The sequence below is a fragment of the Polistes dominula genome, unplaced genomic scaffold (genome assembly GCF_049000335.1).
Source record: "Polistes dominula isolate Pdom_NZ unplaced genomic scaffold, Pdom_raw_medaka contig_12, whole genome shotgun sequence".
Lineage (NCBI taxonomy): Eukaryota > Metazoa > Arthropoda > Insecta > Hymenoptera > Vespidae > Polistes > Polistes dominula.
The window spans coordinates 2,538,494-2,597,869 of record NW_028301116.1 but is presented as its reverse complement, the minus strand read 5'-3'; the positions used below and the strand labels follow the sequence as shown (position 1 = coordinate 2,597,869).

The following is a 59,376-nucleotide window of genomic DNA, read 5'->3' as shown; positions in this document are numbered from 1 at the left end:
TTGAATTAATAAAATCCAAAATAAAAATAAAAACTGAATAAATTTTTGACAATATTATACAATCGAAATATAAAAAAAAAATATATCTAAATAAAAATATGTTGAATTATTTATAATTACATTTTTTTAAAATCTAGTATTTTCTAATCTATTATTATTTTTTATATTTTTAAAATATATTAATTTTTATTATATAAAAAAATATTAAAATATAATATTTTTTATTAAATTAAAAAGATATTTAAAAATATATTATTTTAAATTATATTTTTAAAATCTACTATTTTCTAATCTATTATTACTTTTTATATTTTTATTTATATATTATTTTTTATTATATAAAAAAAATATTTAAAAAAATATATTATTTTAAATTATATTTTCAAAATCTAGTATTTCTTAATCTATTATTATTTTTTATATTTTTAAAATATATTATTTTAAATTGTATTACCAAAATATACTATTTTCTAATCTATTATTATTTCTTATATTTTTTATTTATATATTTTTCTAATCTATTAATAAATAATCTATCATTTGTTTTACAACTTATATATTTAATTTTTGAAACCTACGTTACATTTGTTAATAATTATAATTATTATTTCATTTATGTTCTCATATTCTATTTAATAATATGACCAAATTCAGATTTTGTTCATAAATAATTGTCGTTTATTCGAAAACTTGAATATTATCGTAAAAATGTTATCGCCTAAAACCACACAAGATGTTTTAACAAGAAAGTCGAAAACTTTCTTTCATTCTTTTTATTTCACTCTTTTTTTTTTCTTTCTTTTCGTCTTCCATCTCATTCCATGGGACTGTCTGAAGCTCGGCAAGATAATTTTATATATTCCAGAAGATTTATTCAGTGGACCTGGTATGCTCGATGGACCAGGTGAAACCGTGAATATGAAAAATAGGAACTTATATATACGTATGTACATACATGTGAAAATATCGTTTATATATATAGATATAGGATATAAATATATGTATATGTATATATACGTTTGAGAGAAGGAGTCCGTTTAAATAAGAACCGACTCCTTTCTCTCAAGGGAAAGGACCAAGCTCGAATCTTTATATTCCATTGTATGTCTTGGCAACTTTGACCAACATAGAGACAGTGTACAATATTATTTTCTCCCTTTTGAGGTAGTTTTCCATTTTTGTCGACGTTTCTACTCGTCACCAAGAAATTGTCCCTATTTCTCAAACGCACATTTTATTCGAGTTTCAATTGAACCCCCCTCTCCTAACTTTATTCAAATTGCAATCCATTTGTTTCTTTTGACTATTTACTCAACTTTAAAATGTTCTTTTGAACGTAACTCATGGAAATCTACTTTTTGTAAAAAATACAAATAAAAGTAACAAATTTGTTTGAACGTTATAAAAAGAAAATCATCATTTTCACATGATTTCATCATATAATCAGAAATATTATGGTGGTCTCCTTTCCCCAGCTCCTGATTTTATTCAAATTGCAATCCATTTGTTTCTTTTGACTATTTATCCAACTTTAAAATGTTCTTTTTGAACGTAACTCATTGAAATCTACTTTTTGTAAAAAATACAAATAAAAGTAACAAATTTGTTTGAACGTTATAAAAAGAAAATCATCATTTTTACGTGATTTCATTGTATAATCAAAAATATTACGGTGTATTAAAAAAAAAAAAATAGGAACAACACTGGTATAAAAATATATGAGAAATCTTAAAACGGGTCGTCGTTGTAGTCTCGTAAAAGTTAAATTGCAAGGAAAGCATATCTCTGATTTCTGAAATAATAATAATCCTACATAGACGTTACAAACCCAATACTTTTCCTGTTCAACAGATCTCATCCGAAACGGTTCTTGATCGCGCGGATATTCGTACCCGATGTTACCGATACAATATAGCTACAAGAGGAAGGGGGGTGGTATACTGTTTTTCATTCTTTTTATTGCCAATAACTCGGCATCGAACAAGCAGCAGGTCCAGTATAATGGATAACATGTACCTATCCTATGCTCTTGCTAACGTTTACGTGCTTGGTAAAATACTATAATTGATCGCTTATAGTAAAAAAATAAAAAACCATCTTTTCTGATTTACACCATATCATGATATATATATACTAATAATTATTTATAAAATAAAAACAAAAAAATAACAAAATAAGAAAGAAACATTAAACTTTTATAAATGTTACTATTATACTGTACTATTACACATATTCGTTTAAACCTCATTTAAAATAAACCTAAATTTATTAATTTAATTATTTATTTATTATTATATTATAATTATTTATTACATTTAATAATAAACATTATAATTATAATATATTATATTATATAAATATATAATATATTATATTAATATATTTTATACTATATTATATTATATAATAATTATAATATTATAATAAATAATATTAAAATTTAATATATTAAAATTAATTTTAATAATATTGAATATACTATACTATAATATGTATATATAATATAATATTAAATATTATTTATTAATATATATTATAATTTATGTATCGTTAAAAAAAATAAAACCTAAATAATAAAAATTAGGATTATTCTAAAAAAGAAAATCTAAAAATTGATGAAAAACAAAAACCGAATGAAATTACATCTTTAAGATTTCATCGTCAGCAAAAACACCTTTAACCTTAGGCATAGCAGAAAGAACAGCAGATGAACAAAATCATCTTCTCGAAGGAGATCACTTGTCCAATCTCATCTGGTGCGTTCCTACGCGATCATAGAAAAGTCTAGCAGCTCTCGAAACGATCGCATAGAAATGGGGTATCGAATCGTTGGGGTGGATTTCTCGATTACCCGAAGTCACTGACTTTTATTGCTACTCCAAGTCTACCACTCGAATGGAACCCGACGTCTTCCTCTTCCTTTTCCCTTTCTTAAACCAAACCCACCTTCCTCAACCTCCCAACCCCTCTCTTCTCATCTTCTATTTCTTCTTCTTCTTCTTATTCTCTTTTTATTCTCCTTCTTCTATCATTCCTTTTCTCTTGGAACGCGACATACTACTCCTGGGTCAGTCACTTCGTCGTCCCTTGCCCTAAATCACCGCGTAGTGACTTTTTTTATGGCACCTATGTCGCTTTAGAAATTCGACCGTGGTAGGAATAAAGCCTTGGTGAATATTGCTCGGTGAGAATATCGCTTGGGATGAATCTTAACGTCTTCATCGTTTCAAAATAAGAAAAGAATTTTAACAAGTATTGAGGTTAGGTCACACGTGTCACTTATATATCATCCAGAAATATCAACTTGTCAATAATTCCAGAAATTATTTCCTCATTGAGCCAAACAATCTACGAAACAACACAGATGTTATTTTATTTTGTACAATTTCCTGCTTATAAGTCCTAATATGAAATAATAAAAAAAAATGAAACAATAGTATTGGGTTGTTCGGAAAGTAATTTCGTTTTTTCCTGACACAATATTGGCATTAATTGATACAAACCGACAAATAACAAAAACACGTGAGATGTTAAATTTATCAAATTCAACTGTTTATGCCCACTTGAAAGGACTAGGTTTAACTCTTCGAAGTAAAAATTATCTTCATTTTCACAAAAAGAAAAACAAAATTACTTTCTGAACAACCCAATAAAACATTAAGATAACAGTAAAAATTATTATAAAGGTTAATGTTGAATAACAGGATTAAAGTAATAGGACCGACCTTAATTTTAAATCATAATTTGTAATTAATAAAAGAAAGAAAAAAAGAATGAGGTCACAGGAGTTGGCAAAGCAGGGTGACTTAAATTAAACAAAGGATGAACATTACACGGACGATTTCATTTTAAATTTCGGAAAAGAAGTTTTCTAGAGCAGACGGGAGTGTGACATGGCAAAGCGTTATACACTGCCCTCGGAGCATTGTCGGCAGTATAATGTCTTCCTTCCCGCGTTCGTCCTCGTCGTCCACAGCAGCAGCAGCAGTCCGTACATTCCCGAGAGGGTCCTACATCCAGCAGGATGATAAATAAATTAGCCACGGAAATGTTGCAAGTTATTACAGGCTAGACCATATATATATATATATATATATATATATATATATATATATATATGTATGTATATATGTAAAATACATACATAGATACATATATACAACGTACGAGCTCACACTGTCTATTCGGAAAATAGAGAAACGTTCATGTCACTTAAAGTTTACTTCTACCATGGTTCCTCGCCTTGAAAAGCTCGTTACCTAATTTCTCAAGTCTGTGTCAAAAAAAAAAATAGAAAAAACAAAGCGAGAACAAAAACAAAACAAAAAAATTCTTCCATAAAAAAGTAAAAAGAATAAATGGAAGAGAAAAGAAAATTCTGTTGCATCGTACTGCGCTTCATTAGCGACGGTAAAAAGCTTCAGTGAGTTCTTCCAGTATAAAAAGAAACGTTATAACGAAGGAACGTGAAATTATATTGTTATCCAAGAAAAAGACAAACTTTTCTTTCAAGCATCTTACTTTTCTTACGACTTATATATATATATATATATTTTTTTTTTTTTTTTTAGTTTTTCTTTTAACACTTTTTTCTCTCAACATTTTTTAAATTAATAATAAAAATTATTGTCAATGTCTGGACGATAAACGAATTCCTTTAAATGTGTTTTGACTACTATAGATATCAACTATTGACTAGAGCAGTTACCATCTTGATACGTAGTTTCTTTTTCAATCGATCGGTGACGCTGCTGTAGCCTACCGCGAAATAACACCATAACAGGATACCAACTATCGACGTTTCTAACTTCTAATTTAATTGATCGATCTCTACCATATAGATCTTTTACATATATATAGTAGTAGTAGTAATATATATATATATATATATATATATATATATATATATATATATAGTATTGGTAAATGGTAAAACTCACATTGATAAAGTAAAAGTACAGAGAAAGTTACTTTACCCATTGAGCACAAAGTATAGTGTCCGCAAGCGGTTAAATATGAAACTGAATCATACGACATGCTATAAATGCAAATAAGATTAGAGAAATAAATATAGAAATATTATAAAATTATAAAATTTATTGCAATATATTTTAGAATAATTATAATTAATATATTATACTTTTAAAAATATTTTTAATTATACATTTCTCAATGCTTACCTTGATTGAAAGAATTGTTATGCGCATGCGCATAACTAACAAACCTATCTGCCAGAAAGAGAAAATATTGTCTACAGTATCATGTTTTCGATCTTTTCTTGACTCAACTAATATATATATATACAGTACTACTAACACGTATAATTTTTTATGTGTATACACACACACACACACACACACACACACATTTTATTTATATATTTACCATGCGTTATCAGAGTTTAATAAATTATTTGCTTATTATTTTCTTGAATCTTTATGATTTTTGTATGCACTATCATATAACAAAATTAGCAATTTAAAAGATTTTACATTACTCTAACAACATCTGAATTTTAAATTTTATCCACACACAATATCGATAAATGATAGTATTTAAAGGTAACGGGTTAGATAGACTGTATAAAGATACAAGTAGTATAGGAATTAGTAGATTATTAGATTATTGGATTATTATTAGATCAAATTGTTGTATGTGGAGTAAATTGGAGATTGGATTATGGTAAAAATTAATTGCTTTGTGCAAACGTGTATTGGAAATTATAATCACACTTAAAATTGTATATTAAAACAAATATATTATTATATCACAATTACATATAATTAATTAAAAATAAATGTTGTAATAGATACACTGAGATTTTATTAATATATTTAAGTACTTTGTATGCAACCATGATTGTTTATTAAAATATAAATTTAAAAAATATAGAAATACGAATATTACAATAAATACTCAATTAAATTTTATTAATTGTTAATATAAAATATATATATTATTTCTCATTTATTTATGTTTGACAATGATACAAGGGTAAATAGATAATATGAAAGGTTATCTTGAGACCTTTTTAAGACTTCTTCAAATCTATCATCCTCTTATAGCATTTCTTTACTAGGTAAGCAAGGTTTATTAAGTAATGTGACGTAATGAGTGCGTTCCTACACGCATACGTAAGCACGTACTCGAGCGTGCCACACATACTATCGAATATATGTGTTCCTGCGTTTCTTGCAGATGTGACACACCATGGTTTACGTCATATTTCTAATTAACGACGTAATATCCTTTCGAAAATATTTAACATCAAGAAAATCGATTTTAATGTCATTTTTTTTGTACGTCTCCCAAAATATATTGTTGCAGAATAAATAACTATAAATTTACCATAATTAATTCTTATGAATAGACAAGAAATCAAAGATACATATCAATCAGAAAAATAGAATGTAATAAATATTTGTAATCTAAAAAAATAATAATAATAATAAAAAATACAGAAATATTGGAATGAATAATGCGTATTATCAGAATGATTGCAAATATTTAAAGAATTTGTCATTTTTCGTATTATTTTCGTTATCAAAGCTTATCGTTAAATTATATATACATTTGTACTCATTAATGATTTAGATTTATTCTAAGAATTTAGATTTTCATAGTAAATATTATACATATCTTGCAATTACATCATCTTTAATAATAAAACAAATAAATTGATTTAAAAAATTTATTATAATATTACACATAATTAAATATATAATATACACATAATAAAATATAATATTATATATATAATTAAATATATATAATATACACGTAATAAAATATAATATTACATATAATTAAATATATATAATATACACACGAACACACACACACACACATAATAAAATATAATATTACACATATTAATATTAAATATTACAATAACATTAATTAGAATCAAATTGAATTATCTAAATATATTTAGATCACTTATCTTTTTCTTAATAAAAATAAAATATCAATATGCATATGTAATAAATTAGATAAAATAAATATAAATATATAAATAAATATATGATAAATAATAATAATTAGAACAATAAAAGATAAGCGTTTAAATTCATGTTTTTTGTGCAGTGTTAGGATCCGTCATCGACCAAGATAAGATGAAAGAGTCATTTCTTAGTCTCGATAGAACAGACTTACCCACACACTACTAACACACATAGTATATACTATGACGCTATGATCGTAAACGCCATTGTGTTTTAAAAAATCGTATAAAGCACGGTTTAAGAGGAGGAACACTCCCTCGCGACATTGGTTACTCGGTTACGGCGTCAGTTACTGTTGAACCATCGTAACGTGAACAACTTTCTACGAACGAGTTTAATCCCGACTCGATTCAAAACACGTAAGTAAAATAAAAAACAACAAAACACTATTAAATAATATCACAACAAATTTTACGAAGTGAATTTTTCAATCTGTCTAAAGTATAATAAATTTTAAAAATAAAAATTTCATATTAATAATAATAATAATAATATAAAATCAATGTATCATTTAAATAAATCAAATTTATTTACAAATGTGAGTATTAATGTTAACGTATATGTTTTATCAAACATCATGTATGTCACATATACAAATATTTATTCAATATCATTTGTAGTATTCGCTTGAAATAACTTCTTATATATATATATCTTTCTCTTTCTCACTGAGGATTGATTTATAAGAAGTCAAGGAAGATGCGTCGTAAGAAATCGACTTTCGCCGGCGCATGTTTTGACGCCAGAAACCCCGTGGTGTTGTCGATTCTCTCTTTCGTTTCCGAAATAATTCTCATACTAACCCGTCGTGTACGGTTGACCTGGTTTTGTTACTCTTTCCTTTGAAATATAAATTGGGTCCGATCAAAAGATGCAAAGTGTAAACCCTGTTCTATATATGAGAACACGCCTATCATATTTAGCATGTGATGTATTAATAAAATAAACTAATCAAAATGTTTTTAAACATTAAATCGAGGAAAAAAATATTAACTTAAAATTTGTTGATTAATTATTCTTATGAAATTTTTTTAATAATATAATAATAATTAAAATTAATAATAAATTTTGTAATATTTAAAATTAAATATTAAATTAATTAAACTTAAAAAAAATTAAACTTAAATATTTAAGATTAAGTATTAAAAATTTAAATTTAAATTTAAATTTAATATTAATAAATTAATTTTAATAATAATTTATTATTTTATTAATTTTAAATTAATTAAGTATTAAATTTAAAATAAAAATTATTATTAACGGCATACTTGTTTTTTTTTTTTTTTTTTTTTTTTTTAACTATACGTGACAATACTTCAATGTTATCGGTTAGAAATGACTCAAAAGATGATACTTGCAATTATCTGTACGTCACTTGAATCGATGCAAAGTAAACATCAAGAATTGTTTAGTTTTATCAAACACGTACATTTTCTAACGACACGTGCCAATATAATATATGCATATGCATAGAATTTCACAAGAACTCTCTATTGTGAATATATATAATTTGTTTTTAAAAAAAATAATTAATTTTTTTATTTCAAAAGCAAGTTAACTTGATTGATATTAATCCAATCTCAAAGAAATACATGCACACATATGTATATTTAACTAATTTATTAAAAATTGAATAATAGTATAATTATTTGATAAAGTAATAGTGTGTAGATTCGTTGGGAGTGGTCAATTAAATAAAAGTCACGTCACATTCAATTTTTAAATATAAACTGCTCTGTCATTTGTTACTTCCTCAATTCTCCTAGCAAATCTCACTCTCTCTCTCTCTCTCTCTCTTTCTCTCTCTTTTGATCAAAAATACAAGATGTGGTTAGAATCATAGAAAGTTATTTTTTATAGAAGAATTAATTTCTACTTCAAATAAAAAAAAAATAAAAAATAGAAAGAAAGCATTATATTTCACTTTATATCTTAGGAATTTCTTGTATACAATATTTTCTATTATTTTATTGATATTATTAATAATGTTATTATATTATTATTAAAACTCTAATTTCTTATTATTATAAATAATATAATAATTAATTAGATATGATTATTATTATAATCATAGAGAATTTTTATTATATTATAATATAAATATATATTATAATACATATTTATATATCAAATATTCTATGATTATAATTATAATAATAAATAATAATTAATTTTTTATTTATATTTAAATAAATTTAATAAAATTTTTTATACTTATTATTTTATAAATTTTAAATATTCATATTAGTAATTTTTTAATTACAATAATTAATAATTATATTCTATGATTATTATTTCTAATGTTATGAAAAATAATACAATCAAAAATTGTCCAAAACTATGGAATATTTGTCAGTTCTAAAACATAATTATCTATTGTTAAAAAAAAAGCACTGCTTATGACCTTGAGCTGCCCACATTTCGGTACTCTTTCTCTTCGTGATCCTTCGTTTTTTATACTACTATATTCAAGGTTACACGAGCAGGTATAACCACCTAAAGGATCAGCCTCGAATATACTGATTTTGCGTCGTTCGATAATTTTTTAAAAGAAACAAAAATAGAAATACGAAAGAATAGTCCGATTTAATTCAATTGACCTAATTACACGCATATATATAAATAGGGTGGAACATTAATTTTATCTACGTAAATTATAATATATATATGAATTATTTTGAATGATATTACAAAATTTGTTATACACAGTTGTACGATATAAAAAAAGAAGAAGAAGAAAAAAAATGTGAATTAACGTGAACTACTTTTTTTTTCTAGATATGAAAACGTAGAAATAATTACGAGGTCATTTTCATTTTTTTTTTCTTAAATAGAACAGTATATTATCGTTAACATAGTATGACAGATTAGAGAAAAATTCTAAGAAATATCATTTTGTTAACTTTGACATAACCTCAAACGAAAAAGAAAAAAAAATAATAAAAAGCATATTTTAATTGAATAATTGTAAAAAATCAAACACACACTCCTATTAAAAAAAAATTATATTATCCTGTTTTTCATATTGTACACACACACACACACACACACACACACACACACACACACACACACACACACACACACACACACACACACACACACACACAACTTTCGTATAGAATATTTTTCAACGTAATAAAAAAAAAAAAAATAATAGAAATAATTTTAATAGACAAATTTAATGATTAAACCTGCATATGAAGAAACTTCAATTACTTAAAAAAAAAAAAAAGAGAGAGAGAGAGAAAGAGAGAAAAATAGAGAAAATAAAAACACCTTATTTCCATGGAAAAATTTAATGCGTTTAATTAGATGCACACATGCATTGGAGTCAGATTTTATTGGACGAATCTGGTTTTAATAACCCAGCATTTAATTAAAAAAGTTAACATTCCTTTAATGCACGGTCTCTGAAGGAATATTATGTTCCTTCCTTCCTTTTTTTCTGTTTTTTTCTTTTGCTTTTTTGAATAATCGGATTCAATAATTAACTAGCATGTTGCTAATCACGTTAACAAAGTTAAAATAGTTATATTCATACATAACAATGAATAACCTGATTTTCAAGAATTCTTCTTTTAAAAAAAAAAAATCAGACAAACTGTTATTTTATTATTTCATTTGAAATATTTCACATTGGATTGAATTATGTATTACAAATTTTCTCTATTTTTCGATATATACAAAAAAACAAAAATAAATTCTTGAATATCAATATTGATATTATATATAGTAGAATAATATTTAAAGATGACCTAAATAAAAATGAACGGTGTTTTATACGATTTATTCGTGATTCGCATTGATTACTTGTATTCATCGAGTATAACACATACGATTATCTGCTTTTCAAACTCGTACTAAATATAAAACATTCGTTATTTCACGCAATAAAAAAAATGATTTATAAGAAAACTTTTTGTAAACAATTCTCTCATTGGATCACATATAAAAAGAAACATTGTTCAGTATTCATATTAAAATCAATATATAAAACGATTATCTTGTCATCATCAATTGTAAAAAAAATATAATAATCAATATAATAAATTATTTGTAAATTATTTTAATTATTATTTATTATTATATTACATCAATATAATAATATAACATAATATGATGTATATAATGTATAATCTAATATATAAATAATATATAAAATTAAATATTATTACATTATGTTAATTATTATTAATAATAAGGTATTATTTAAATATAAAATAACTTTATATTACGATTACTGTAAAAATAAAAAAATAATTCGGTATAAATTTTTAAATTAAATATTATTTTTAAATTATATTAATTATTAATTTTAATTATATTATGACAATATAATAATATAACACAATATATATTCAATTTTATATAATAATATTATTATATATTATATACATATATAATTTAATATTATTATTATAATTTAATTAATAATAATATATATATATATATATATTATAATTAATTATTATATATTTATTTTATTATATTATATTAATTATATATTATATATTATTATTATATTAATTATATATTATATTTTATTATATTATATTAATATTATATATTATTATATAATTAATATATATATATATATATATAAATTTAATATTATCATTTATATATTATATTTTTGTAATTATAACATTATTACAAAATATAAGTTATTTATTAAACTACGTTACTATTAACATAATCTATATATATATATATATATATATATATAATTTAATAATATATAAAATTAAATATTATGATATTCTATTAATTATTATGAATAATATAATATTACGATTACTGTAAAAATAAACAAAACTCTGTATGACATAATGTTCTAGAGTCTGACGCATAGTATAAACATGCAAGAAAATACGCAATATTACACATACACGTAGAAATATTTACATACATACCTTGTACGTACATGGGTATGTACGTATTACTAATTTCTTTTACATTCTATCCATCTTTGGTGCCCCATGGCCATGGGTGCTTCGTTCCACTGACCCAACTTAAAAGCGTCACACAGTCTGACTTTAATAAAACTCAACTGACAAAATAAAAAACAGATATGAATACACATACACACATACACATATACATACTTTATCCCATTCGTTCAGTAATTTTTTTATCTGGAAAGAGAAAAAGAGGAAAAGATATATATATATATATAGTACTTTAATTACATCTCGTTTTTATATTCTGAATCTTTCCGTATCAAGAACCAAGAAAAAAAGATTAACATAAAGAAATAAAAAAAAAGACAAATCTTGTTGTACGAGAGTATTATTTTCATATTTATATTTTTAACATCGAAATATGATTTTTTATTTTTTATTTTTTGAAACACCAAATATACAAAAAATAAATTGTTAAATTAAAAACTCGTTTATGTCAAATGATCGATGGTTATATCGTTTCCTATCGTTACGCAACTTTTAATCGATTTTTTTTTGACAAGTTCAATACGTAGAAAAAGATTTATTTAATAAGAGAAATTTCATTAAAATACGAAAGATTTATAATATACGGTAAATATATTATAATATATACAGTATGATTCACCAGATCTTTCCACCTAAATAACTCTGAAAGTATAATTGCACTAGAAAAGTGAATAAACAAAAAGTTTCATGAAAAATTCAGGACTACAATATGAAATTAGTATTTTTCTGCTTGGTTAAGTCATTTTCGAGATTTATTTGTCAACTTTGTTTTTTTAAATACAATGTTATATTTAAATACTTATTTTCGGATAGCGGCTGACAAGACGAATCCAATAATGTGCAACATTAATATTTTGGAAGTTCAACGAAGATTAAAACTGACAAACAAGCTGACCACAATACAGCTCTTCTCGTCATGGTCGCGTTGTGGTCGTATCAGGGTTGCATCAAGGTTGCGTTATACTTCAGTTGTTCCGACAACGGACGGAACAGATATTTTCCGAATAGTTTTTATTGGTCATTGTCAGGTTTTGTATTTAATGTTGCACATCATTGAATTCGTCTTGTCAGCCACTATCCGAAAATAAGTATTTAAATATAACATTGTATTTAAAAAAACAAAGTTTACAAATAAATCTCGAAAATGACTTAACCTAGCAAAAAAATACTAATGTCATATTGTAGTCCTGCATTTTTCATGCAACTTTTTTCTTATCCACTTTTATGGTGCAATTATACATATGGTGCTATTTAAGTGGTAAGGGCTGGTGAATCACCCTGTATATACACACCTTTTTATTCTGAATGTTTAGATTACTCGTTGTTTATTTATCTCGATTAAAAATAATTTATATACCATCTTAAAATTGATCTTTGATCCATCAAGAGGATATACGATCAACAATAATCATCTCGTATCCGATCATTACTATAAAAAGAACAGTATAGTAGTATAAGGTTACGTCAGTCCGACCTAATACCAACTACGTTTCGATTTGATCAAATTAAACGTAAAAAAAAAAAACGTTTAATTTGATTTATTGACAAATTTAATATGTTAACTCCTTAATAATTAAATGGCCGCTCACACAACATGTGTGTGATAACCAGAACAACTGTTATTGGCTGTTATTTATTTATAACTTTATATATATTTAAAATTATATAAAATTAAATGTTTGTTTTTAAATTGTTTTTTGTTTTATGTTAATTTTTTTTCGTGAATTTAAATGAAGTTATATATTTTATAACTTACATATATATATATTTAGTTATATATATAAAAAATAACTTATATTACTTATATATAAAAAGTTATATATTATATACTATATATTAAATTGTATATCAAAAATATTACCGGGTCCCTGGTGACGTTTGACTTCGTAAACGTGCGGCCATTAAAGTGTTAATAATTAAATAAAAGAAATTAAAATAAAAACAAATACTGTCTTATCAGTTTATATATTATTATTATTATCATTATAAATGATCATAAAAAAAACCAGTCACCTCTGGTATCACGAGACTGTTCACAACCATTGCAAGTTTATATCGATCTTAAAAGTTTTACTTTTCTCATATAAAGTCTATCAATAATTCATAAACTTTAAGTTGTTTTTTTTTTTCTAAACTCATGTCCATAAGCAAAAACTATTGTCTCTTTGTTTATATGCTAATATCGAACACAATTTGTTTCCTTTTTCTTTTAAAAATATTATTTTGTATGTTACGTTGAATAGAATTGATTTAATTTGACGTTTAATTGAATGGAAAGAAATTTTATTTATTTTGCTCGTCAACACACACACACACACAATTTCATTTGGTTGATCTGATAATAGCATACAATAGATTATATAACGGTTTCGCAATACGCGGAAAATAAGACTCGTTAAGACTTTCGTTTATAAAATAGCATGATTTTATATGTGTATGTGTGTAAACAAGATTTCTTAATTGGTAAAAAGGTTTAATATTTCTTATATGATTGTGTCAATTCAAACATTGTCATCAAATTATTTTGTTCAAATTATATTTTTACACGTTTAAATAATTAATAATTATTGATTGTTTTTTTTTCAGATAAATAAAAATGGTTAACATTACGAGGCTTACTATCATCAAGTTCTTTGAACTTGTAAGTATATTTACAACACTTTATTATTATACTACTTTTAAAGTATATACATTATGATTAATTATTAAAATATTAATTAACCCTTAGAGTGCTATAGACGCATATATGCGTTTGGTAAAAATTACCAGAGTAGTCTATCGATGTATATACGTGTTTGTTAATATTAATATAAAATAATGCAATGTTTATATTAATTAATGAAATTATATTCAGAAAGAACAACTTTAATTATTAAATATAATTTATTATTAGAATCTAATTAATAATAAATTATTCCGTTTCTATAAAACATTTTAGTTAAAAGTATTCACCACTCAAAGAGTTAATAATTAATAATAATGATCATAGATATATAAATTTTATATTAAATATAAATTAACACTTTAAAAAAGATAATAAAAAAGATAATGAAATGATTTTTTTACAATAAATTTAATATAAAAAGTTATAACAAATATTATTTAAATTCAATAATGATAATACTTCGATCATAAAGTTCATTAAACAAAACTATTCGTAATACGAGATAAAATACAAGGTAGTCATCTTGTGAATCATCTTTCTGATAAATTTATCATTAAGAGTGCGTAATAAAATAAAATAAAAATTTACAATTAAATGCAAGATTTTTATTCATTTTTGTAATAATATGTCAACGATTATGCATACACTTACATAGATTGTATAATATTTATGACGCCATATTATTTTCTTGGTTAATTAATTTAGTTGAAGAAACGTCATGAATATAACATTAAAAGATGATCCAAGAATGGTATTCGAAGAAGTACATTCGTACATACATAAGTACATATATGTATGTATATATATATATGTATGTATATATGTGTCATTTAGATTACGATTCGAGTCTGTACTATCGTCCATAATGAAAATACTTACCTGTTGCTTGAACGAATAGTCTTGGAAATAGGAATGAAGTCTTTAAACTGGAACAAAACATTAAAAGCTCTAATGTATTATTTATAGTAATATCGATGGACAACAGTATACTTATTTTCAATGACCTCATTTAGTTCGTTTATTGATAAAAAAAAAACTATTACATTTTGTACAATAATTATAAAATTATTTATATTTATAACTTTTTTTTACACAAATTTGGTTTGAAAAAAAGGGAAGGAGTATTAATGATAGTGAATGAATAAAATATATATTATTATTATTATTATTATTATTATATAATAATTATTAACTATTTATATTTAAATAATATATAATATTTAATAATTCGTATAATTTTAATAAAATTTATATATAATTATTAATTATTTATTTATTTTAAATTATAATTAATTATATTATAATATATATAATGTATTTAATAAAATAGATACATATATATATATTATTATCCACCTATATGTAACATAGAACGTATTTTTTCATATATACTTATATATATAATATTGACTTTTTAGATATATAGATATATAGATATATATGTATATTGACTTTTCCAGATCTTGGTATGCGTTCTTATCGGATTGCATTATAATTCCTTTAACGCGGGAGATCAGCATACAGCTATGATCACAATGGGTACCTTTGGTGGATACCTCATTATTCTAGTTGGTTTGTTTGCTGGCAGTATAATGGCAACTCCGGTCAACCGACGTGTGGTACGTTGAAAATAATATCTAACTGTAATATATATACAATCAAAACTATACTACATTTATATTTCTTTTTTTTCTTATTTTTTCATTCTTGTTTCAATAAACATTGATTTCAATCTAATAATCAATACAATGAACATATATATAATACATATATAATAATACATACGTTTTATATGTTACATTTTAATGATTATATTTTTTCGTTTATGTTGTAGGACCTTTTCTTCTCGTTGATTGGTTGCGCTTTATTCATAACTGCTGGTGCTTTGAATATCAAACATTTCGATCAATTTGCTTATAAATCCTCTTTTCGTGATACAGGCTTAGCAAAAGGATCCATTAGTATCATTCAAGGTGTACTTTTCCTCGTTGATGCTTTCCTTACGTTTAAAGGAGAAGCTTAAAAAATAAAAAAAGATCAAAAAAAGTACAAACATCTTTCAACATTATCGAGGGACTCTACATAGTCGGCATTCAATGATTTTTAATAATAAATGCTGACATATTTCATTTTTTTAATTAAGAAGTGTTATCGATGTTACATTTTACTGCCAAAGAAAGCTGACTCTCTCTCTCTCTCTCTCTCTCTTTCTTTTTTTTCATTTTTTTTTATTTTTTATTTATATGTATATATATATATACATATTCAATAATTTGCGTTTCACAAAATGAAAACGTCAAGAAACGAAACTACGCTTATTATTAAATCACAAATAAAAAATAGGCTAGAGGTCGGACGAAATATATTTAAAGTACAAAAGAAATAACAAAAAAAAAACAAAAAGAATATATAAAATCCATTTATTTTTGCTATTAACAATTATTCAACATTATTTACTTCGTGAAATTGTCAATATAATATATAAATATATAAAAATAAAAGAGGAATTCAAAATTTATATGACACGTAACATCCTTTCTATGTAAAAAATGAAAAACCTTGATTACAATACTGATTTATATCTTATTGCAATTTACAGTACAGTTTTTTATAGAGAAAAAGAAGATTACAGATTTATATTGAGATATTTATGCAGAAAAAAAATATTATTCTTACCCAAATTTTGAGCGTCAATCTCTTTTTTTAGAAATAAGTTTAGCGGATAAAAATGAATTCTTATTGTCACAAATTACATGTTCGATAATTATAATACACCCTAATCACATTCTAGGACATAAGTGTGTCGTTTTATAAAAACAAATTACACGTAATTTTGATACACATATTGCTAATGTAAAAAAAGAAAATATCATACATATATGTAAGCAATTTATTTTTTCCTTCTTATGTATATTTTGTAATGCTACTACGATAAAATTAATAATAAATCGATAATATATAATCGTTCAATCAATGAATTTATAATATCACGTATATACAATATCGAACAAAAATATTGATATTAATTACATTTTTCTATAAATCTATAAAAAAAAATATAATTAGTTAAATAATTTATTGTCAAAAATATATCTTCAAAATTAAAATATACACATGTTGAAGTTATAAGGAAAAAAATGTATTATTCCATACCATAATTAAAAATTGTAATATAATAAAAAAAAGAATAAAACAAATTCTCGACAAATTAATTAAAATATATAAAATAATAATCGCGTTAAATGACGAAAAAAAAGAAACATAGTTAAAATAAATCGGACAATTGAAAATGACGGGAAAAATCTCCATGTATTATTTCATGCCATAATTAAAAATTGTAATATAATAAAAAAAAAGAGAGACTAACACAAACTCTCGACAAATTAATAAAAAAAAATATATAAAACAATAATCACGTTAAATGACAATAAAAAAATTAATATATTATTAAAACAAACCGGACAATTGAAACTGGCGGGCAAAATCTCGAAGTAACGATACAAGAAAATGGCGACTAAATTCTCGCGATATATCGAAGCGGTAGTTAAATTAAATCGAGAATCGTATTGAGTCGATCACAGGTCAGTCGATCGTAGATCGTTGCGCGTGTGTGATGTATATTATCGCGTAAGAAAATATATACTTTTATTTACTAATTTAGTGTGCCGATGTGCGGTTAAATATCGTTAAATGTTTGTGAAAAATGTCGAATCCCGGCGGTAGCAGGAGGAACGGAGCAATGAAGATTCGTTTGACGAGTGAGTGAAATAATAGGATTTGGAACCTAACTGTGATACCAATCCATGTCGTGTGGTATCGTGGATAGAAGAAGGAGAGAAGTAGCGTGAAAGTTGGCCTAACTCACAACTTGCACGCGACTCCGATCCTTCTTCCTTTTTTTTTTTCTATCCATCATCCGCAATCCTTCTTTTTCCTACCTTCCTTTCGTTAGGTTCGTTCACTTTAACCTTATCCACTCGTACACCTACACACACACACACACACACACATACATACATACATACATACACACACCATTTATTACCCTTATTATTATCATCCTCATATACGCGTTTAATTTCTTTTTTACTTTCTATAAACGAAATAATTATTTTATTTGAATTTAAACATAACCTGTACAGTGCATTCGATAAATGTCAAAATGCAACTATTATTTCAATTATTTTTTTTTTTAAACAGATCCTTTTTCTTTTCTCACTCTCTTTCTGTCTCTCTCTTTCTCTTCACCCCACCTTAAGACTCATTTAATACTCCTCTTACTATGATTTTCATTCTTTTGGTTATGGCAACTCCCTGACAGAGGTCAAAACCCCACGGATAGGAACGCTCCGGGAGGGCTCCTTCGAGAAGGACGTTCGTTTCCTCTCAATCGAAGTTCATTCTTTCCTATCTACTCTCGATTTAATTATTTATTCTCTCTCCCCTACTATCATTGCTCTTCCCTCGATTATACGCCTATAGTGTGTAACCGATTGAAACGATCTACAAATTGTATCAATCATCTTTATTACAAATTTGTATACCCATTTTTTATACAATCCTTTATTTTCACAATTTTTTCTAATATCAATTTCTAATATAGTTTTAATAAATTATTTATCAATTTTGTAAATTATTAAAATATATATATATTTAATTGCAATTGAATGTGATATAGGGTATATATGAAGTATAATATTATTAGAATGCTTCATTTTTTTTCATTCTACTCAGATAAAAGAAACTTCATCAAACATGATATTAAACGTTGTTTTCCAACAAGGCTTTTAATTAATCCTTTGAACTTTTTAAATCTTCTCTTTCTTATCATTTATTTACCATTACTTTTATGTTTTACTATGAAATAACATTCTGTTAACTTTTCAATATGGTAGTAATATATCAAAATATGGTTTGTAATGAACAACTTTAAAAAGAGAATTCAATCTAACATTTAAATAACAACATTTTCATATTTTCAGTTTTATGTGCCCGTAATCTTGCTAGAAAAGATCTATTTCGTGAGTATTATTTACAATGTGCATTAACTTTGTATTTTTCATCAAAGTATTACAATTAAAATAATAATTTGTATTTAGGCCTGCCTGATCCTTTTGCTAAAATAACAGTTGATGGTTCCGGTCAGTGTCACAGTACAGATACTTGCAAGGCCACATTAGCTCCAAAATGGAATCAACACTATGATTTGTAAATAATTGTTTATCATAAAGTTAAATTACATTTATCTATCTCATGTATATATTATATGAAAATTATATTTGTACAGATACATTGGGAAAAATGATGGCATAACGATATCAGTTTGGAATCATAGAAAAATCCATAAGAAACAAGGTGGCGGTTTTTTAGGATGTGTGCGTATATTATCAAACACGATACAAAGATTGAAAGATACCGGATGTAAGTTGTTAACATTATTTTGGTTGTTGCTATCTTCAAATTATCAATCATAGATAATATTATAAAAAGTAAATATATTATCTACTTTCAGATCAACGTTTAGACCTTTGCAAAGCTCATTCCGAAGATACAGATGTTGTCAAAGGGCAAATAGTTGTATCTTTGTTATCTAGAGATGGACATAACGGTGCTGTGAGTAACACGGTTGTCCATAATGCTGTAGTTGATGTTCTTGGTGATTTGAGTTGTCCAACTGACCTACCAGATGGTTGGGAAGAAAGAAGAACTCAAAGAGGAAGATTATATTATATTAATCATTATACCAGAACAACACAATGGATACGTCCAAATAATCGGTATTATTGTTGTTTTAAATATTCAAAATAATTACAACTTTTATTAGTTCAATTTTTCTAATATTTGTTGTTTCTATTAGGCCTAGCAATGCTATCATACCGACCACTCCAGAACCACCACCATTACCTAATTCAGAGCCTACTTCTCCCAGTGGCAGTGGTAGTCCACCAAATGTGAGAACAGACAGTCCTACTGTTTTACAAAGTACACCAGAATGGAATGGAGAAGGAACATCTAGCAGAACTCCGAGCAGAGATAGTTCAGCTCAAAATACTCCTAGGAATACACCAACGCAACAACAAAATAGGAGTCAACAAAGTCAACAGCATATAAGAAATACTCCCCCGTCGTCTGCAATAAGAGATCGACGACCTGTTAGAAGCAACGATGAACAAGATGGAAATCAAAATAGTCGTATAGAACGTTCTAACAACGGTCAACCACGAAGGCCTAATCGAAGCAACAGAAATAGGAATAATGCAGTGCTCAGTGCTGAAAGAAGAAATGAATCTCTTCAACCTACGGATTTACCCCGAGGATATGGTACATTAAATAAATATCTAATTTTTAATAATAAATTATTTGATCATATTGAATGTATACTTAAAAAAAAACGTAATATTTATTTTCTATAGAAATGAGGAAAACTCAACAAGGACAAGTATATTTTTATCATGTTCCAACTGGAACATCAACGTGGCATGATCCCCGAATACCACGTGATTTACCAGCCAATGAATTAACAACCGAACTTGGTCCATTACCCAGTGGATGGGAAATGAGACAAACTCAAAGTGGACGTGTATATTTTGTAGATCATAACAACAGAACAACACAATTTACAGATCCTCGGCTCTCTAGCCAAATCATAAGTAATCTATTGAAGTAAGTTTTTACATTTATTGATATTCTTACAAATTAACAGTCGTATAATTAACAAAATTTAACGTTTGAATTAATTATCAGTAGGAGGCAAAACAATAGCACGAACAATCAAGTTTCTGGAAATCCTAATAATTCACCTGCAGCAACTAATGAATCAGTAGCAGTAGAGACTCCTGTATCATCTATACCACCACAAATTTCTACTAATCAACAAAGGCCAAGAATTGAAAATGGAAGCAATAATAATTCACCTACGTGTAAGTTTAAATAATAAAATAATTATTTCATTAATTTTATTTATTAAATATATTATTTTACATTAGTGGAAACTTCAACACCGCCAACGCAAACTGTATCAGATTTGCCAAAAGAACTTATGGAAAGTGAACTTCTTCCAAAATATAAGCGGGATTTAGTAGCTAAATTAAAATGTCTAAGGGCAGAATTAAATGCACTTCAACCACAAAGTGGACATTGTAGATTGGAAGTATCAAGAAATGAAATATTTGAAGTAAATAGAATATTATTTTCAATATGAAATATTTACAATATTTCATTTTAATTGGATTTGTATTAAAATTATTTTGATCTCTTTTAGGAATCTTATAGGCTGATTATGAAAATGCGTCCAAAAGATATGCGTAAAAGACTTATGGTTAAATTTAGAGGAGAAGAAGGTCTCGATTATGGTGGAGTAGCACGAGAATGGCTTTATTTATTATCCCATGAAATGTTAAACCCTCAATATGGACTGTTTCAATATTCAAGAGATGACAATTACACATTACAAATAAATCCAGATTCAGGAATAAATCCAGAACATTTATCATATTTTCATTTTGCTGGAAGAATCATAGGAATAGCAGTTTTTCATGGTCATCATATAGATGGTGGTTTCACCACGCCATTCTATAAGATGCTACTTAATAAAGCCATTACTCTTAGTGATATAGAAGGTGTTGATCCTGAGTTACACAGAAGTCTTACATGGATGTTGTAAGTAAACAATTACATTATCTTTCAAAAAAATATTCTAATATTTCTTTTTTTTATGTTAACAGAGAAAATAGCATAGATGGTGTATTGGATGCCACATTTTCTGTCGAACACAGTAGTTTTGGTGTCTTGAAAAATCACGAATTAAAACCTGGTGGAAAAGATATACAAGTAACAGAAGAAAACAAAAGGGAATATGTTCGTTTATACGTTAATTATCGATTTATGCGTGGAATCGAACAACAATTTTTAGCGTTACAAAAAGGTTTTCATGAATTGATTCCCCCATCATTGTTAAGACCATTCGATGAACGTGAATTGGAATTAGTTATTGGAGGTTTAGGTACTATCGATATAAATGATTGGAAATTGCATACAAGATTAAAACATTGTACACCCGATACACCTGTAGTCAAGTGGTTCTGGCAAATAGTTGAATCTTATGGAGAAGAAATGAGAGCAAGATTACTTCAATTTGTCACTGGTAGTTCAAGAGTACCATTACAAGGATTCAAGGCTTTACAAGGTAATGATATATTACAAAAAGATAAACAAAACATTAATGTATTATTACAATGAACTGTTTATTTCTGTTCTAAAGGCTCAACGGGAGCTTCAGGTCCACGTCTTTTCACAATTCATGCTGTAGATGCACCTAGTGAAAATTTGCCAAAAGCACATACTTGTTTTAACAGGATAGATATTCCACAAAGTTATCCGTGTTATCAGAAAATGTTGGATAAACTTACACAAGCTGTTGAAGAAACTTGTGGATTTGCTGTTGAATAAATAAGGTATGTGTATTTGTTAAATACACCTCTCCAACATCATCACAAAATTTTTGAGTATTACTCTATAAGAAACTCTTTTTCTTTTTCTTTCATTCTTTTTCTCTCATTCTATATTATATTCAAATAAAAATAAACATTTATATATTAATAGAAAAAGTTCGACAACAAAAAAAAAAATACAACCCGAATGATATTACTAAAAAAAAAAAAAGCACAAAAACTACAAAACATTTTTAAATATATATTTTTAATATTTCACAGGATTTGATTATAAGTTTGCAGATTTCTTATACTGACACAATTATCTCCAACATACCCCATCACTGCCCAATACATTCATATATTTGTGTCTAATACTTTGTTTTCATTGTAAATGCACAAATAAGATGATATGTTGGAGTATTCCTAATACTTTTTTTTTTATTACAAACATGGACTGAAATTTTACAATACTGTTTATTTAAAAACAAAAACAAACAAATTGACTACACATAAAAATGAATTCATGCATGTAGTAGTATGTAATAACTGCCTCTAATAGTTTTTGATATACTTAATCAAATAAGTATAAACGAAACTATAATAGAATGCAGGTGTCAATTAATCCCTATAATCATCTATTTTTGGAATAGCACAAAATTAAAAATGTACAGTCAGATTAAATAATAGTTATTGTAAAAAAAAAAAATTATTGTTCTAATGAATATAATTAATATAATATTAGATAGTTAAACAGTGATGGGAAACTAGTATTTGAATTGTATTATTTATAGTGGTCCATGGTGTCTATGGGAAATATGAATAGAATTTGTATATATGTATCAGTATAATTATGAAGGCAGTTATGAAGTATATTTCTGTCATACGTAATAATTACTCCAGCAGAGAAAAACATTTTAGTTTAATTAATAACATGAAAAAAAAATTAAATATATACATAAATATATATATAACAATGTACTTTACAAGTGCATTCAAAATTTAAGTATAAAAATGAAATGAAAATTGAAATGTTTAAAAGTACGTTTTCGCATTTAAATTCAGCGAAGTATAAAAAAGTAAAATTACTTTATTAAATAATCATAAGTTAACATAAAAAATTAGTTAATTTATTTTTTAAACGAAGATAATTTTCTCTCTGGATTTTTCTGCAATATAACACTTATGTTGAAAAATTGCTAATTGCAATTAATAAGAGTTGTTATTGCTGTGCAAATTATGACATAAATATTATTATTATTTTATTATTATTATTATTATTATTATTATTATTATTATTATTATTATTATTATTATATTATTATTATTATTGCTTGTTCAAAGGTGGTTAGTACCAAACGATATAAACAGGTTGTACATAATTTAGTAAAGCTTAATATAAAAAATGATATAGTAGCGTATAAATGTCTTAATCAAATAGCTGATAAGACATTAAATTTGTTTATTCTAGCATACATTGTGTACACACACACATAGCTTTAATTTAAAATGAAAACATTTAAGAAGAAAAATAGTAAATTTATAAAAACATCATGAAAACACGTGCATCTATTATAATGTGCTTGTATTGAATCTTTTTGCTTGTAATCGCACACATGCCTGTATCTTATATTGAGACAATGGGGTAGGATATTATAGAATAATCTTTTATTTATCATGCAAACCCTTCGTCTAGGTCCTAATATTTTCGACTCAAATATTGTAAAGATATTTAGTATCCCAATAGCACTAATTAATCATTTTGTATTATTATATTATTATGTTATAATATTATGTGCACATAACTGTGATCAAACATATCATAAAAATGAGATTGAATAATGAATGGAATATTTAAAAAAAAAAATAAAAGTAAAAAAAAGAAGAAAAGAAAAGAAAAGAAAGAAAGATATTTTACAGACCATGAAAAATTGGCTGATTGATTATTTCGTTTTGATAAAGTTTTTTTTTTTTTTTTTTTTTTTATTTATATTGTATATATAATTATTTCGGCAATTTTATTTGAAAATGAAAAACGAAAGGCATATTATATGTTTCATCGAAATTATAATAAATTATTATTGTATGTTATTTATAACATTTTTGCAATAGAAAAACATCATTGAATATGTTCATATTTAAGTTTTAGCTAAGTTTACAAAGTATTGTTAACATTCCAAAAATTACTGCCTTTGTATTGTACTTGCATACAAGTAATAATAGGGCGTGGAATGCTAGTAACACTTTATAAGATTGGCTAATAATCAGAAATTAATATTTGCCAATTTTGATTATTATAAAAATGTAATTATTGTTATTCGCATTAACGTTTTATATAAAGATTAGTCACAAAGTTTTATATTTCGAATTTTGGTATTTATTTTAACAAAATAATAAGTTAATGTTGCAATTCGTAGTAAAAAGAAAAAAAGAAAAAAATTATAAATAAAGAAATTATTTTTAAATTAACACACGATATACATTTAAAAAGAAACAAAATTGTATAATTCGTTAGCAACAAAAATTGCAATTTTCAAAAATTGATATAGTATTATTCATAATTAGATATAAATTACGACTAAAGCAGTAAACGGACAACAGAATGGATATTAAAGAAATATTATAATCATATTTATTCACTGTTGCACATAATGATCTTTTTTTTTCTTTTTTTTTTCTTTCAAAAGAAAAGGGTACTAAATTATTAGTTATATAATGCTCTATACTCATTATTAAAATGGAAGAATTTTATTTTCTTTTTTTTTATTTAGATGAGAAGTAGGCCTTAATAGTGCCTTGCATATAGTTACTGCTTATGAGAATTCTAGTGTCAATATATTTTTACGAAAAAGGAAGAATGATGCATTTTTGATCTTCAAATTCAAATATAAATTTCATTGAATAATAATAATAATAATGCTTGATTCATAACATATCAAGATCTTTATAAATATTATTATAGAAATCTTTGCAGAATTTATTATTATATGATTTTCTAATTAATATAAATAATATATACATATTATTAATCAAGATAAAGATACAAATAGTTAAAGAAGTATTTTTAAAAAAGAGATATGTATTAATGCAACAAAAACAACCAAAATTAAATTTCGATTGCTGTTATGTCAAAATGTACAATACCAGAATCACACACAAACACATATATATATACATACTCATATATACATGAAAATATTTTTAAATATTTGAAAAAATAATTCTCTTAGATAAACAAACAAAAATATTTAGATCAATTTACTTACATGATTTTACGAAATTTCGGCAAGTAAATAATAAACTGGTATTGTTCACGTAAAAAAAAAGAAATAAAAATATATATTAAATAATTGTTAAATGCTTTTAGAAAAATAAAAAAAAAGATGTTAGATTTATGAATTTAATTGAAACTTCGTGTTTCAAAGCAAAGTTTAAAAGGGTGTTTAACAAAATCCAGAAAAATAAGACAATATCATCATTAAGAAAGAAAATACAGTATATGACATAGTGATAAAAATTATTTTATCTAAATACTTGTTGTTAGCTCTAACTTCTTAAATAAAAACAAAACAAAAAAAAGAAACAAAATAATAATGGAAATCTATATTCATAAGTATGTAAAATGCAGTCAAAAAAAAAAAATGCATGTTATTATTATCAAATATTTTGAAATACAATAATGAACATTTTGTCATCTAGAATTAAATTACAAATCACGAATTATCAATTGCGCTCTATCACAATTTTTATTAACAATCTTATATAATGATTTATTTATTGTATATTTCATTATTGATAGTTCTCGAATATATTATACAACACGTTTTCTTATTTCCAACATTGTTCGTTTACGATAGCTGAGTCAATATCTGTAAAATTCATGTGGTATCAATTGTCATTTCTTAGTCCGTCAAATGGTTCGACTAAGAAGAAGAAGAAGAAGAAGAATGGTTAAAATGGCCAATTGTATTAGAGAGAGAATATATAGTACTGTTAATAAATTAAGAATCGTTTAACATAAAAAAAAATTAAACGATTTCATATTAGAGTATATCAAACTCTCAATTCATCGATCTGCCGCTGTTCATTGATATAGTATATATATTAATGAAACAGTAAATATATTGTTATTAAACGATTATATCTCTTACTATTATTGCTAATATTGGCGTTGTTACTAGTATCATTCTTATGTATAACGTTCGACGGACAACTGTAAATACATCTTTTCCTTTTGTATTTTGGATGAAATGTATATTTTAATAAAATGTCCAAAGGTACGAATTCTCTTAACTCTGCATAGTTTTCATTATTTTTTTAATACTGTGTTGTTTCTATTTAAAACAAAATAAATAATCTTCAAATTCGGTAAAGTAAAACTTTTGAAATACTCTGTATATTTTATATCTTCATCTTCAAATAATCAATTCTTAGGAATATAAGTAATAAACAATAAGTTGAAATGTAAAATAATTGTTAATTGATTATTTATTTACGAATGGAAATTACGAATTGTTAATGGTACAAATAATAATAAACATTTCAAGATTTAACTTACCTTTTAAAAATGAAAACAGCTGACAGTGGAACACACAAGACTTTGGGGCCTGGTTGAGACATCAAAATTTGACTAAAAGAATTATTCGTTTGTTTAAACAAATAATAAATATATATATATATATATATATATATATATAAATAAAAATGTATATGAATAATATTATATATTTATTTGAAAACTCGAGGAATGTAATGATATATTGAGAGCATCCGTACATAGCAACATCATACCTACATAATGTGCAAACTCTTTGATATAAGAATTATTTGTACATTTTTAAAATCGTTCTTCTTTTGTAATTGTTTATATATATATACATATATTCAATTTACATTATTATTCGTGGCACACCTAAATCATTTCACACAAACATTTTTCTTTATTTATTTTTTTCTTTTTTTTTTTTTTTTAATCAAATATATTTATTAATCACAGTAATATAACGTTAAATGAATATACTATATCGTATTATCATTTGAAGATGGTCACCTGACTACCGCAGGATTCAATTAGTAACCAATCAAATATCAGCTGCCATATTGCGCGCCAATATTTTCTATTTAAATTCTTAAATGAATACTTTTCCTCATTTATTGCATATTATCAAACAAATATATTTTTCTTTAAAAAATTTGATGTTTCATTTTGGAATATTACCTAATGGTGAATTGTTTGAATGAATATATAAAAGTATGCTCCTTGACTCCTCGTGATAGGCTATAACTCGTACGTACTAATACGAAAGAATCTTCTCTGCATAAATATAATGTGTATACAAAATTAAAAATTAAGTCTATTGGTCTTTCTTTTCTTTTGTTTTTTTGTTTTTTTTTTCGTGAATATTATGAAACGTTTATCGAACGGAAATTTATTATCGAATGAAAGATAATAAATCATGAGATGATTGAGATATTACATTTGTTCATTCGTTTTAAATGTTAATTGGTCGTTGATCGTATAAGATATACATTTGTAGTAATATTAAAATAGTTTGAAAATAATCTATGAACTTCTAAATGTATTTTTTTTATGAGCTAATAGTAATGTAAACAACGAACAGTTTCAAATTATAAAAACTTATTTTAATAATAGATATTGTGCTCGGTGATGATACCTTATTGCGTCATTTTCTATTCGGCAGTGTAAATATCTTCATTTTCATCAAAATGATTCTAATGTTTATGAATTTTTAATGACTATAATTTTCAATTCATCTGTTTCAGAATTAAATGATGCCTAATTAAAAAATTTCATACATATATATATATATATATATACATGTTTGTATATATTTCGTAATGTAATATTTTCTCTACAATATTTCAATGATTATTCAACGAATAATTGATAACATTTAAAAATGTTGAAGACAAAATTAATCTAAAAATTTTCTTTAAAAAAAAAAAAATAAGAAAATAATGAATAAGCGTAATATTATTAAAGACACCTACAAACAACACAAAGTATTTGTTGTGTTCAAAAATATTAATTATATTTTTATTCAAGATACATTTAAATCACGGGCTCTTTTTAAAATCTTTGATATAGTATTTTATAGGATTTATTAATTTGAAACATTCAAGAATTTCTTTCATTTCAATTTCAATTTAAAAAATAAAAAAATAAAAGACTGAATTATAACATTTACTTCTTTTTTTTGTTAATCTATTAAAAATTCGTTGTACACGACAGCAAAAATCATACTTTTTAATTTTTTTTATTAATCTTGCTCATCGTAAAATAGTACTTTAGGATATATATATGCCTTGCACAGAATTAATTGTAATGCAAATGAAATTATTATATGAACAGACTCATCATGTTTATCGAAAATTTTACAACATTAAAAAAAAATATTTCTTATAATATTTTTTCTTTCTTTCTTTTTTTTTTTTTTATATAAAGGATACATATTGCCAACATCGCACATTGCATTCTCTTCACATTTATACATTTACAGTACTGTTTATTACAAAGGCATTGTACAAATAAGCAAGAGAAATTAAAAATTTAATTATAATATTTTGTAATATCTTTAGTAACTGTTATTCTTACCATCGAGGTGTACCTCTTCAACAATTAAGAGATTAAATTGATACGCTTATAAAGCATTTGTTATGTACAGTCTCTTGGGTGTACAAAATCTAATAATCGCGAGCCAGCAATAAAGCAATATCAATTTTTTGTTAAGAAACTGTTCCTTACATTTGTATGTGTATCACTCATTAAGACGGAAAGATTTTGTTTCTCCTAAGGCAACTGTGCCATTAAAAATTTATGTATTATGTACAGAGCTTTTTTTTTATTATTCATATGAATTTTGCAATTGGTATAGAATGCACGATACGCACATTTAAGTTTATGACAATCATTTTATTACAGCTCAGCTATGATCGTATATGAACAAAAAATTACGCTAGAACTGTATTTATGAACATCTGATAATCATTTGTTTTTTTTTTTGGTTTTTTTTTTTTTTTTTTTTTTTTTTAATAGCACGATGACAAGATGATAAACATCGATGTGATAGAAAATGATATATCTCAAATCATATAATTGCTGTAACAATTCTACATGGTACCGTTGTTGTTTGAGCAAGTAATTAAATAAATCCATGTGAATAATCAAAGAACATAGTAGGTAATGTGTGGAGTAGGCAGATATCAAGCTGGCTTAATTAAGTGTCACAGTCTTCGAGTTGCCTTTGTTGTTTTTAACAGGTATGAACCATGTTACCAACGCACCATTTTTCCGCACTGTCCCCTGTGTAAAATTGCTAGCTGCTTGATGTTCACAATAATTTCCTGATGATACCCTATGTACCACATCAAATAATTATTTTGCAACGTGCTTCTTTGCATACTTTTCTTGAAATATAATGCAAAGAGGAACGTAATATTTTCCATTTCAAAGCTAAGAGGATCGTGTTTTTGTCAAATCAGGGATTTAATAGTCATCCAGATCGAAATTATCAATTTCATTTTCTTCCAGCTGCAAATTCTGAAAGTCCACTTTGTAACGTAGAATACCTGCAAAACAACATATGAATGCTTATTATTAAATAAATAATACATTGAATATTAGTTCATATATAAATATCTGTTAAAAATAACAAATTATTATTATTTTAACTCAAGTTTATGATGTTGTTAGTAATAAAACAGTGCTTTTGTAAGTTTTATTTTTTATTTTTATAATACATTTAATTCCATTTGATATCAAAAAGAAATATTCACATTAAAAAAACACTGTTTTTTTTTTTTTTTTTTTAATAATAATTTAAGACCATTAACATAAAAAGAAAACAAAATTATATATGTATACATATATATTAAATTTATCTACTTATTTTTATGATATGTAAAATAAATATTTTGTAAAAGTTAAAATATTGAATGCATGAACAATAATTATATAGATTAACAATTGTAAAGTATTACTTTATGTGAATGTTATACATAGTGTAATGGATTTTTTTTTTTATTCAATAATAAATTATTATTCGAATGGATAAATATCAAATTTATATTGTAAATTGGCAATTAATTAACTATTGCTCCATTGCTTCTAATAGCTGCTAAAAGGGATTTCTACAATAAGTTAATTATTTTTATATTTATAAGAAAAAAAATGAAAATATCTACTTCATGATCTATAAATAAAATACTTCTATATTGTAATAATACCAAACATTTCCTGCAAACAATGTATAACATTCTAAAATATTACAAAAATAAATCTTCTAAAATATCGACAAAAAAACCAAACATTCTAAAATATTAGAAAAATAAAGAATTATTTTACTTTTTTTTTTCTTGTTACTAGTCTTAATAAAAAGCAAGTACTGTACCTTTCCCAGTATGCGAGCTAACAGAAACAAGACTTTAATTAGTACTTCTCAAAAATAGGAGCTCTGTTAAGCATTGTGAGAATGTTACAATTATTTATAATTTATTTCCATTGCCAAAGTATTAACATGAATATAAAAATTTATATTAAATAAATATTATTAAAGAGTAAACGTGACATCATAAATCATAATATTAGTTTAATATAAATAACTTCAATAATATAAAAAAAAAAGAAAACAAATTATATTTATCCTATAATTTAATACATTTGTTAAAACAATGCCATAGCTCATACTTTATTAATTCAAGCAATTTGAACGCAATAAATTAAAAAAATAAATAAATAAAAGCTATTAAAATCTATTAGATAAAACTATAATACTGTTATTGTGTTACTTTAGCAATGGATTTAATCTATAATTGTTTATAGCGTAGCATGCAACAAGCGATACTTAATAATTTTCATTTATGCACTTTACTTAATAATCGATTCATTGTGTATATTCGTATATCTTACTATTTGTGATAGGAATGCCAGAAAAAGTATAATGTATATTTTTTGATAAATAAATACAACAAATGTGAAATAAAATAAATACGATGAAAATTAAACTTTAACGTAATTTGGAAAATATATATATATATATAATTTGAAATTTCTAAAATATATACTGTGCAAGATATAAAAATAAAATCAATCGAGCACACAAATATATTATAATATTAAGTATAAAACTAACATTTTGAATATATTAAGCATCAAATATAGTAATTATAGTAACATAGTGCAAAAGCAACATTGTTTAATGAAATAAAATAAAAAAAATAACAAATATAGATTCCACATATTTTTCTAAAGGAATATGATGTAAAAATATAAAATAAGAAAAAAGGTGTTATAAATAAAAAAAAATCAAATTTGTTTGAATATTTCTGAGTGTGCTTTAAAATAGAGAATATCTATATCTAATGTAAAATTTGCCACCGGTTTACTAATAATGCAACTCTCTTTTCTCACATTTATAAAAATATAATAATTAAGTTAAATAAAAAATTAGAACTTGTTTTATTTTGTTATAAAGTTATGGTGATTGCTAAAAAGACTTAGAATGTAAAATAGATTTACACAACATTCTTAAATATAGGATGATAATATTAACAAAGAAGAAGCTTCATATCTCAACGAGAATATATATAAAACCTTTATTTATTTAAAACAAGTGACTTACACACTGTTGTGATAGTCACTGGCTTTGTTTTTTTTTTTTTTTTTTTTTTTTTTTTTTTTTATAAAAAATGCCAAGGATGCATTTTAAATCTAGACTACATATATTGTAAGAAAACCAGTAATTAATAATTATTAGTACAATTACAATAGTTGTTCCCATAAAGGGTAACAAAGAGATAATAATTATTAGTAAAGTTCTTAGTATATTATTCATTATTCATGTGAGTTAACGAAATTTTCATTTGAATAATCAGACTTTAGTTAGAGAACAGCTTTTTTTTTTTTTATGAATTCATACCGCGTTATTAAAACAGGCTTTCTTTAGTACAATAAAAAGTGTAAACAAGCATTAAAATGGTTTTACACTTTGTGTATCTTACAGATTAAGAAATTGAAACAATTACAAGATTATAGCTACTATATTGAATTATTTGAGAATTATTATACTATAGCATAAATATTATTTTAATCCAATCTCGGATTTTCTTAAATTCTTTAATATTGACTTTTTTATTATAATGAAAGCCAATATCTAGATTGTAACTTCGTGATATCGCAGACATTCTTTTTTTGTACTGTAAAGATGCATTAAATTCTTTCTTTATAAATCCATTCAAAAAATATATCTATGCAGTGCAGTTGTTATATATTAGAAATTAAAACTACGTTCATTTTAAAAACGATTTTCTTTTTTTGTTCTTGTGTAGCCACACAACAAAAAGACTTTTCATTTATAATCTATAGAAATAATACTATTAATATATTCTTTATCTAACAAATTACATATGTTTTGTAATAGTGAAATAATTTGACTAAACTTGCAATCACCGTTTTTAACATCATTCTAGTTAGTTCTCATATAGCTTTAACTTTGTGGTGTATACTTACATACATAAATATTTAATATGATAAAAATGAATTAGAATTAATAGAATCTTATCAATTTGAAAACCATTACATCTTTTCTACAATACGAGTTTTAAATACTCTGAATAAACACATGCACATTCATCTAAAAAATAGTTGTATTTTTTTTCTTGTTTTTTTTTTTTTTAAATAATATTGATGAATCTGTTTCCTCGTGTGTTATAATTCTTTCTACATGTGCAACATAGAAAAATTAAACATTTTAAAACATCATCATGGTCATTTGATAATATGTAAATAAATAATGCATTTATTTTAAACAATATTCCTACATATTATACTTTGACCTACTTTATTTTATGATTATTATTTAATTTAAACTATATAAAACAAATATGAATCACTAACAAATAGAACTTTTGAACGATACAAAACAAATACAGATTTCCATATTGGAAAAACAGTCTTCTAATATACAATAATAAAATATCTAAATCTTTTTCATTACTCAAATTCTCATCAAAAAGTTAATGAGAATATCAAAAATGAATAAGAATGAATGAAAAAACTGTACCACATACTACGTGTTTAATTATTTGCTAATATTTAATGTGATACAAATGTAATGGTCTAAATTCAGAATGTTTTGTAAAAGATTATATTAGTCCCTATTTTACATTTCTATTCACCTTGTTATTGAAGAAAAACCATTAGACAAAAAAAGCATCTTTCAAATTCAATAACATATCTCTGAATGCAAATTTTGATCTCTGAATTTTGTGTGTTTAATGATTTCACTATCCACATTCAAAATCATTGCAAGAGACATCTATGTACTACTTTTGTACAGAAGAATCAAAACTAAACTATTTAGTGAGAAACTCAATCAAAATAATTGTAAACATTCTGGACAAATTTACTTATATCAAAATTAGGGGCATGCAATATGAATGTCGTACTTTTCTTAGTTTATTATATGTACAGAGTTATAATGAACATAAAACTGCACATATATTTGAATTAATCTAACATGATTATATTAGAAAAATAATTCAAGTTAGTTTTAATCTTTGTTAACATCAATATTATATAGTTATGAAAAAAAGAATAATTTAGATAAATCTTTTTAAATACTTTTTAATAACTTTATAATATTATCTTTTTAATATCTTTTTAATATCTTTTTAATACTTACTTTTTAATACTTTTTAAATATCAATAAAAATGATTTTTTAATTAATGACAATTATTATAAATAGGATATATAACAAGTATTAAGAAATAGGTATTAACCCCTCAATTTATAAGTATATAATATAAGAAAAACAAAACATACAATTTAAAATATGCATCCGATTAACACTAACATTTTGATAAATTTGTCCAGTTTTCTAAATAATAATCTATAATACACAAAGTGTACATGAATGCACTCAAGACAGAGAAACAGCTACCTGGTTGACTTTGAATATCTCATGGATGAAATTAGTAATCATCGAGGTCAACATCATCAAGAGGCTCATCGGCCTGCAGTGACTGGAAGTCAACTTTGTAGCGGAGGATTCCTATATACGAACATATACTCTATAATTAACATTAATGCACCTCATTTCATTACCTTGTCATTTCTTTTAAATTTGTGTTGACAGTGATATTAAAACACATGTTTTTTATCAAAAAATTTAAGTTAACTTTTTTTTAGAAGAAAAAAAAGAATATTTAAATGTTTAATATACCATTTGTTAATAAATTCTAATTAATTAATACACCTTATCCAATAATGTTAATATAATTATAGTGTTTAAAAATACTATTAACACATTCAAAATAAATATTAGTTATCATTTGTTTATATGTACACACAAAACTATCTTTTTATATTTATGTTAAAAAATAAGATATGAAGCCACGAAATATTAGTAATACAAATAATTTTCCACAATTTATATAAACACATAAATTGCTTAAAAAAAAAAAAATAAAATAAAATAAAGATTAACATATTTATTAATATGTACAAAAAGAAGAACCAAAAAAAAAAAACTTACCTCCAATTCCACCGAACCCTCTGACAAATTGTGAACCTTCCTGCGACTTGTCTGTAATAATTTCCAAGGTGGCACCATAATTCTTATAGTGATTCGCAAGCCATTCAAGAAGTGGTTGACACTCCACCAATTCAAGTTCTACTCCGCTCTACAAATTATATATTTAATCGTTACATCTTTTTTTTTTTTTAATATTGTATACGCATATTATAATTAAACGCAAAGGACGACTTTAACTATACCTCTTTATCAGTAAAATGAGTTTTGTCTTTTTCCTGTTCAGGAGTCAAATGTAATATTTTCTCTTCTGCATTTGTATGATTTTTTAAAACGTATCGTTGAATATCTAAATTCTCCCAACAAATTAACGTTTCTACACTACCTAATTCCAAAGCTTTTAATGTATCTTCTACACCAAAACAATATTTTCCAGTATCTTGAGAAATTTCATCAAAATAACGACCTAATAACAACAATTAAAAATAGATTACAATAGGTAAAATATATAATACATTATACAATAGAAGAAAAATATAAATGATTATAATCTTACCAATAAGTTTTTTCTCTTGAATAAATTTAACATTTTGCAAAGATTCCGCTGCTAATTCAATAGCTTGATTAAAACCATTTTCTCCTCCGTAAGACACATCAACTAATTTTATAACTTTAGCTTGCAATCTCTGAAATAATAAAATAATAACAAAACTAAGAGATTAGCTTTTTCTTTTCTTTTTTTTAACAAATGCATTTTGTTTAAATGATTTTTCAAAGATAAACCTACAGGATCAAACATATCTGATTGACTAAGTTCAGTTTTAAAATCGGCACTTCCTGCTAATATCAATCCAGCAATATTAGGCTTATCATTAGTAATGTAAAGTTGCGTAGCAACTTCAGCAACCTTTCTGACATAATTATGTCTTTTTTCCATACGTAACCGAGCAAAACGTAGAGCTGATTGACCTCCCCTACCTAAAATCAAATTTACAATAACATTCATTTGAGAGTGTGAACTTATTAGAATAAATTTATTCATTTTGAATTTATTGCATATTTTAGAGAAAAAAAAAGAATCTTTAAAAAACTTGCCATGTTTTTTCGGTAAGTCAACAGTAAATTTATGTAAAACTTCACGCGTATTTCCTTGTAAAGTACCAAATAAAGCGCCATTACCATCCATGACAATAAAGCCAAATTTATTGTCATCGGCTAGCAATGCAGTAAGGGCTTCTGTGTGAAACTGAAAAATAATTTTAAAAAATTCATATATTTTACATAATATTACAAAAATATAACTTATTCAAATATATAAGATTACATATCAATTGAATAGACTAAACTTGGCACTTATTATGCAACTGTAAAAATAGTATTATATATACCTTATTATCACAAAGATACAAAGACGTATTAATAGGTTTGAAAGGTTCAAAATCAATGTTGACTTTCTTTTCCTTTCCTTCTTCGGTGACAATAGTTCCACAGTATATAACCAGGCCATTCGGAGGCACTAAAATATATAATTATTCGAAAAATATTAAAAATAATATTAATATTATCTATACTTCTAATTTGTATATATATATATATATATATATCATTAAAAATATTATTATACCTTTGGTATATAATTTTAACCTATGTTGTACAGATGTAATTGCACCCAAAACCGATAATCTATTTACACGAGACTTAATATTAGACGCAGTTCCAAATTCATCGGCTAACATTTTGCTCACTCTTGATATTTGGTCTTTAGGGGGTATAATTAATGATATCATACTAGTACCATTCCTAAAAAAAAATAATTATGTTATTAAATTATATGATAAATAATTAAAAAATATAATAGTAGTTTTAATAATTAATCCTATTGTTATACATAAAATAATTCAAAGGAAAACTAACGTACAAATTTCTTTGTTATTAAACAAATTTCAATGACAAAGAAATCAAACAGTATGCTTCATCATTGAGTTATGACCATTACAAAAAATATATATATGCAATAACATTAAAAAATAATTTATAAAGCTTCTAATATCATAGAAAATATATTTATACTGAAAAAAACATCATAAGACTAAAAAACATAATGTATCTCAACATTTAATCAAATTCACTCTATATATGTATATACCACGTTTTACTTAAACCATATGCCAGAATATTAAATAAAATATTCGTTTGGGTATTTAAAGGAAAAAAAAAGAAAAATTATCGTCGACCTACTTACCCTCTAGCCATTTCAAGACTCTTTATAAGTTTCTTTATTTTCCAAATCTCGACATTGCGGTCGGCAGAAGTTTCTTCGTTAGACATTGCTGTACGTAGAGAGTCGCGTGGTCGCGGCTTCTGAGATCTTCTGAATAATGTTTCGATAGATGGAAGTTCGAAGTTTTATCGAAGGAAGTTCAATAAAAGTGCCCGCCTAATAAAATTGTCCTACCGAAAACCGGGCACCACAGGTTCGCTTCTGAAACGTATGGCCAATCATTTACCGACGTTTCTGCTTTGATCCAGTTCATACCAGATTATGTCAGAGAACGTGCTCAACATAACGTGTACACGTTGTACTTTGAACAAGTCTTAAAGTTGAAATATACACCGCACGATTGACTCACTTTATATGTATTTTCTGTATTTTCCTTTCTACGATCGTCTAGCCACGTGCGAGTCTTCTTTTTAACGTCTACACCTTCTAAACGCAAATACCACAAAATGGGAAGCAAAGACTGGAAGTTATATGCGCGAACGATGTTCCATTTCGTTGAGCGTACAATGCGCAACTAACATTTGTACGCGGCTTTATACTCGTCAAACGCCTTAAGACCAGTTTTGAGTTGACCAATGGCATGCTCCTTATAAACTCAGAATATGACTTTAACCAATCGCAACGCGTCTTTTCATGAAGTTATACCTACGATACTTGATACGTTAACCAATCATAGATACAAATAAACCACTGAATTCGGTATCAAACTATAGCAAAAAATTAACCGATATTAGCACATCTATCGTTCATAAGATTATACTTATTATCTGATTTTTCTATTAGGCTTGACTATCTTTTAAATGTTACAAGCTTTGTTTCTTTTTAAATTTTCCTCTGTTTCCCGCGAGAAGCTCTTTGACAAATGCGTTCGCGGTTGCAGAAGTACGCGTGTGTCGTTAAGTCGTTAAAAGTATCATCAAAAAGTCATTAAAAAAAAATCATGTGTGCAGATAACACGAGTTAGAAATAAACCATTAAAAAAACTAAGTTTCGAGAGAATAAGACGAATGCACAGTAGCAATAGTAAGATAGTTGTAGGATTTATTTATTATAATATTGTTACCATATATATGAAAGGACTCCGGTATGACCTTGGGATAGGGGTAACTAACAAAAACTATCACTTTCAAATTGTATCAATTAGGATAGAATGCCGAATGCGATGGCCATAGATAGAAAAAGAAATTGTAGAATATTTATCGACGGAAAGATAAGCCGTCCTAACCTAAGTAAATATAATACATAATGTTTTGTAATTCAGGTAGATGATAGTCTTTCTGTGAATTTGAGGTATCTTTATCATGGGTCAACGCATACAAGAGTATTTTTTTTTTTTTTGATGCAACTAAATACCTTTAGATGCTTGAAAAATATCAGAACAATTTTCGTCGTATTTTTTTCGTTTCATCGAGTTTTAAATTACGATGATTTTAAAATCTATTTTTCATTTTCGTTGTTTTAATTTATAATTTTTTTATTTAACATTTTTTAATTTTTTTTTCTATATCCCTCTTCAATAAGTTATATTATTGTATTTTTATTTGAAATATAATAGCAAATAAGATTTGTTCTTGTCACGTGTCCAGTTTCTTCTATTTAAAAATGTTTCTATTCTATTAAAAAATGAGTAAAAATTTCCTAAATATGCAAATATTATAATAAAAATAATTAAAATAACAAAGATCACCGGTATGATCTCTGAGTGGAATAGCTGATAAGAACAACATTTTCCCAAATTCAAGCAATAAAAATTGAATGATGAAAGCGACAGTCATAGATAGACATAAAAATTGTGGGATGTTTTTATTGAGGGAAATATAATTCGTCGTAAACTAAGTAAATATAAAATATCCCTTTTGTGAAACTCAGGTATAAAATTGTATTTTTTAGGATGGTTTTCGGTTTCTCACTTTCATCTACATTTCTACGCTGTCTAACAAACATTTTAGGAATGATGAAATAAAGACGTTACAAAAAACATATGGAAAATATTGCTGGACTGAACAAAGATTCTGATACAAATGCAATGAGAAATCTAATAGAGATATCTTTTCGAGGAATGCTTTTTCAACTCCATAGCCTGCCACATTTCGAGACCCTTATTATTTATAACATATCTCGTCTTTATCCTTTGAACCGCAAACTTATATTCTCTAAATACAAATCTGAACGACGAAATATCTAAAAAAACGCATTGAATCGTATCGCTCTCTCAGTTTATCGATCTGTGTAAACAACGAGTTTCGATTTTGGGTCCCGTGGTAAAGTTCACCTATTCAAGATAGGCGTTCAGCGTGTTAAAAATGTTTTTTTTTTTATTAAAAAATTAATATAAATTTCTTTATTACGTAAATATTAAAATTAATAATATAATTTTCTTATATGCCTGGGTTAATACATGTCTTTAAATATTTTTTATAAAAACATATAAAAATCAAATTCAATAGAAATAATTTGATCTTTATGAATCAAATATATTTTATGAAGAAGCAAAATAAAAATGTAACCGTCATTTATTTGTTTTTGAATGAAGTTCGTCAGCTGCTTCTAACGTATTCTACAGTGTTTATTTCTTTTTCTCTGATGTATCTTGTAATCATTTTTTTGTTGTAAAATATTGCAGACAATACACTTATTATATTTTATATATTTCCTAATTAATAATTATAATATTTGCGAAATAAAGAATTTAATATGAATTTTTCAATAAAATAGAAACATTTTTAACCCATTCAATACGTCAAAAAATCAGTCCGAGTGCGTCCCATTACAAAGATCAGTTTATTTCTTCTTCAAGCGATTGTTAAATAAAATAACTTTTATGCCTAAAAGATTGAAGGATTGTTCAGTCCAGCAGTATTTTCCATATGTTTTTTTTAACGTCTTTATTTCATCATTCCTAAAATGTTTGTTAGACAGCGTAGAAATGTAGATGAAAGAGAGAAATCGAAAACCATCCTAAAAAATAAATTTTTATACCTGATTTTCACAAAAGGGATATTTTATATTTACTTAGTTTACGACGAATTATATTTCCCTCAATAAAAACATCCTACAATTTTTATGTCTATCTATGACTGTCGCATTCATCATTCGATTTTTATTGCTTGAATTTGGGAAAATGTTGTTTTCATCAGCTATTCCACCCAAAGATCATACCGGTGATCTTTGTTATTTTAATTATTTTTATTATAATATTTGCATATTTAGGAAATTTTTACTCATTTTTTAATAGAATAGAAACATTTTTAAATAGAAGAAACTGGACACGTGACAAGAACAAATCTTATTTGCTATTATATTTCAAATAAAAATACAATAATATAACTTATTGAAGAGGGATATAGAAAAAAAAATTAAAAAATGTTAAATAAAAAAATTATAAATTAAAACAACGAAAATGAAAAATAGATTTTAAAATCATCGTAATTTAAAACTCGATGAAACGAAAAAAATACGACGAAAATTGTTCTGATATTTTTCAAGCATCTAAAGGTATTTAGTTGCATCAAAAAAAAAAAAATACTCTTGTATGCGTTGACCCATGATAAAGATACCTCAAATTCACAGAAAGACTATCATCTACCTGAATTACAAAACAGGATATATTATATTTACTTAGGTTAGGACGGCTTATCTTTCCGTCGATAAATATTCTACAATTTCTTTTTCTATCTATGGCCATCGCATTCGGCATTCTATCCTAATTGATACAATTTGAAAGTGATAGTTTTTGTTAGTTACCCCTATCCCAAGGTCATACCGGAGTCCTTTCATATATATGGTAACAATATTATAATAAATAAATCCTACAATTATCTTACTCTTGCTACTGTGCATTCGTCTTATTCTCTCGAAATTTATTTTTTTGAAGGTTTTACTTCTAACACGTGTGATCTGCACAAATAATTTTTTTGAAGTGAAAACTTCTTTAGAATGGGAGTGATCTGAAAAGTAAAGAAACGGAAACGGAGCTATGTAACGAAGCTATGAAACGGCTGCTATACTAAATAACGAGAGAAAGAGAGACAAACATATAGGATTAAGCCTGTGAGAGAGAGACGGAATATGGCTATACAGTGTTTCCTATTCTCGGTCTCCTCTTTATGCTATGCTTCGTAGTTATCGCTCTTAGTTTTATATGTGTGTGTTTGTGCGCGACTGCATACTACAAAGCGTGGACACGTATTCTTTCGATACTCGAAATGTTTGTAGGTACGAACGATAGAAAGGTAAAAGAATAAACAGAGATAAGCACGTAGGTATGCACAAAAGTATAAAGTCCTAACCAACCGACGGTCGAAATAAATAAAGAAGGTGCGTGGTCTGTTTTTATTTTACCAAACGTGGTATTTCTTTTCTATTTAAAAATGTTTCTATTTTATTGAAAAATTAATATTAAATTATTTATTTCGCAAATATGATAATTACCAATTATGAAATGTATAAAGTATAATAATTGTATTGTCTGTAATATTTTACAAAAAAATGAAATGATGATCAGATACATCAGAGAACAAAAATTAAACAACATTGTAGAATATTTTTCTTATAAGTTTTCACCGCAAAAAAAAAGAAAGAAAAAGATGAAAAACCAAACCCCACTAATTGTGAATTAATGAGTTATTTTCGTAAACAAATTAATGGGTCATGTTGGAATGTGTAACTCAGATTTAAGAACGAAAACTAATCTTTTTGGTTCTCTTCATTCTTTTCTAGAAAACCATAGTTTATTGTAACACTTGCATGCTGTGGAGATCGGCTGACGTCATAGATGTCACCGATATAAAGAGTGAGTCGTAAGCTTAATATGTGTGCACCTTTGTTCCTTTTTTCAGTTTATTTGAAATAGCCCTTCGATAAAGACGTGCCATTCCTTGTGCACTTAAATATTGAAGTTTTCTGGTTTAAAATTATATTTCGTGTTATTTTTCATTTATAAGAACCCAATAATCCTACAGGTCAATTGTTGTATGTGTAGTAGTTGTATAATTTGTATATCACAATTATATATATATATTTTTATTCAATAATTATCTTTGAATTAAACAATATATTCTCTTATTATTATTATTTTTTTAATACGTGAATATATACAATACATACAAGTAAGATTAAAAAGATTCTGGATTATTTACATCCATCATACTCGCCATTAAGTAACATCAAAGAACAGTAATCTCTCAAATTGTAACATCATCTCATGGTAAAAATAGTAAGTAGATCATTTAATTATCATTCAACGAGATTGTCTTCTATATATTCCTTTTTTTATAATTTTTTATATATAATACTATGAAAATGAATGCAAATGATAGATAGCAGTTTTTTTAGAAATAGAACATTACATATAAAATAAATAAATAATATTACTTAGTTAATACAAAGCATTAATTATTATACATTTCATAAATGTTACCTTTAATAAATAAAATAAATTAATCACAAAATTATATGATAATTCTGTGTTAGCATAAAATGATTTTGTTTTTCTTATATATGTCCACACATTAATTCAATTTCAATGATGTTTTTGCAGTTATATTTCGTGTACTTTTAATGAGTTTATATATTTGATTGTAAAAGTTATTAAGCTACTTGTAGGAACAATTAATAACATAACATGCAACATATTTTACATTTAGAATGATTTCATATCGAGATGAGAAAGTTATGTTGAAACAACATTTAGTCTTATATATCGATCTGATATAATAATGTACCTTAGACCTCTGTCAACATCCTAAAGTAACAATAAATATAATGTTTTTTGGATCATCGATGTATCGAATAAATTTTCTTTGCAGAATTATACTGCATTACTATGATCAATGATGATATGATGACACATTTAAAGGAATATTTGATAATGAACGTGTTGTAATATTCCATTGATATTTCAAAAAATCAATGTCATACTTTTACTAATTCTGATTATTATGACAGATAACAATGATGACTTTAAATATTGACCATTTTCTTCAACTTGAATAATTTGATTTTTAATGCGTCGTTAAAGATTCAGCGGAGAGCGTGACCGAAGTTGTGTGACGAAATCTTTGTGAAATATGTCCAGGAGTAGATGGTACTTCCTCGATTCTTTCTAAATCATTAGCTGCTCCTGCACTATTTTGTTTAAAAAGTCGTTGAACTGTTCTCTGATTTGTTGATTCTTGAATTGCTATTGATACAGGCTCATCTCCTCTATCTAAACTAAATTGCCTTTTCAGAAACCGACCACTAGAACTTCTGTCTGAAATTATTCATATTTTAAATAATTAGTTTCATTAAAATATCAGTTGAGTTTATGTATATTAAAAGAAAATGCAAGAACAGAGTTATATTCACTCACAATTGTAATACACATGCGAGTTCATAAGTTGTAAATCAAATGTGTATCATAAATGAATTATATAATTATATTTGTTTTTCTCCTTCTATAATAAATAATAAACATGTAATATACTTACTATGTTCATTAGGAGAAAGACATCTGTAACGATTATATGGTGTACTGAGATCGTTTTCATCAATACCACCAATGAACCTTCGATGTTTACTTGCTGCAGCTGATCTAAAAGATAAAGCAACAGAACTAGCAATCGAGGTCAAAGATGTAGTTGATGCACCTAACATCGTAGCAGTTGTTTCTGTATCAGATACTGCTAGTATATTACTTGAAATTTGTGTATCACTTGATGTACTTTTCTTAATACTTAGATTGCTAATTTCAGTCGGTTTTTGATTTATACGTTCATTTTTTAATAATTCAAATAGATCTTCCGTTGATTTTAATGAATTACTCGTTTCAAGTGTTTTATCACCATGCACAGATACATTAACTTTTTTCGTTTCTGATGTTTCAAATGAAGAAGCGTTCGAAGAATTTCCTTCAATGATGATTTTTGCACTACTATCATCTTTTCCTTTTTCATTGATACTATCTTCATCATCTTCTTCATCGTGAACGCTATAATTTTTAATATTAGATAATATCGTACGCCGTGCAGTTGTTGATTCCGCTTGTCCATCTTTCAATGTGCTCTTCACTACCAGGCTCTCATCCAATCTTTTGAAATATGGATTAATATAATGCTTTTATTCTTAATACTTATAAAAAATATGTTTCTAAAATTACTAATACATTTGAACGATCTAACCAAGAAGAAAGACAAGTTAATAAGACACCAATTTTTTCAAAATTCTACTCAGTTGTAGGGATCCATCAGAACTGTGATGATACACATTTTCCATTGTGTAGAATATAAAAAAAAATTGGTATTCTCTGTCAACTTGTCTCTCCCCTTGTAAGATCTAAAAGAAATATAATGCACAATTAACTTACCCATGATCCTCTCTTTTGATAGCATGGAAGTAGATAAATTATCAGAAGACTGGAAAGTAAGTTATTTCAAGAAAAAGGAAAATTAGATAAACAGTTGGTAAAAAAACCTGTTAGAATTATATACACATTTATGATCTATTTTTATGATCATTTATTTATATTATAAAAAAAAGAAATATGAAATTACCCGAAAGGTGGAGGTGTTGGCAGTTTCTTATCAAACCCTTCTTTTCCCAATAGCCAATAAGTTTGCATTTTTCCTTTCCCTTTAACTTCTGTAGTACCACGATATTCAATATTATATCCACCGGCTTGAGTTAATCGATCTTTTGTTGCTTTACTAATGTGTATACGCCATGGTGCACCAGTTGATTCCATTCTAGATGCAGTATTTACAGTGTCACCGAATAAACAATAACGTGGCATCGTTAAACCGACAACTCCAGCGCAACAAGGGCCTGTATAAAAATAAAACATGAAATAAGTATTAAAAATTAAACCAAACTGCAATAATTCATTTATTTTATGCTGTACTTAACCGGTATGAAGACCAATTCTTAGTTTTAATTGCATTTGTGGTAAATGTCTTATTTTAAACCTTCCACTTTGATGTAACAAATCAAGCGCCATGGTGGCCACTTGAGTAGCATGATCAGGAATTCTAACTGGACATCCTCCAACTACCATATAAGCATCTCCTATGGTTTCCACCTGAAATAATAATCATTTTAAAAAATCAATTATATAATATTGAATCTAGTATGATTTTACTTTACCCACTTACTTTATAAACAGCATATGCATTGATGGTTGCATCAAAACAGGTGTACAGATCGTTGAGTAAATCTACTACTTGAAATGGTGTCGAATGAGCGGAAATGGTTGTAAAACCTACAATGTCCGAAAAGTAAATGGTAACTTCACGAAATTCTTCAGGATCAACGGGAATACCCAATTTCAATTTTTCCGCTACCGAACTAAAAACAAATCATCAGTCTCTTAATCTTTAAAAATGTTTAATTAGAAACTTTGATAAACTCACTTTGGTAACATTCGATTTAATAATTGTTCCGTTTTTTTTTCTCCATGTCGAGTTGTTCTGTACGTTCGCGTATCAATTCTTCCAAATTATTTGAATACTTTTCTAACAATTGGAACATAGTATCGATGAAATTAACTTTCCTGTAAAAAAAAAAAAGAAACAAAAAACATTATAATTGATTTTAAATAAAAAAAGTTATTTTATATTGATCTGACCTGCCGTAATTTAGTTTTTTGAATAAATCATGGACACAATTAAAATCAGGCCTCATATCCGGAGATTCGGCCCAACATTGGCGCATTATGTTGATAGCTTCAGGTGGTGCTGCACCTTTACTAACTGATGGCCTAATCAATGGTGGTGGTTTCATCACTTTTTCTATTATATCTGTAAATAATTATAATAAATAAATATATTTCATATTATAATCTTAAAAAAATATTTAAAATAATTATTCATTGTGTTTTTACCTTCTGGTGATAAAGCTAACATACAAAATGGTTCTCCGCGTACAATGACCTCTTGCATGATGATACCAAAACTATAAACATCCCCTGGTTGGGTACCCTTTTTTCGAAGATTCACATCCCTAAGTAATTCTGGTGCTGTCCACAAAAGATCTGCCAATGACAAATACGAATGAATATTAATTAAATTGAATATAATACAAATATTACAAAATAATAATAAATCTTTAATTACCACGAGATAATTTTGAAGGTGGTGACATATTTTGAGCTTCGTAAAATGCTGGAAGGCCATAATCAGTAATCTTAAGAACCCAACGTGCATCGATTACGCAGTTCCGTGATGTAAGGTAACCGTGAACCCTAATCGGTGTACCATGAAGATATCTCATACCCTTAAATAAATTTAATGCTACATTTAATCTTTACTTAAGTTCATCCGGTGATATTAACATAAAAATAAAGTGATCTTTATTTTTATTCGATCCCTTACAATTATTTTCAACACGTTGATGCATTTTTAATAATCCTATGACATGAATTGTTTTTTAAAACAAAGAAAATTGAGAGACTTTGTTTTATTGTTAAAGATAAATCGATATTCTATTTAAAAATAATTTTTTAAACAAATGTTAAACTTACTCGTACTAAATCCGTAAGCAAAGACAATCTGAATGACCAATCGAGTTTGATCTCATCTTGGACCAATACATCTTCCAGTGAACCTCTTGAACAATATTCCGATACAAGACATGGTCTAGAAGGTTCATTCAAGCATCCAATAAGGGGATTAAGATTTTCGTGTCGTAGGCCATGGATCTATCCATAAAAGTGTTAACAACAATTTATTTATAACCTTTTTTAGAATATCTTATTCTATTTTTGATAGAATAGACTGTTTTTTACCGTAACTAAAACGCCCATCGTTTTATTCTTCAATTCGAATGTACTTTGACAGGTTAATTCCTTCAGTTGAACCAAATCACCCTAAATAAATTGAAAATGTAATCAAAATTATGTATAAATAAATTGTATTTGTTTTTTTTTTCATTCGATGATAAGCGGATTGTATTCACGCAATTTAAGAAAATAAATCCAGTTTATAATTAATATCAAATGTTTACAAGTATTATTATAATTTATAATAAACACTTGATCTCTCGTAAAACGGAGTTGTTCATAAGTTGCGTGAATTAATATAGCGAACACTATCTTCATGTAAGCGTATGACATGACGCGTATGAAGACAGAGACGTATTTACATTATACATAGCACGTCGGACCTTGAAGAAAGTTTGTCTCGCTAAATTTCCGGTACTTGTTTGAAGATAGGGCCTGTGGGAACCAACAGTGCCTACTTGAAGTAAATCAGGTTTCTCAACTTTTGGCCCACCAAATTCTTGTAACGGCTGCAACCAGCAGCATAGCATTGTTTCGACTCCCTTATCGACCTAAAAGTATGGAATAAAATAATTTATTTTCACTCAGTTAGTCCGATGATAAAGACCACTGTGAATTGTTTCAACTTGGTCGAACTTTTGACCTAGTTTTCCAAATTAACCGCACTATTACATAATAGTTTCGCATTATAATACTAACAGTTTTTGAATCCGTATGATTAGTCTGTGGGAAGACGAAATCCGATGCCGTTAGAATAATTTTATAGGGTCCTTCTGATATTCTATTTTTCAGTAATTGTTTTCTACACAAGAAATAAAAAAATGATATCGTTAGATCATACATATAATTAATTAAGTAATAATAATGTTTTTGTGTATAATTTATATTAAGTTATTGTTTATAACTTAGTTATATATACTTACTTAATATAGTTATATTAAGTTAAGTATAGTATAGTATATATATGTTATATATTATATACCGAATATATAATATAATATAATATAATATAATATAATATAATATATATATGATTATAATTAACTTAATATATATATATATATTATTATATTATTATAATTAATTTAATATACTTTAATATCAATATAAAAAAAATTAAATATTTTAATATTATTATAATAAATAATATATATATATAATTAATATATTATATTAAGTTATAGTATATATAGTTAAGTATAGTTATATTAAGTTAATTAACACGTAAATTATAAAAAAAATAAAAGTCATAAATAACAAAAGAATTATTAAAAAACATAATAAAAGATTTACCGGATAAATATTGCTAGGGAAACAAGAAGAAAAGCCAATAGCAAGGATCCCAAAATGAGAGCTACGATATGTGTAGCATGGACGGATACCTCCATTAGACCACCAACTGTGATATAAATAAATTCTGTTAATATTTTATTAATTTCACTGAAACATTAATCTTCTTTTTGAAAAAAAAAACGCTGTTCATAGTCGATAATAATTCAATACACTTATCTAACAATTTTACCTGTGCAATCGTTATCGGCATCGCATGGAATAAAATCGATAGTTTCTACAGTGAAAAATGCAGGAGCATTGGTAGTTAATCTTTTAACAGTAAATCTTTCCTTCTCTTCTGAGATCATCATGATAGGTTCCCATTTATCAACATGCCAATCCATTACGATGTAAGTATACATTTTATTGTTGTAAGAATTGATAGTACCATTGTCGTACATCATAATGCTGAGTGATTCATTTAAACGTTCGATTAATGTCGGTCGCGTGTAAAATTCAGTACCATTTAACATTTCTTGAATATCATATCTGCAACGAACGGATATAAATCAATAATGTACATATTTACTTGCATATATACATGTACAATATGTCATATAAAGTTTTGATATGACAAAAAAAGTTAACCTTTGATCGAGTGGCATTAATATAAGCAGATTGTCTAACGTAGTACCACTAAGATTTTTTGATGGTACGTATCGTTCTTGTGATGGATTAATCTTTGCACTCTCATATGTCGTTCTTTGATTTACGATGGTATAAATACGTGGAATGTCTGAAGGAGAAAAGTTGGAAGACTGAGTAGTTGTTAACGAAAGTGAAATTGGCGTCTCAATTGGCGATGCCGTAGGCACAATCTGCGGAAGAAACATATCATTATCTTCCGTGTTGATCATCAGAATCATTGAAGTCAACATGCTCGAATCCCGTGATACATCCAGCTCTGTCAAAATACGATTCGTCGAATCGTCGTTCAGTGGTAAGCAAAGCACTGTAGCTGTAAAAAAAAAAAGAAATGATGACAGATAAACTGAACAAAAAATTCATGCGCTTAAAACAAATAATCATAATAATAATAATAATAATGCATAGTCAGGGGTTGACCCTTATGCGCACGCGATCTGATAGAATAGAAAAAAAAATACTATTTTCCATTTCATTTCCATCTAGCCTAAGTAATCCTTTTTTAAACCTATCTCGATGCACTGATAAACGGTGAGAAAAAGAGACAGACAGATAGACACACACATATAAAGAAAAAGAGAAGGATAGAAAAAGTACACTGTAAAGCGTATAGTTTGATTCAAATTTTTTTTGTTAGAATATTTTTTATATTTTCTTTTGTTCTTTTTATGGCACATATGTGTTCAGCGAATAAATGCAAACTAAGCGTTTCTGGTTTGAACGACGAATATAATTTACAGGTGCAGCACACGCTTTTAACGATTGTGCAAATTTTCTTATCAACAAAATAACTACCCATCCAATTCCTTTAAACCTTTTTTTTTTATATATATTTACCTCTGCGAGATATATAATGCAGAGATTTCAATGTTCTTCGAACTTGACTCCAGGTAGCACGTTGCGGTAATATCGCGTGATAACGTGGCACGATGCCGATAGTTCGAAGTGCATCTACCACGACCCTGTCTAAACTTGACCATGGTTCCTTGTCTGTTCGAAAAGAATCAGGTTGTTATTTCAAAGAAAAAAAAAGAAGAAGAAGAACAACAACAACAACAGCAGCACGTGATGTGGTTCGATAACAAATACGAACACGTGTTAAATCGTCTTACCGGTGCCAATGATTGCCGTTGAATTCCATTGTAAATGAAGAAACATTTCTGCAAGTGCCTGAGCAAGGGACGGTAAAGCAGGTGAAAGTCTAACTATGCTAGATAATTTTCTATCTTCCAAATTTTTCTGTAAATAATAATAATAATAAAAAAAAGAGGACTTTTATAGAAAAAACATGTTCCGATCTGACGATATCAATTGAATTTTAATCGGATTCTGTTATCAAAACGATGAGGATAGGAAAATATTATTTACCAAAGGACAAGTCCACGTGAATAGAGGCTTGTTCCAAGTATGGGCCAATTTTGAAACGAACTCGCAACTCGTGCTATCAAGGGCTGCTATCAAAGCCTTCGTTGTAGGTTGGCTGATAGAATACACCAGTGCGCCGAAACCCCAGGACCGCGTTTCACAGGTCACTGTTAACATTTATCACTTACGCGTCATTGTCGTCTATTTAGGTGTATATATATAGGTATATATATATATATGTAGTGTCGTGGCAGCATAATGGAAAGTACGCTACGTAATAACGACGATCAAACGAAAAGGGGGTTGGGTTAGGGGTAGGGGGGTAGGGTTTAAAATCAATTGGACGAGAATAATAGTTTTAACGCGTTTGCGCCACTTCTTCGTAAGGTTACTACTACTACGTTTTATCTGATTACGACATAAATCTTCCAAGGGGGGAAATAGGTATTAAATCGATATTGTATAAATATATATATGTATTGCATTAGCTTCTCCCATCTAAAATATAGTCGTTGCATAATATACAATATATATAATATAATATACATATACATATATATATGAACGTAACTTGACATTATAGTCGATGCTAAAATACATTCTCTTAATTAACATAGTACGACAGAGTATAAACATGCGTCATCGCGTAACTTTATATCTAATATTGGAGATAAATACATATATGTATTATAGTACATATATACATATATGTTTTCTCTCCTCTGGTCATAAACTACTACTCACGAGATCTTGGTAATATACTGATGGAAAGGTTCACGCTCCAATACTGTTGTAACTGATTTTGAATATCGGTTAGATTGACCTCCTCGTTGCATTGTTCATTAAGGAATACAACTATCTCGTCTTCATTTGGATTGAATTCCGAATATTCTTCTTCCGTATATTGCGATAAGTAAGGTAAGTTGATATCGGTAGTTAGAAGTAGACAGCATCTAGATAGGATCACGATTGGGATCCACCACCACTGGTATAGATAACTTCCAGCCATGGGCTCCTGCCCCTACTGCCGTTAATACCGTTGCCACCGTTGTTATCTCTACTGCCTGTTCACAAATACACTTTCTTATCAGCCAATCCGATCCAACAACAACAATAACAACTAGTTTCAATCCCTTAAAAGAACGACATTGTATTCACATATGAATAAATTAATGGTTCCCAAACTTTTTTGTCCTACCACCATCTCCCTTTCCAGAAAAAAACTTAGTATCCTCTGGAAATTAATTTTTTTTCAATTTTTATAACAATTTATAGGAAATATTGGGTTGGCAACTAAGTCATAGTGGATTTTGTTTTACACATAATTCAGTTTTTTGATAGCAAAGATAAGAAATTTGTTGAACGTTGCATTATAATTTATATTTATAAGCAAAATTTTCATTTTTATTTAAAATCCACAATCATTTAGTTACTAACCCAATATATATATATATATATTAATGTTTCTATCGTTTCCCTGAATTACTGCAGGATTCACCAGGGGGCAGTGGCGCCCACTTTGGGAATCCCTGGAATAAAATATGTTTGTTTCTATGTTTAACACGATTTTAATGATGTTTTTATTTTCTTTCAACTTTATTTAATACTTAATATCGTTTTAACAAAAATAAAAAGAAAGATTATACCTCTTATTTTTCATAAAATAACCTATTGCATAAATTACACATTATGTTTTTATTTATTTCACGTAATATATATGAAGTATTTATACAACGTCATAAATATGTCTTCTTTATAATGAGATTGAATCTAAACAATGTAAAATATTACGATAGAAATTTTGAGATCCCGTAAATAACTCTTTTTCCCACCCCCCCCTTCAACAAAAGTGGATTACATTTGGGACACTTTATCTCTCTTAAAAGTAATATCACTTTTTCTTACCCTGTCTTTTCTTTTTTTCTTTTTTTATAGCAACTTTAAAGTAGTACAAATACGATAGAGTACGTGGATACAATAAAACAAGGAAATATTGATAAGTACGTTTAGAGAAATAAAAAAAAAAAACTTTCAAAACCTGTTATATATCAGCGACGCTCATAAAGCATCGTAATAATATCTGGAATATTTCCGAGTAAGATAGAAGAGGACACATCCTAAATCCATTGACGGATTTTAGTGGTGGTTTTGGTTTATCCATTCAACGCTCAGGCAATATAGCAAAGGAACCTCCTGTAAATTAGGGGAAACTCTCCTATACACTTTGCATAACGTTCCAAATTCAATATCCCTTATATAGGGTGGTATATATATATATATACTGGTTTGAATCATCCAAAGGGATTTCATGCGAGAAAGAGGAGAAAAAAAAGATGAAAAAAAGGGCAAGGAAAAAAACCCCCATCAAAAGGATTTAAAGGTGTAATATTAAATATAACATTGAAGATTTATTTTAATTTACAAGATATAAAGATTGAAGTTTTTATCAAAAGGCAAAAAAAAAATTGTTAGAGATAGAGAAGAAAAAAAAATAAAAAAAATTAGAAACGGTAGAGAATAAAAGAAGATGAATAAACTTGGTAAATCTCTGACGATGAAAAAATATATTCAAACACGCAATCCCAATAAAATCCTACTTCTTTTCATCCCCTTACTTCTTTCCCACTTTATTTATTTATTCTATTCTTTATTTTTCTCGTCGTTTTATAAGGGGTTGAAAACGTAAAAGCAGTCAAATAAGTGTCACCTCGGTACCAGTGTTTTCTAAAAACAAAACCGAAAACCCTCAACAAAACGTTTCGCTATTTTCCATTCGTCACGCGTCTTAGGTTAGTAATACCCGTAGTTTGTTCTTCGTGTTGAATAATTACAGACATTTCTCTCTCTCTCTCTCTCTCTCTCTCTCTCTTTTGCTTTCAAATATTGCTTTTCTAGAGAAAGAGAGAGACAGCTACATAATTGGCAGGGTCCTACGTAAAAAGAACGAAATAAAATGGAAAAAAATTAAAAAAAACAAATTCACACAATTCGTACACAAAGGTATTTTTAAATAGCGATTTAAACTTTACCGAAATACGTTCAAAGAGATAGAAACAAAAAAACAAAAAGAGAAGAAACAAAAATGGATGTATACGAAAGAACGTTTTATAACAAAATATTTGAAAATTCTGCGCAAATTGAAAAAAGAAAGAGAGAAAAATAAAATAAAGAAGACAAGAAAGAAATATAGGAGAATAATTAAAATGAAATAGTTTAAAAAAAATTGAAATAAAACAAAAATGGCAAAGATAGAGGATAAACATTTATTTCACACATATTCACAGAAGATATATAGATTAAAATACATATATATATATACATACCTCTAGGCCCAGATCACGTGGTGCACGACAGCATAGCAGCTTCCTTCTCACCGAAATTTCGATTAAATTTCAATTTCATTTATCGTTACTCATCGCATTGGTTCGTTATCCTTTCGTTTCGTTTCTCGTTTCGTTCTTCTTCTTTTTCTTTTTTATTTTTCTACCCCCCCCTTGTACCACCCTAAAAGTTCACTTCTATCTCGGCAATGAATTTGATTCTATCTCGCGAGACCCCCAAACCTCGTGGTAAAGTCAATCAAACGTTTCTTCTTTCTTGCCTTTCGTATATTGCTTTTCGAATTGGTATCATGAATAATTGTTTATCTAATTTCACGAAAGATCCAATAATTCTCGATTGTTCTTCTTGTTCAAGAAATTTTCTATCAATTTTATTTGGTTTAACGTGTTGATCCACATCGATGTTAGAGAATGCGAACGATGCATTCTGGTTATCTAAAATATGTGAAAACAACTCTGATATGTGAGATAGACATTGAACGAGATGAAAACACAGATAGAAAGAGAAAACAGAGAATGAGTATGAAAACATGTTATTTTTTTTTTCGTATCGATTTAATTTCAATATGCATATACTATGCAATTTTTTATTTTATTTTAATTTTATTTTTTTGTTCATGTTATACGATACCTTTTAACTTCGTGTGAACAAATTCGATATTTGTTATTTCGATAGCTCGTAAGAAAGCAAATGAAAGATAGAAAGAAAGAAAGAAATAAAGAATAAAATATTATATACGATATAATAGAGATAGAAATGTATTTCATATCTATTTTATATTTCATAACCTTTAACAAAGTAAAATAAAATACAAATATTAAAAAAAAAATCCTCTTCGTTAACGAATGCAACGAATTCCACGTAATATATGGGATAAAAACTTTTCTCATTTTTAGTTTGATTTTTTTTTTTTTTTTTAAAGCTTTTCACTCACACTATAGAATAATTAATCTCTTTAATAATTGCACTTATCAACTGGGTTGCTAAAAATTCTGTTAGTTTGAACCCATCTGAACAAAAAAAAAAATAAAATAAAATAAAGAAAAAAAAACTATGTGTTTACTACCGATAAAATTACGCACCCTTAATGTTGCAACGTTTAAATAAAACACGAAGATAAATTTATCTGATACACATACCATACATACATATATATATGTATATATATATACTTTAAAGTAGCCAACCCCGCGTGTACATGGATCGTGTACATTCTTCCGTGCAAAAAAAGATGCTTACTAATTAATCACGGTTGGTTTCATCGTTGTGAAAAATTTCACGCAAGATTGATCGAATAAATACTATAAATAATCTTTTACATATAACAACGACGTCTATCTACACACTTGGAAAGAAAGAACACGCATATATATATATATATATATATATATACATACACGTATTTTTACACACGTGACAAGATGATACAAAAACGATCGACAAACTCCACTCACTCACTCACTCACTCACTCACTCACTCACTCACTCAATCATTCTATCTCTCTTTCCTATTAACTTGTTATAAACATTGTTTTATTATTTTATTTTTTTAATTAAAATGTTTCAAACAAGTCGAAAAGAATGAAAGAAAGAAAAAAAGACAAAAAGAAATAAATTAAAAAACCCCTTTTCTATTACAATATACCATTTTCTAATATTCACCCTGTCTATACGTCCGTCAAATATCTGACCGAGATATTTTATTTCTACTCTTTTTCTATTTACTTCACCTACCAACCCCCAACTCACCCCCATATTCTTTCTCTTTTTTTTATGTTCTCTTTTTCTTCTTTTATTTTTGCATTCTCTTTTCAGCCTTTTCCCCTAGCCCCTGTTCAACCCCATCTCACTCACCTTCACATCATCTCACTTTTTACCCTTTTTTTTTCCCCCATAACAAGTTTCAAGTACCATCACCTATGCGCAATCTAATTTTCTCCGTACTGACGAAAGCACCGATTCACACACGCAATTCTATCCTTAATTATGCATTTTCTCGAATGAATGAGAAATGAAACTGATAAATGCAAAATAATAAAAGTGAATTACTTCGAAATCGTTGGATAAAAGTTAAGGGTGAAAGAGAGAGAGAGAGAAAGAGAGAGAGAAGAAAAGACAAAAGGGAAATATATTTTAAAGAGACATTTCTTTCCCTTTATCTTTCAATCTTTATTAAAGGAAACTCGAGTTCACTTTTTTATACAATATTTATGTATCGAAACTCATTAAGGGGATCCAGCTAATAAGAGATTGGCGCTCAGCGACCTTTAATATTTTTCATCTACGTTTCTTTTACCTTTTCTTCCTTCTTTCTATTTTTCTTTCTTTCCATTTCCTTTCTTTTCTTTTATTTTCTTTTTTTCCTTACGAAAGCAATATTCCAATGAGTAAAAGAAGTAGGGGAGAAGGTGGTACGATTCTAGTGTAACAGAAAAATGGTAAGAAAATTGGAATAACATAAGCTTTTTGAGGGTAATTTAAAATCTACGAATATGTTAACTTTTTGAATACTGAATTGTTTAAAGATTTTTATACATACATATATAACAAATTTACTTTGTTGTTATATGGATTGATACGTGAAAGTAATAGATGTTATTTGGAATATATTTATATTGATGATATAAATTATATATTTATATATAATATATTTATAATTATTAATTTATTTTATAATATATTATATTATATATTTTATATATTTACATATTAATTTTTTACATATTTTAATTATATTTTAATTTAATTATATATAATTTAATATTATATTTAATTTATATATAAATTTAATAATATAAATTTTAATTATATAATTTATATATTTTATTAATTTATATAAGCTTCTGAAATTCAGAAGACGAGTCAGACTCGTTCGCCGTAACTTCGCCCAAGTCAGTAGATGACGAGTCTGACTCGTCAAATGTACCCCAAAGGGATTAAGGACACTTTTGTAATTTCTCTTCTTCTTCTTCTTTTTCTCCTTTATTATTATTTTTTTTATTATTTGTTTTGTTATTTATATAAGAACAGCTTCGACATATTAGATCAATAATGTAATACTCCTACGGTTTATTTCTTTTTCTATTTCTCTATTTTTCCTTTAGGATAGAAAAACGTTGTTAGGGGGTGTCGTGTCAGCAGAAAATAAAATAAAATAACGGGGAGAAAAGAATACAATGCCGTAACTCATCCACGTACTATAGTAATAGAAACGTAAACTATCATGTAACCACTGTATCAAAGATTTACTTTCGTTACGCGTACTTTAAAAACGATAAACCTCTAAATCTCTTTCCCTTTTTTCCCTCTTCTCACCCTCCTCGAATACTTAATACCTTCGTTTCAACTTTTAAATCGTATTTCTCTATCATGATTGTTCAACTTAATCGAATAAAGTCATAAGTAACTTTGATAAAAGTTCTACGAAACAATGCATGAACTACTTTCCTACTCTCGAAACAAAATAATAAAATAATAAAATAATAATAATAATAAGAATAAAAACAAAAAAGAAAAAGAAAAAAAACTGAAAGAACATAAATTACATTTAAGTACAATGTTAATACATTATTAACATTTTTAAATTTAAAAATGACAACAAAAAATAAACAATTTATTCGCGTATCTCAAATATGTAATATTTTATTATTAATTTTTTATTTTTTATCATTATTATATTTATTATATATTGTTTATTATATATTTTTTATATGTAACATTTTATTATTAATTTCGCATTATTTATTATCTTTTTTTTATTTTTTATTATCAAAACAAGTAACACATATATTTTCTTTCTTCTTCTTCTTCTTCTTCTTCTTCTTCTTCTTCTTCTTCTTCTTCTTCTTCTCCTTTTTCTTCTTCTTCTTCTTCTTTCTCTTTCATTTCTTTTCTTTTTCTATCTTACGAATCGGCACGTGTTGTTTTATCGATCAAATTTTTCACAACGTTCGAAAGATTTACAATTTCAATCAACATAAAACAAGCTCCTAGGGCTTTATAAATTCACATATACCTATATGTATATACATATATACATCAGAATAGGAGTTTATCGTAGTTGATAATGACATTACGCGAAGTATATAAATCTCACCGGTGATGTTTACTCCTACGATGAGAGAATTGTTTAGGACGAGTGCAATTAAGTTGCAATGTCGTTTCGAAATTTCGCGGACTAGTTCGCTTAGGAAGGGTAGAACCTTCCAATAAACGTTGAAACTGATAATGACATACGATCAGTATTAAAACGGTTCATAGATAAATGCATTTTAACAACCTTTACGATCATTTTCGTCTATAACATTTTATCATTAAATTCTAAACATAATACAAACAACAAAAGATTAATAATTAATAAACTTAATTTTTAGGATTCATACCTGCTAATGTGTATCCCACGTATTCAGAGAGGGTGAAGTAATAATTTTACACAATTAATTTAGAAAATACAGTCAAGTGTCCTCCTCCCTCACAATCTTTGTGATCGTAAGATCAATTTGTATGGTATGTTACACACGATATTGACACTAAAATGAAATAAAAACAACAAATGTGGGTGATAAATTTGAACTTGGATCAATTTGTCAAAATCAATCAAAGTTGATCGTTCCAGGGTGTTGGTAAATTGATATAAAAATGATGTTAATATGTTAGCGAATGAATAGAAGCGAAATATAGTGAAAAAATTACGAGATAAAAATCGTAAGAAACCGCTGCAGCAGCATAATTCATGAGAAACGATCCGAACGCTTTGGCGTTCGGTATCGAACTGAACACTTCTCGTCGCTAGCTCACCTACTGATGCTGGACGTGTTGCTATCACAACGAACGTTATCACACGGTCATCCCCAGTCTTCCCGGGGATGCTGAGCAGCAGTACCAATAATACTCACTGGCGGTAGAAGCAGCACTTTTCCCTCTCCCTTTTCACCCTTTTTCTTCTCTTCATTTTGTTTTATTCCTTTCTCTTTCTTTTTTTCTTTATCTCTTTTTGTTTTTCTACCCTTCCAATGCATCCTTCCTACCTTCCTTCCTACCTTCCGAATTAATTAC

The 59,376-nt window shown here is 26.5% G+C and overlaps 4 protein-coding genes and 1 long non-coding RNA gene across 10 annotated transcripts; 3 read left to right on the top strand and 2 right to left on the bottom strand.

The window, feature by feature from the left end:
* The first annotated feature begins 7,218 nt into the window (after positions 1–7,218).
* On the top strand, positions 7,219–17,591 carry LOC107068255 (Snakeskin). The gene is made up of 4 exons (XM_015324473.2): positions 7,219–7,363; positions 14,543–14,597; positions 16,082–16,240; positions 16,456–17,591. Exons 2-4 carry the CDS (start codon positions 14,553–14,555, stop codon positions 16,642–16,644), a joined length of 393 nt encoding a protein of 130 aa, XP_015179959.1. The 5' UTR covers positions 7,219–7,363; positions 14,543–14,552; the 3' UTR covers positions 16,645–17,591.
* A 602-nt stretch (positions 17,592–18,193) lies between these two features.
* Smurf (SMAD specific E3 ubiquitin protein ligase) lies at positions 18,194–30,101 on the top strand. Of its 2 annotated transcripts, XM_015324491.2 has the most exons (13): positions 18,194–18,379; positions 19,604–19,642; positions 19,721–19,829; positions 19,909–20,042; positions 20,134–20,398; positions 20,479–20,942; positions 21,035–21,284; positions 21,366–21,541; positions 21,608–21,795; positions 21,883–22,280; positions 22,346–22,806; positions 22,882–23,074; positions 23,333–30,101. In XM_015324491.2, the coding sequence occupies exons 1-12, from the start codon at positions 18,325–18,327 to the stop codon at positions 23,067–23,069; spliced, it is 2,727 nt and encodes a 908-aa protein (XP_015179977.1). In that variant the 5' UTR covers positions 18,194–18,324; the 3' UTR covers positions 23,070–23,074; positions 23,333–30,101. The 2 variants fall into 2 exon arrangements, with proteins under 2 accessions (XP_015179977.1, XP_015179970.1); XM_015324484.2 differs by having other exon boundaries at positions 22,882–30,101.
* eRF1 (eukaryotic release factor 1) lies at positions 30,060–38,392 on the bottom strand. Of its 3 annotated transcripts, XM_089177013.1 has the most exons (11): positions 37,845–38,388; positions 37,227–37,402; positions 36,991–37,118; positions 36,694–36,848; positions 36,390–36,576; positions 36,159–36,288; positions 35,848–36,068; positions 35,606–35,753; positions 35,012–35,122; positions 31,462–31,478; positions 30,060–30,640 (listed from the first exon to the last, which is right to left on the bottom strand). In XM_089177013.1, exons 1-9 carry the CDS (start codon positions 37,928–37,930, stop codon positions 35,043–35,045), a joined length of 1,311 nt encoding a protein of 436 aa, XP_089033139.1. In that variant the 5' UTR covers positions 37,931–38,388; the 3' UTR covers positions 30,060–30,640; positions 31,462–31,478; positions 35,012–35,042. The 3 variants fall into 3 exon arrangements, with proteins under 3 accessions (XP_089033139.1, XP_089033138.1, XP_089033140.1); XM_089177012.1 differs by lacking the exons at positions 31,462–31,478; positions 35,012–35,122 and having other exon boundaries at positions 37,845–38,084; positions 38,233–38,392; XM_089177014.1 differs by lacking the exon at positions 31,462–31,478.
* Positions 38,393–38,623: 231 nt separating this feature from the next.
* LOC149031057 (uncharacterized) lies at positions 38,624–43,253 on the top strand. 3 transcript variants are annotated; one of them, XR_016178120.1, is made up of 3 exons: positions 38,851–39,112; positions 39,774–41,667; positions 41,758–43,253. It is a non-coding gene; the product is annotated as an uncharacterized LOC149031057 (long non-coding RNA). The 3 variants fall into 3 exon arrangements; XR_016178118.1 differs by lacking the exons at positions 38,851–39,112; positions 39,774–41,667 and adding an exon at positions 38,624–38,842; XR_016178119.1 differs by having other exon boundaries at positions 38,851–41,667.
* Positions 42,890–59,112, bottom strand: LOC107067811 (retinal guanylyl cyclase 2). The gene is given in 24 exon segments (XM_015323654.2): positions 42,890–44,136; positions 44,354–44,952; positions 45,229–45,240; positions 45,416–45,686; positions 45,768–45,939; positions 46,013–46,205; positions 46,271–46,310; positions 46,313–46,410; positions 46,486–46,657; positions 46,741–46,890; positions 46,973–47,132; positions 47,380–47,556; positions 47,644–47,724; positions 48,000–48,188; positions 48,337–48,439; positions 48,931–49,036; positions 49,160–49,458; positions 49,558–49,927; positions 50,452–50,604; positions 50,727–50,853; positions 50,983–51,146; positions 51,724–52,043; positions 54,303–54,755; positions 58,704–59,112. Coding segments are annotated over 22 exon segments (4,152 nt in total). The 5' UTR covers positions 51,989–52,043; positions 54,303–54,755; positions 58,704–59,112; the 3' UTR covers positions 42,890–43,885.
* Between the last annotated feature and the right edge of the window lie 264 nt (positions 59,113–59,376).

Excerpts from the sequence above, each read along its gene's own strand:
- LOC107068255 (XM_015324473.2), top strand. The coding sequence starts at position 14,553 with ATGGTTAACATTACGAGGCTTACTATCATCAAGTTCTTTGAACTT. Across the intron at positions 14,598-16,081 it reads TCATCAAGTTCTTTGAACTT|ATCTTGGTATGCGTTCTTAT; the intron begins GTAAGTATATTT and ends TGACTTTTCCAG. Across the intron at positions 16,241-16,455 it reads CTCCGGTCAACCGACGTGTG|GACCTTTTCTTCTCGTTGAT; the intron begins GTACGTTGAAAA and ends TTTATGTTGTAG.
- Smurf (XM_015324491.2), top strand. The coding sequence starts at position 18,325 with ATGTCGAATCCCGGCGGTAGCAGGAGGAACGGAGCAATGAAGATTCGT. Across the intron at positions 20,043-20,133 it reads AAGATTGAAAGATACCGGAT|ATCAACGTTTAGACCTTTGC; the intron begins GTAAGTTGTTAA and ends ATCTACTTTCAG. Across the intron at positions 22,807-22,881 it reads AGGATTCAAGGCTTTACAAG|GCTCAACGGGAGCTTCAGGT; the intron begins GTAATGATATAT and ends TCTGTTCTAAAG.
- eRF1 (XM_089177012.1), bottom strand. The coding sequence starts at position 37,930 with ATGTCTAACGAAGAAACTTCTGCCGACCGCAATGTCGAGATTTGGAAA. Across the intron at positions 37,403-37,844 it reads AGTCTTGAAATGGCTAGAGG|GAATGGTACTAGTATGATAT; the intron begins GTAAGTAGGTCG and ends ATTTTTTTTTAG. Across the intron at positions 36,577-36,693 it reads TTACCGAAAAAACATGGCAA|GGGAGGTCAATCAGCTCTAC; the intron begins GTTTTTTAAAGA and ends GATTTTAGGTAG.